At 43.7% G+C, this 71,699-nt stretch overlaps 8 long non-coding RNA genes across 8 annotated transcripts; 7 read left to right on the forward strand and 1 right to left on the reverse strand.

Annotated features, from left to right (window-relative positions):
* The first annotated feature begins 1,781 nt into the window (after nucleotides 1–1,781).
* Nucleotides 1,782–5,150, forward strand: LOC309365960. The gene is made up of 3 exons (XR_014166323.1): nucleotides 1,782–1,942; nucleotides 3,119–3,246; nucleotides 5,001–5,150. It is a non-coding gene; the product is annotated as an uncharacterized lncRNA (long non-coding RNA).
* Nucleotides 5,151–10,200: 5,050 nt separating this feature from the next.
* Nucleotides 10,201–12,161, forward strand: LOC309366041. Its single transcript, XR_014166433.1, has 2 exons — nucleotides 10,201–10,587; nucleotides 12,009–12,161. It is a non-coding gene; the product is annotated as an uncharacterized lncRNA (long non-coding RNA).
* A 14,894-nt stretch (nucleotides 12,162–27,055) lies between these two features.
* LOC309366093 lies at nucleotides 27,056–40,329 on the reverse strand. The gene is made up of 3 exons (XR_014166496.1): nucleotides 40,284–40,329; nucleotides 31,790–31,917; nucleotides 27,056–27,388 (listed from the first exon to the last, which is right to left on the reverse strand). It is a non-coding gene; the product is annotated as an uncharacterized lncRNA (long non-coding RNA).
* On the forward strand, nucleotides 28,142–29,860 carry LOC309365967. The gene is made up of 3 exons (XR_014166330.1): nucleotides 28,142–28,471; nucleotides 29,401–29,527; nucleotides 29,641–29,860. It is a non-coding gene; the product is annotated as an uncharacterized lncRNA (long non-coding RNA).
* On the forward strand, nucleotides 31,826–38,439 carry LOC309365998. Its single transcript, XR_014166375.1, has 3 exons — nucleotides 31,826–31,933; nucleotides 34,097–34,241; nucleotides 38,304–38,439. It is a non-coding gene; the product is annotated as an uncharacterized lncRNA (long non-coding RNA).
* Nucleotides 40,330–47,213: 6,884 nt separating the features above from the next.
* LOC309365965 lies at nucleotides 47,214–48,800 on the forward strand. The gene is made up of 3 exons (XR_014166328.1): nucleotides 47,214–47,397; nucleotides 48,340–48,466; nucleotides 48,580–48,800. It is a non-coding gene; the product is annotated as an uncharacterized lncRNA (long non-coding RNA).
* An 8,808-nt stretch (nucleotides 48,801–57,608) lies between these two features.
* Nucleotides 57,609–62,887, forward strand: LOC309366203. Its single transcript, XR_014166570.1, has 3 exons — nucleotides 57,609–57,947; nucleotides 59,902–60,028; nucleotides 62,697–62,887. It is a non-coding gene; the product is annotated as an uncharacterized lncRNA (long non-coding RNA).
* A 4,935-nt stretch (nucleotides 62,888–67,822) lies between these two features.
* On the forward strand, nucleotides 67,823–70,200 carry LOC309366125. Its single transcript, XR_014166530.1, has 3 exons — nucleotides 67,823–67,908; nucleotides 68,913–69,042; nucleotides 69,927–70,200. It is a non-coding gene; the product is annotated as an uncharacterized lncRNA (long non-coding RNA).
* The last annotated feature ends 1,499 nt before the right edge of the window (nucleotides 70,201–71,699 follow it).

Below are 71,699 nucleotides of genomic sequence, written 5' to 3' on the forward strand. Positions count from 1 at the left end.
GATCCATAAATTACAACACAGCACATATTCAACACATGAAGCAGTGACAATTTGTTGTTGACAAAGGACAGCTGGACATATCAAGGGCCTCATTACTTTCAGTAGCTTGGGACCTCATCAAACCTAAATCCGGCCCTGTATGTGAAGACCTCTCAAGAAAATCAGGATGAATGCAGGATGTCAATGTGCATTGTTCCATGAACCCTGTGTTAACAAATCAGAATGAATGCTCAGTGAAGCAAAGGTATTGAACCCTCCAGGTATCCTTTTTATTGGGCATTCGCAATGATTTGTGCTCATGATGGTATCAGGGTTATTGCATGTGAGCCCCGACTTCCCTTGTTCAGCATAATTTGTTTTGCTTTCGTTAGTGGTCTCTGGTTGCCCATGCTTTCATAACTAAATCTTCTAACAGGCATATATCTTCTAAAGGCCAGGACTAGCTGCCTGAAAAACAGTTTCTACGTTAATGCAATTCTGGTTCTAAACGCAGCATAAGGGGTCTCTGTAGTATAGTGTATTTTAAAATGGGGTTTTAGAGTTTTTAGGGGTTTTTGAATGTTTTATGTAGTTTTTATGTAGTTTTATGTAGTTGTTATGTAGTTTTATGTAGTTTTTCAATTTCATTGTTCCACAAGGGACAATGACAATAAAGATATCGTATCGTATCATATATATTGGATTTTCTTGGAACCAACTGAGGGATCTTCTTCTTCTTTGGTGATCACTTGTAGCCAAGTAAGATTGTCTTCCGTAAACACGGTTTTAGCAATGAGTCTGTAAGTGACTGTGGAGGCCAATTCTGGCCCCACACGTCCTTCCACAGTGGGGACATTGGTTCCCGGGTGGGAGTTGATCACGGTGTGGATTTACCAAGCGTGCCTTTCTCTTAGCATGTTTCTCCCTTGCATCCTGAGTTTGAGTGTCTTCAAAGCCCATGACACCTTTGGTAAAGGCTGTTCTCCAATTGGAGCACTCGCAGGCCAATGTTTCCCAGTTGTCGGTGTTTATACTACATTTTTTTTTTTTTACCTTGAGAGAGTCTTTAAACCTCTTTTGTTGACCACCAGCATTATGCTTTCCATTTTTAAGTTCGGAACTGAGTAGTTGCTTTGGAAGATGATCATCAGGCAACCGCACAACATGACCAGTCCAACAAAGTTGATGTTGAAGAATCATTGCTTCAACACTGATGATCTTTGCTTCACCTAGTACACTGGTATTAGTTTGCTTGTCTTCCCAAGTGATGTGTAAGATCACAAGTTAGGGATATATTCCCCACATCTATCAACAATTGCTCTAGTGGCACAGGTTTATTATTTTTTTCAAAATTCCATGAAGTGGTAATAGATAAAGCAGTATCTTGTATTTTCTCATGAAACTGTATCGAGCTGAGTGATAAGCAGCCCAGAGCCAGTCGTTACTGCCATAACTCCCCCCCCCCCCCAGGTTTGCATAATTGTCTTTAGCTAAGGATTTAACTCTATTGAGATTCTTTGGGACTTCCCTTGAAATTGATTGATTTTAGCTTGCCAATTTTTAAGCATTCTAGGGTGGAAGAAGGTGAGGAAGACTTGGAAAAGAAACATAAAACTAGGAATTAGCATCATTTGATTAACATCAATTCCAGAATTACAAGTAATGTCTAGACAACAGGCTGTTGTTGTCTTCAGGCTGTAACTTCCTTATGAATCCTTTCCCAACTTATCTAGGGAGATCTTTGCTTCATTGTGCTAATATGCAAACTGCAGCAAAATATTGCACAGCACACACAAGATGTCCAACCCATGGTGTGACATGCTCCTTTTTGTCATATAAATACAAGGACCTTTCGAGCATCTCTCCATCCCGCCATCTCTTGAAACACCATCCCATCTTTCAGTCATGAAGATCTTTGCCTTCCTTGCAGCTGTTCTCTTCTTTGTGCTGATGGCTGCTCCAGGTAAGGTTACTTATTTATTTCATAAAAATTTATATGCCACTTGATTGTAGTAAAGCTCAAAGCAGTTCTGTAGTGGATCCCTACACGGGGACTTCGGGAAAATATGCAACTGCTTGCTATCACGCTCTGTAGCATGGTGGACAACCAGTGGGTCATTGGATGTTTTGAGGCTCCACTCCCTTGAAGCCCAGTCACCATGACCACTGACCATGTGTGCTTGGAGGTGTAGTCCTTGCTCTATAGGAACCAGGCTGCTAAGCAAGATTTGATGTCTTACTGTGTTTTAATTTGTTGAAAGCTGCCCAGTGTGGCTGGGGCAACCCAGTTAGAGGGGCAGCAAACAAACAATTATTATTATTATTATTATTATTATTATTATTATTATTATTCCTCTTCCTTTTGCTTACCTAATTTTCAGTGGTGGATTAGATGGGGGGGAATAAACTTTGTTTGAATGCTGCAACGATGGGACTTTATTTGGGTGGGTGATCCCATGTCCAGGAGAAAGAAAGGTTAACTGTTCAGGATGGTGCAGTCCCTGTGGAGGAAAAATTGTGTAGTTTGGGATGTCCCTGGATGCATCTTTGTCAATAGAGCCCCAAATAACCCCTGTGCCCAGGAGTGTATTTTACCAATTTCATCTGGTTTGTTAGCTATGGTCATTCCTGGACACGGAAAGCCAAACCATTATATTCCATGCATTGGTAACCTCAAAGCTGGGTTAATGGAATGTACTCTATGTGAGGCTGCCCGAGAAGTCCCGGAAATCATTCTCTTGTTATTTGGGTGGTTCTCAATAGGGGAAGGTGCCCCTGTCCAGTGCTCCAGCCACAGCCCCTTCTATTACCGCATTTTTTGCTCTATAAGACCATAGGACGCACCTAGTTTTTGGAGGAGGGAAACAAGAAAAAATAATATTCTGAATCTCAGAACAGCAAGAGGGACCACTGCGCAGCGATCCCTCTTGCTGTTCTGGCTTCTGGGATAGCTGTGCAGCCTGTATTCGCTCCATAAGACGCGCACACATTTCCCCTTACTTTTTGGGAGGGGAAAAAGTGAGTCTTATAGAGCAAAAAATACGGTAATTTGGCTACAGTCCTATTGGCACCCACCAGCTGAGTCTGCTATTAGCAGGAATGACAATGAGAACACAACTTGTTCTTTCTTTTGCTACAGCACTTGCGCAGAGGTCAGAGGCAGAATGTCACCGGATGGGTGGCAGCTGCCATAATGGCTTTTGCCCACCAGGCAAATATCACAAGGGACATTGTGGTAAACCAATAAGATGGTGCTGCAGAAGATAGGTAAGAATTCTAGATGCATCTCCTGCCCTGCTGTCAGGATTGTTTTGTCCATTGGTTCTTTTTATCTAAGCCAGTTTGGAGAGGTTCCAGTGCAAATCAAAACCCAGGCTGGCTTTTAAGACCTATTAATGTACCTGGCAGGAGAATAAGAATAGCATATTTGTATACAGAACACAATAAGTAGGAATACTGCTGGCCAGAGTGGAAAAAATAGCTTGGCATGTTCTTGTGTCTGTTACACGTGCCTGATCTGTAGAAGTTGCTGGAGCCAAGAAATGACTCATCCAGAACTTCTACATGCTTCTTCATAGGCTGTTAGGTTCCCACCTCAATTCCATCCATGCTGGAAGAGCCTATGAACTTGGCCCACTGTGTGCTGGTGATGCTTTCTGAAATGCTGAGCTGTACCATAGAGGCTGAGTCTGTCACCTGGGCAACTCTCTCCCTCTCCTGTTCTTCTGTTTATGATATGCAGGAAAGCAAAATTGTCCAAATCATTGTGAAATAGTTAATATAGAAATGGAGGTGCTTTCAAGACTTTTCCAAGGGATAGTTTCCCCTCCAAACCCCAATTCTGCCCCAGTATTTCTTCCAGGCCCTGCTATGGCTTAGCATTTGCAGCTGTTGATGCTTTCCTTAGGAAACACATGCTAACATCCAGCTTTTTTGAAAGAAATCCGGGCTACCTGAAGACTGGTCTTCTAGTTATGATCTGTAACAGAAGAGGAAGACAAAATGGTTTTGATCATTGTGACATAGTTAATATAGGAACTGAGGTGCTTTGGGGACTTTTCCAGGAGACAGTTCACATCTCCAAACCCCAGTTTTGTTCTAGTTTTTCTACCAAGTTCTGCTGTGGCTCAGAATTTGCAGTTGCTGATACTTTCCTTAGGAAACACATGCTAACATCGAGGGTTTTTCTGCAAAAAAAAAACACAAAACCTAGGTTACGTGAAGAATAGTGGAAATAAAACAATCAGAATGAATTGCTTTGGTCTTACTAAGAGCAGAGCCACAGGGAAGCTTTAAAAAATTAATTGGCCTTCTAATATTGACATCATGTATTATGTTAGGAGGAGAGGTGGATTCAAATCACTGGTGTATTTCAAGTTAGTCTGTATTTTACTCTAATAAATATTATTAAGATTCACAGAGAAAAATACAAAACTTAATATCCTTTCCCCCTTTTTTTAAGCACACCAAGACTATCTAAATACAGTAAAAACACAAAAAGGGGGAAGGAGAGACAAAGAAAGAAATAGAGGAGAAAAGAGGTTAAAAGAGAAAGGTAGAAAAAATAAGATTCGGAAAAGAAGGAACTTCTGATTTTTCATCTGTCCACTATTAAAATATATGTATTCATTACATCCAATCCAATATACCACCCAACAAAGTTAGTCAGCATTTTTAAGGGGCAAACAGCAAATTATAATGCTCAGAACCTATTCAAATCAGGAAAGGCCAATCTGTGTTTCTCCAGATGTTGCCAGCCTACAGATCTCCCTCACCCTTGATCCCTTGCCATACTGGCTGTTGGGGCCAATGGGAGGTGGGCTCCCACAACATCTGGAGAGCCACAGCATGATTTAAAGGATAAGCCCCCAACCAATGTATTTCTCCTCTTTTTCTTTATACTGTATTAAAATCTGTGTTTGTGTTTTGCATCTGAATGTGTTCAGCTTTTTATTCATGATTATCTATGTAATACAGCATTAAAAACTGCAGAATCTGACAATGTTCTCTCTTTCGCACAGATAACGTCAGGATGTTGGCTGCGTTACATCCATAGCCTGAACATTTTCATGGCCTCTGCAACCCGCTTCGCTACGCATTTGCGCTTTTAATGGAGCTGATTCTCTGGTGATTGTTTCCCTTCTTCTGCTAATTAAAAATCATGCATTTGAGCACCTATGTTCTTTGTGTCTCTGCGTCTCTGTGCGTTCCCACAGCTGAATAAGCAACTTTATTTCAAAGCGCTTTTTAGAAACTCTTCCACACAGATGTCCTGTTCAAATTTCAGGCAGGAAACACATCTGCTGTCCTGCTCACCCAATTTAAAAAGGCGCAGGTTTTGCCCTTCTTTTTATCTGCCTAGCAGTGCAGTCCCAGAAGTCTGTACATTGTACCATTTCTTCTGATTTATTAAAAAAAACACACATAAACATAAATATCTTTAAACTAAATTAAAATAAAGTAAAAAGGTATTTGAAGTGACTGTTCTGACATTATATTTTCAACCCCTTACCCCCATCACCGACTTTACCATTTTTCAAAGTTATTGAACACTGGGTTGAGTTCTCCAGAACCACTCCAAGGTGTCTATCTGGATTACAAGCAGGGAGCATATTCCCATCAGTATATATGTGAAATTAAGTGGAGGGGAAGTCACTCCTATTATTATTATTATTATTATTATTATTAATACCCCACCCATCCAGCTAGGTTTCCCCAGTCACTCTGGGCAGCTCCCAACAGAATATTAAAAACACAATAAAACATAAAACATTAAAAACGTCCCTAAACAAAGCGGCCTTCAGATGTCTTCTAAAAGTCAGATACTTGTTTATTTCCTTGACATCTGATGGAAGGGTGTTCCACAGGGCAGGCACAACTACCGAGAAGGCCCTCTGCCTGGTTCCCTGTACTTTCACTTCTTGCAGGGAGGGAATTGCCGGAAGACCCTCGGAGTTGGACCTCAGTGTCCGGGCAGAATGATGGGGGTGGAGACGCTCCTTCAGGCATACTGGGCCGAGGCCATTTAGGGCTTTAAAGGTCAGCACCAACACTTTGAATTGTGCTCGGAAATGTACTGGAAGCCAGTGTAGGTCTTTCAGCAACAGTAGGGTACCCAACAGGATGGCTGTGATGTGCCTCCACTGTGAGAGGTATTGTGCCTCTGAATACCAGTAGCTGGGAATTGTAGGGAAGCAGAGTTCTGTTGAGCTCATGTCCAGCTTGCAGACTTCCCATGGGCACCTAGCTGACCACTGCGAGGACAGAATGCTAGACTAGGAGGGCCAATGGCCTGATCCTCCAGGCTTCCCTTATGAAACCCGATGAGGAAAGGCTGACTCGAGGAAGTTCTGCGCAAGACACAAGAAAGTTTTCTAGAGACGTTGGAGCACAGAGGCGGATGGAGCCACCTGGGCTGGGTGAAGGTGCAGCAGAGACTACAGGAGCACAGGGCGCCAAGGGACCGTCACATGATGAGAGGAAGCAAGGGCCAAGAAGAGTGAAGTACTGCTAAGAGCAGCCAGATCCAAGACAGGTGTGGGGGAATGAAGGTGTTGGGACTTTCGTGGACTTGACACAGCCTCCCCAACCCTACACCAAACATCAACTATGACAGAAGAGCTGGAAAAGAAGCAGCATATGACCACATGATGTTGCTTTATGTACCAGCCAGTTTTGTAATTAGTTCAGTATTGTTACAAGTGGGTCTGAGACCCTCAAAATAAAAACTGAACAAAATTGGTGAAGCAGCAAAGAGTAGATTGATTACAAAAACATTCTTGCAAATAGGCACACCCAAAGTTAGTAAAACAAAGCTTATATTCTCTATTTCCTAAACACAGGTTCCCTCCCTTATCTCCCCCTTGGGTGGGGACTACGAGGGACTACAAGTTTTACAGCCTATCACAACTGCCATATTACCCTATTAGCATTATTCATTATTTCCCATATTTGGTCTATTTCCTATGCAACTATTTGTTAAGCCAAGCAAAAATACCTGGAGGTAAGTGTGAATCAGTCTCTGTATTTGCTGAGCCATGTGTATTTATCACACCAACATCCTGACCATTAGTAGATGTCAGCAAGTTCTATACTCGCGGACGCCTGCTAATCTGAACTGTCTAAGATTGCCTAGTGTCCTTGTACAAAGCAATATTTATGTCTGAGGCTGCCTAGTCACTGTAGCCTTGTATCTTTATTACAGGGATGTGGGTAGTGCCGTGAGCTTGCTGATCAGAAGCCTGCCGGTTCGAATCCCCGCAACGGGGTGAGCTCCTATTGCTCTGTCCCAGCTCCTGCCAACCTAGCAGTTTGAAAGCACACCATTGCAAGTAGATAAATAGGTACTGATGTGGCAGCAAGTTAAACAGCGTTTTTGTGCACTCTGGTTTCCATCATGGTGTCCCATTGTGTCAGAAACAGTTTAGTCATGCTGGTCACATGACCTGGAAAACTGTCTGGGGACAAACACTGGCTCCCTCAGCCTGAAAATGAGATGAGAGCTGCAACCATTAATTTGATTTTAATTAATTTTATAATGAAATTTTTAGAATGTGTGATTATTTGACTGTTTAATATTTGATTGTTGTTAGCCACCCTGAGCCCGGCTTCGGCTGGGGAGGGCGGGATATAAATAAAATTATTATTATTATTATTATTATTATTATTATTATTATTATTATTATTAACCCCATAGTTGCCTTTGGATGGACTCACCTGACAGGGGTCCTTTATCTGTATCTTTATGTGAATGAAAGCAACATTATGCCTGAGGTTTTCAGCAGTTACAGCCTTGAGTGAAAAGGTGACTTAATCATTTCTTACAAGTATTGTCTTACTTGGACTAGTATCAACACTCCAGATTTTCAAACGGGAGTCTCATCTGACCCCTACCTGCAGACACAGAGGGCGAACTTAGGACCTTTCCCTCATACAAACATTGTACTCTACCACTGAAGTGCAGCCTTGCTTAAAACCCATTTCAGCTTTACAGCCATTCACCACTATTCTACCCCAAGATGGTACACAGGGCAGGCATGTTTTCTTCCCTGCAATTCCTGAAGGAATGGTGGCAGGTCATAATATATGCTCCCATTTGTCCGTCTCATCAAGTGCTTCCCTTTCGAGCTGCTCTTACTGAGTGAGTAACCAGGGCAGGTGACCTTTGCTTTTGTCCCCTGCTTGCCCACCTGTTTGGTTGTGGTCATGTGAGGGAGGGTGGCTAGTGGCCCCTCAGACCGTGTGGACAGGTGTACCTCACCTGGGGGCCCCAGAGCACCAGCCCTTGCAGCCTCCATCCGAAACTCTTTAGGCCAAATGGGTTTTAGTCCAAATGGATAAAAATCTAGTAAATGGGCTTCCTCTCAAAATGTCTTCAACTGATCAGGAACAACATGCTTGAATACACAAACACAGACACAAATCATATATATGCAGACATTGAAAAGAAGACCTTATCTCTGAGATCTTATCCTGAATGTCATGGTCTATTAGTAGTGGCTTCCTCATGGGATGTTTACAGATTGCCATCTAAGGGCAGGGCCTTAAATCAAATCCTGAAGCACATAATTCAACTTGGCCACAGGGTGTTGGGCTGTTGTTGTTGTTTAGTCGTTTAGTCATGTCTGACTCTTCATGACCCCATGGACCAGAGCACACCAGGCACTCCTGTCTTCCATTGCTCCCCACAGTTTGGTCAAACTCATGTTTGTATCTTCAAGAACACTGTCCAACCATCTTGTCCTCTGTCATCCCCTTCTCCTTGTACCCTCAGTCTTTCCCAACATCAGGGTCTTTTCCAGGGAGTCTTCTCTTCTCATGAGGTGGCCAAAGTATTGGAGCGTCAGCCTCAGGATCTGTCCTTCCAGACAGCACTCAGGGCTGATTTCCTTCAGAATAGATAGGTTTGATCTTCTTGCAGTCCATGGGACTCTCAAGAGTCTCCAGCACCATAATTCAAAAGCATCAATTCTTCGGCGATCAGCCTTCTTTATGGTCCAGCTCTCACTTCCATACATCTCTACAGGGAAAACCATGGCTTTAACTATACGGACCTTTGTCGGCAAGGTGATGTCTCTGCTTTTTAAGATGCTGTCTAGGTTTGTCATTGCTTTTCTCGCAAGAAGCAGGCGTCAGCCCTGAGTGCTCACTGGAATCAGCCCTGAGTGCTCACTGGAAGGACAGATCCTGAAGCTGAGGCTCCAATACTTTGGCCACCTCATGAGAAGAGAAGATTCCCTGGAAAAGATTCTGATGTTGGGAAAGATTGAGGGCACAAGGAGAATTGGACAACAGAGGACGAGATGGTTGGACAGTGTTCTCAAAGCTACCAAATTGAGTTGGTAGACAGTGGAAAGCAGGAGTGCCTGGCATGCTCTGGTCCATGGGGTCACAAAGAGTCAGACACGACTAAATGACTAACCAACAACAAAAAGGAAACATTTCAAAACTTCCCTATACAGAGGTGACTTCAGATGGCTCGGGGGTCTCATAACTGTTTCTGCCCCTACCAACCCCTGGCTTGTGGCCACCAAAAAGTCATTCAGAAGGGAATGTGGCCCCACCTCTGCTTTACATGACTGTACCTCAAACTCCTCCTCCTCTTTCCCTCTAGGGGCTGCTGTTGTTCGACGACCTATAAATAAGGAGCACCTTCTGTCCTTCCTCTGTGTGATCTCAGAATTTCCAGCAAATCGAAGCAGACATGAAGTTCTCCTACTTGATCTCTGTTTTTTTCCTCTTTTCTTCCCTCTTCCTGCTAAGCGATTCAGGTATTGTACAGAGTTTGCTTAGATTGTGGCAGGCACTGAAATAGTGGCAGGCACTGAAATAGCCAGCAATGCTGCTATAACGGGGAAGGGGTTTTCTTACCAATGGCAAAGTTCCCAGAAACAGTGCTGTTTGCTCTGTCTTGCACGGACAAAAAATATTACAAATATTAGGGTGAGGGTGGTTTTTTGGGGGGGGGAGTGGAGGGTTAAAAGAGAAAGTTTTATTATTTGGTTTTAAAAAAAGATTTGGTTTTATTTCTTAACATTTCCGTCATGTTGTGGCTTGTGGAAAAGAGCATGGTTTCAAATGAAATCTTAAATTCAAACAAAGGAAATTTAAATTATTTCAGGTGCTAAAAGCTCATAATCTTGGACAGATGCCATAAGCCTTTTTCAGAGAGATTGAAAAACCATTTCTTTCTATCTTTAAAAAGTAGAATAACCAGATATTTTGTTTTTGAGATTGAGGATTATAAAGATCGACCTTAGGACATTTATACAGTCGTACCTTGGAAGTCGAGCGCAATCTGTTTGGGAAGTCCATTTGACTTCCAAATTGTTCGGAAACCAAAGCGTGGCTTCTGATTGGCTACAGAAAGCAGAGAACGGACGTAGAACGCTGTAGCTGGCAAGGAGGCCCTAACTCAAAGCGAACCAATGTTTTTCTTTCTTGCCTTAAGCTTACGCTTCTAAACCATCTCACGAACCACAATCGGATGACGAATGTGTCAAAGCCAAAGGGAAGTGTATGATCGAGTTTTGCTACACTGGCTGGAAAAAAATCGGGACATGCCCACCGCACCGCAAATGCTGCAGACCTCTGTAAGAGGTCGCTGAGGTAGATGTTGCCAGTCTTCCACTACAATTCCCATCAAACCCAGCCAACATGGTCAGTGGTCAGGGGTGTGTGGAATTGTGGTATTGCAACTGCAGAGTCCTTGGCTGGTGAAAGATGGCCTAAAGCAAAAACTGCCAGTTATCTAACACACTCTCCAATTGTCATTCTTCAACTTAAACATATATTTAGCTGGCGAAACCCAGCCAGATGGGCGGGGTATAAATAATAAATTATGATTATGGTAAAAAAACAATAACAATTTTTGAACAAATTGTTGAACATATTCTCTCATAATATTTATCTTAGGTGAAATCTGCACACGTATAAAAAACACTGTGAAAATCCTTTTTTTAAAAAAAATGAAAAATGCAGTGAATTTTGCATAGCTGACTTCCACCATCTGGTGTCGCATTTGTATACTGTATTGCACTTTACAACAGGTTTAAAACCTTTTATTTACAGCTGTGTAGCTGAGTCCTTAGTGTCTCCCCTCAAAAGATACTGGGATCTCTACCCCCCAAGGCATTGGCTATGCTGGCAAGTCTTGCATTACAATATTCTGTTACATGTAGCATCTGTTGAATAGCTAAGGCTGTGACCAAATCTCCATTGCTCCAGGTTGGATACAGCAGATGTCTTCCTCCATCTAGCTCTGTCAACCTCTGCTGGCCTCTGTTTGGGATCAGAGCACCATAGAAACATCACAAGATGTGCTATTAGCCAGCATTTAAAAAGGATTTCTACTCCTTATGACTGCATGCAATGCCCCATAAAGTTTTCGGAGCCGCAGCAGTGCTTGAATAAGATTTTGAGTGATTGAGGCCAAGACCTCAGGGTCATAGCTTGCTCACCGCTCCTCCCTATTCCTCTTCTTCTTCTTCTTCTTCCTCTTCTTCTTCTTCTTCTTTTAAAAGGCATATTCAGTTTTGCCAAATGGTTGGGCAGGTGCATTTATTTTCGATGGAACACAGAGAGTCTTGCCCATATGCATTCTAGCACTCACAAAACTATGAGAGCGATGTCGTTCGAAATGGAAGGCAGTATGGCATGCGGATGTAGCTTGTGAAGGAAGCCCTCTAGTTGCTCCCGATGCCCCTTTGGCAATTGTGGTGGGTTCTTGACATCCATGATCACTGCAAAATAATGACGAGGTTCATCAGAGGCAGAGGCCAAGCAAGCTCTTTAGCCCAGAGAGTCTGGAAAATGCAGGCATAAACAAATATTGCCCAGTTAACCACATGGCTGAGTTGGGATTTTGAACCTGCTTCTCATGCCTAGCCTGCGACAGGGAAGTCGGGCATCTTGTAGCCTGTTCATGTCACACGACATTCAGAACAGTAAATACATTTATGTCATTGTCCTTGCTCCCTCTGTTTTCAGTAACAAGGAGCTGAGAATATCTTTTGCTTCTCTGCCTTCAGGTAATGGAGTCGCACGAGAATTGGCTGCTTTGAGATTTTCTACAATCAAGCAGTATATGAATTTTATGCAATAAATAAATTCAAAGATCCCCTCCTAGATCTGTCCGAATTTCTTCAGTTCGCATATAAACTGCTCTTACTTGTTTATTTCTACCATTGTTGTTTAGTCGTTTAGTCGTGTCCGACTCTTCATGACCCCATGGACCAGAGCACGCCAGAACATTTCTACTATACCTCGTCATTTTATTATTGTTGTTATTTGAGATTTTGAAGAGTACCTTCAAAACGTTTGAGACTACAGTTGCCATCTGCTGAGGGTCAGGCGAATGTGTCCAAATTTATTCAGTTCCCATATAAACTGTTCTTAGTTTTTTACTTCTAAGATACCTCGCACTCTCTGTAGCAGCTATAGGGTTGCCCTGCATTCAGAATTCCCTGGACATGGCCAGAATACAGCAGCCGGAAGCATTGTCTGGCTGAAAATCTCTGGAATATCCAGGAAAATCAAGGCACATGGCAACCCATGTCAGAAGTCTTAAAAATAGCTCAAAGAGTTCATTTATTATTATTATTATTATTATTAGAGTTTTTTCATGATACCTTCAAAGTGTTTGAGACTATAGCTGCCATCTGCTGGGGGTCAGGCAAATAAATGTCTATATCGGTTCCTCATTTTTCCAGTCTTCAGTCTGGTCCTCTGCATTTTTGCATCAATTTGGCTTCTTTACACACACACCCCATGCATAGATGTGCTCAGAAAGATCTCCTCCACAAACTACCTTCTTCAAAACAGGCAGACAAGACTTCAAGAGTCTAGATGATGAAATGCATGGTTTTCAATGGACATTAGAGAAAGACATTTCAACAAAAAAATCAGCTTAGTCCTTGGATGTAACCCTTTAATCTTGGGGCCGTGGGTTTGAGCCCCATGTTGGGTGAGAGATTCCAACATTGCAAATGGTTGGCCTAGATGACTCTTGTGGTTCGTTTCGGCACTATAAATCTGTGATTCTATGACTCTGTAACCTTGAAACTATATGTTCTCCTATAGTTCCTTATTTTCCTAGACAGGGCCTGGAAATGAAGCAACATATGAACATATGGCTCTTCCTTATACATACTGTATCTCAAAACAGAGCTTTCTTCTGTGTATTTTGGTATTGTCTACTTTGACTGCTAATAACTGGCCAGGTTTTCCTACCTGGAGAGACACTGGGGACTGAACCTGAACCCCCCTTTTTATATATAGTCTTCTCACCATTTCCTTCTGTGAACTTAGGATCTGCTGTGTAATTCTGTGTGGTAACACAGTCATGTCGCCACAGGTGCCTAACTCGTTCTGCTTCCTGAAGTGATCTCATACACAAACTCACGGTTCCCAAGGCGAAGCAATATTGAGGCTTCTCACATTCCCTGACTACGTCTTGCTCGTTATGGAGAGAATCTCTTGTGGGAATCTGAAGTAACTATTATTATTATTAATAATAATAATAATAATAATAATAATAATAATTTCTACCCCACCTATCTGGCTGGGTTTTCCATGCCACTCTGGGCAGCTTCCAACAGAAGGTCAAAAATACATTAAATACATTTTTATCTGTGTCTAGCCTCCAGGTTTTCATGGGATCCTAGTGTTGGAATGCTTACTTGGTACATTTGATGCTTCCATTAAACCAAATAATGTGTTCAAAAAATACATAGATTACAGGGAAATGTAGACAAAAATAGGAGGAGGAGGAGGTGAATTTATTATTTATACCCTACTCATCTGGCTGGCGACTTCCAAAACAAATTGAAACGTAATAAAACATCAAAAACTTCCCAATACAGGACTGCCTTCAGATGAATTCTAAAAGTCAGAAAGTTGTTAAATGTGAAGAACAGAGGTTAAAAATACCAGTACAGGTCAGGATTTTATCAATTTTTAATAAGGAAACAATCAATTACTCTGATTAAAAAGTTAATTAAATTGGGAGCGCCTAGCCTGTGGTGGACTGTCACCAGTTGGCTGCATAATACTACACTTAAACAATAGTTAAAACACAAAAAAGTAAAAGATTTCTATACAATCACTGAAAGTACAAGGAAGTATACGACTTTTAACTGCAGGAGATGTGCTCTCTGCCGAAACTTTGCTAGCCTAAGAACTATGCCACGGAAAAATATGAAAACCAACATTCTCTTCAGTATTTAGACCAGGCCGTGGAAATATTCTGCTGGGTGGGTGGTGTATATTAAGCAAGATCACAAACAGAAAAATGCTGATATATTTTCACAAGATTTTTCCCCCCACGATCAAATGAAGAGCAAAATGAGAGCTTCCCCTCTCCTTGAATTTCCCACTCTCCGGAACCACAACAGCCACCCTCTTAGAAGCCAGTCCTAAACCTGATTGCTCTATTGCAACAGAATATGAACTCGGTGGGATGGGGAGGGAAGAGTCCATTGTAACTGACCTCTTTCTTTCTTTCTCCACACACACAGACGCAGAGACAATCATACAGACATAGACAAACAGAACCCGCATCAGTTGCTAAAACACAAAGCAAAATTTATGTCTGAGGCTGCCTAGTAACTGTAGCCTTGTATCTTTATCACATGGACATAGGTGGCAGTGTGAGCTTGCCGATCAGAAGGCTGGTGGTTTGAATCCCCACAACAGGGTGAACTCCCGTTGCTCTGTCCCAGCTCTTGCCAACCTAGTCTTTTGAAAGCATGTCAGTGCAAGTAGATAAATAGGTACCACTGTGGTGGGAAGGTAAATGGCATTTCCGTACAATCTGGCTTCCGTCACAGTGTCCCATCTTGCTAAAAGTGGTCTTCTCATGCTGACCACATGACCCAGAAACCTGTCTGTGGACAAACGGCAGCTCCCACGGCCTGAAAGCGAGATGAGCACCGCAACCCGATAGTCGCCTTTGACCTGACTTAACCCTCCAAGGGTCCCTTACCTTTTACCTTTACCTGTATCTTTATGTGAATGAAAGCAACATTATCCCTGAGGTTTTCAGCAGCTGGAACCTTGCGTGACAAGGCGACTTTATCGTTTCTTACAAGTATTGTCTTACCTGGACTAGTATCAACTCTCCAGATTTTCAAACGGGAGTCTCATCTGACCCCTACCTGCAGACACAGAGGACCTTTCCCTCATACAAACATTGTACTCTACCACTGAAGTGCAGCCTCGCTTAAAACCCATTTCAGCCTTACAGCCATTCCCCACTATTCTACCCCAAAATGGTACACAGGGGCAGGTATGTTTTCTTTCCTGAAATTCCTGAAGGAATGGTGGCAGGTCATAATATATGCCCCCATTTGTCCACCTCATCAAGTCCTTCCCTTTCAAGCTGCTCTTACTGAGTGAGTAACCAGGGCAGTTGACCTCTGCTTTTGTCCCCTGCTCGCCCACCTGTTTGGTTGTGGTCCTGTGACGGAGGGTGGCTAGCGGACCCTCGGACCGTGTGGACAGGTGTGCCTCACCTGCGGGCCCCAGAGCACCAGCCCTTGCAGTCTCGTTCTGGAACTCTTCAGTTCCCAGAAACAGTGCTGAGAACTCTGGAACAGTTCCCAGAAACAGTGCTGTTTGCTCTGTCTTGCACGCACAAAAAATATTATAAATATTAGGGTGAGGGTGGGTTTTTTTGGGGGGGGGAGTTGAGGGTTAAAAGAGAAAGTTTTATTATTTTGTTTTAAAAAATGGCTAGTGGTGGCTAGTGGTGAGGGTGGCTAGTGGCCCCTCAGACCGTGTGTACAGGTGTACCTCACCTTTGGGCGCCAGAGCACCAGCCCTTGCAGCCTCCTTCTGGAGCTCTTTAGGCCAAATGGGTTTTAGTCCAAATGGATAAAAATCTAGTAAATGGGCTTCCTCCCAAAATGCCTGATCAGGAACAACATGCTTGAATACACAAACACACACACAAACACATATATATGCAGACATTGAAAAGAACACCTTATCTCTGAGATCTTATACTGAATGTCATGGTCTATTAGTAGTGGCTTCCTCATAGGATGTTTACAGATTGTCATCTATGGGCAGGGCCTTAAATCAAATCCTGAAGCACATAATTCAACTTGGCCACAGGGTGTTGGGCTGTTGTTGTTGTTTATTCATTTATTCATATCTGACTCTTCATGACCCCATGGACCAGAGCATGCCAGGCACTCCTGTCTTCCATTGCTCCCCACAGTTTGGCCAAACTCATGTTTGTAGCTTCAAGAACACTGTCCAACCATCTTGTCCTCTGTCATCCCCTTCTCCTTGTGCCCTCAGTCTTTCCCAACATCAGGGTCTTTTCCAGGGAGTCTTCTCTTCTCATGAGGTGGCCAAAGTATTGGAGCCTCAGCTTCAGGATCTGTCCTTCCAGTGAGCACTCAGGGCTGATTTCCTTCAGAATAGATAGGTTTGATCTTATTGCAGTCCATGGGACTCTCTAGAGTCTCCTCCAGCACCATAATTCAAAAGCATCAATTCTTCGGTGATCAGCCTTCTTTATGGTCCAGCTGTCACTTCCATACATCACTACTGGGAAAACAATAGCTTTAACTATACAGACCTTTGTCGGCAAGGTGATGTCTCTGCTTTTTAAGATGCTGTCTAGGTTTGTCATTGCTTTTCTCCCAAGAAGCAGGCGTCTTTTAATTTCGTGACTGCTGTCTGTCACCATCTGCAGTGATCTTTGCCAGGAGGTGATGGGACCAGTGGCCATGATCTTAGTTTTTTTTTGATGTTGAGCTTCAGACCATATTATGCGCTCTCCTCTTTCACCCTCATTAAAAGGTTCTTTAATTCCTCCTCACTTTCTGCCATCTTCTTGGACTGCAAGAAGATCAAACCGAGCCATTCAGAAGGAAATCAGCCCTGAGTGCTCACTGGAAGGACAGATCCTGAAGCTGAGGCTCCAATAATTTGGCCACCTCATGAGAAGAGAAGACTCCCTGGAAAAGACCCTGATGTTCGGAAAGATTGAGGGCACAAGGAGAATTGGACAACAGAGGACGAGATGGTTGGACAGTGTTCTCAAAGCTACCAACATGAGTTGGTAGGCAGTGGAAGGCAGGAGTGCCTGGCGTGCTTTAGTCCATGGGGTCACGAAGAATCGGACATGACTAAATGACTAAACAACAACAACAATTAAACATTAAAAAACTTCCCTATACAGAGCTGACTTCAGATGGCTCGGGGGTCTCATAACTGTTTCTGCCCCTACTCAGCCCTGGCTTGCGGCCCCCAAAAAGTCATTCCGAAGGGAATGTGGCCCCACCTCTGCTTTACATGACTGTACCTCAAACTCCTCCTCCTCTTTCCCTCTAGGGGCTGTTGTTGTTCGACGACTTATAAATAAGGAGCACTTTCTGTCCCTCCTCTGTGTGATCTCAGAATTTCCAGCAAATCGAAGCAGACATGAAGTTCTCCTACTTGATCTCTGTTTTTTTCCTCTTTTCTTCCCTCTTCCTGCTAAGGGATTCAGGTATTGTACAGAGTTTGCTTAGATTGTGGCAGGCACTGAAATAGCCAACAATGCTGCTATAACGGGGAAGGGGTTTTCTTACCAATGGCAAAGTTCCCAGAAACAGTGCTGTTTGCTCTGTCTTGAACGGACAAAAAATATTATAAATATTAGGGTGAGGGTGTGTTTTTTTGGGGGGGAGTGGAGGGTTAAAAGAGAAAGTTTTATTATTTGGTTTTAAAAAAAAGATTTGGTTTTATTTCTTAACATTTCCGTCATGTTGTGGCTTGTGGAAAAAAGAGCATGGTTTCAAATGAAATCTTAAATTCAAACAAAGGAAATTTAAATTATTTCAGATGCTAAAAGCTCATAATTTGGACAGATGCCATAAGCCTTTTTCAGAGAGATTGAAAAACAATTTCTTTCTATTTTTTAAAAGTAGAATAACCAGATATTTTGTTTTTGAGATTGAGGATTATAAAGATCGACCCTAGGACATTTATACAGTCGTACCTTGTAAGTCGAGCGGAATCTGTTTGGGAAGTCCGTTTGACTTCCAAAATGTTCGGAAACCAAAGCGTGGCTTCTGATTGGCTACAGAAAGCAGAGAACGGACTTAGAACGCTGTAGCTGGCAAGGAGCCCTAACTCGAAGCAAACCAATGTTTTTCTTTCTTGCCTTAAGCTTACGCTTCTGAACCATCTCACGAACCACAATCGGATGAAGAATGTGAAAAATTCAAAAGGAAGTGCAAGCGGGAGAGGTGCATGCCCGACCAGAAAAGAATCACCGAGACATGCCCACCGCACCGCAAATGCTGCATACGTCCGTGGGAACTCCCTGAGGTAGATGTTGCCAGTCCTCCACTACAATTCCCATCAAACCCAGCCAACATGGTCAGTGGTCAGGGGTGTGTGGAATTGTGGTCTTGCAACTGCAGGGTCCCAGGTTGCTGAAAGGTTGACTAATGCAGGCACATCCAACGTACAACAGGTTGCCACCCACCATGCAATATCAAAAACTGGCAGTGATCTACCACACTCTCCCATTGTCATTCTTTAACTTAAACATATTATATTTAGCTGGAGAAACACAGCCAGATGGGCAGGGTATAACTAATAAAAACAATAACAATTTTCAAACAAATTGAGCATATTGTCTCAAAATATTTATTTTAGGTGAAATCTGCACACATATTTTTTAAAAAATAATTGAAAAATGCAGTGACTTTTGCATAGCTGACTTTCACCATCTAGTGTCGCATTTCTATATTGCACTTTACAACAGGTTTAAAATGTGTTATTTACAGCTGTGTAGGTGAGTCCTTAGTGTCTCCCCTCAAAACATACTGGGATCTCTACCCCCAAGGCATTGGCTATGCATCTGTTGAATAGCTAAGGCTGTGACCAAATCTCCATTGCTCCAGGTTGGATACAGCAGATGTCTTCCTCCAGCAAGCTCTGTCGACCTCTGCTGGTCTCTGTTTGGGATCAGAGCACCATAGAAAAATCACAAGATGTGCTATTAGCCAGCATTTAAAAAGGATTTCTAGACCTTATGACTGCATGCAATGCCCCATTGAGTTTTAGGAGCCGCAGCAGTGCTTGAGTAAGATTTTGAGTGATTGAGGGCAAGACCTCAGGGTCATAGCTTGCTCACCACTCCTCCCTATTCCTCCTCTTCTTCTTCTTCTTCTTCTTCTTCTTCTTCTTCTTCTTCTTCTTCTTCTTCTTCTTCTTCTTTTAAAAGGCATATTCAGTTTTGCCAAATGGTTGGGCAGGTGCATTTATTTTCGATGGAACACAGAGAGTCTTGCTCATATGCATTCTAGCACTCACAAAACTATGAGAACGATGTCGTTCGAAATGGAAGGCAGTATGGCATGCAGATGTAGCTTGTGAAGGAAGCCATCTAGTTGCTCCCGATGCCCCTTTGGCAGTTGTGGTGGGTTCTTGACATCCATGATCACTGCAAAATAATGACGAGGTTCATCAGAGGCAGAGGCCAAGCAAGCTTTAGCCCAGAGAGTCTGGAAAATGCAGGCATAAACAAATATTGCCCAGTTAACCACATGGCTGAGTTAGGATTTTGAACCTGCTTCTCATGCCTAGCCTGCGACAGGGAAGTCGGGCATCTTGTAACCTGTTCATGTCACACGACATTCAGAACAGCAAATACATTTATGTCATTGTCCTTGCTCCCTCTGTTTTCAGTAACAAGGAGCTGAGAATATCTTTTGCTTCTCTGCCTTCAGGTATAGGAGTCACACGAGAGTTGACTGCTTTGAGGTTTTCTACAATCAAGCAGTATATGAATTTTATGCAATAAATAAATTCAAAGACCCCATCCTAGATCTGTCCGAATTTCTTCAGTTCGCATATAAACTGCTCTTACTTGTTTATTTCTACCATTGTTGTTTAGTCGTTTAGTCGTGTCCGACTCTTCATGACCCCATGGACCAGAGCACGCCAGAACATTTCTACTATACCTCGTCATTTTATTATTGTTGTTATTTGAGATTTTGAAGAGTACCTTCAAAACGTTTGAGACTACAGCTGCCATCTGCTGAGTGTCAGGCAAATCTGACCAAATTTATTCAGTTCCCATATAAACTGCTCTTAGTTTTTTACTTCTAAGCTACTTCACATTCTCTGTAGCAGCTATAGAGTTGCCCTGCATTCAGAATTCCCTGGACATGGCCAGAATACAGCAGCTGGAAGCATTGTCTGGCTGAAAATCACTGCAATATCCAGGAAAATTAAGGCACATGGCAACCCATGTCAGAAGTCTTAAAAATAGCTCAAAAAGTTCATTTTTTAAAATTATTATTATTATTATTATTATAGATTTTTCATGATACCTTCAAAATGTTTGCGACTGCAGCTGCCAGCTGCTAGGGGTCAGGCAAATAAATGTCTATATCGGTTCCTCAATTTTCCAGTCTTCAGTCTGGTCCTCTGCAGAGGGAAGAGTCCATACTACCTGACCTCTTTCTCCACACACACAAACACACACACACGAGACACACATACAGACACAGAGACACAGAACCCGCACCCATTGCTAAAACACAAAGCGAAATTTATGTCTGAGGCTGCCTAGTAACTGTAGCCTTGTATCTTTATCACAGCAACGTAAGTGGCGCCATGGGCTTGCCGATCAGAAGGCTGGTGGCTCGAATCCCCACAACAGGGTGAACTCCCGTTGCTCTGTCCCAGCTCCTGCCCACCTAGTCTTTTGAAAGCATGTCAGTGCAAGTAGATAAATAGGAACCACTGCGGTGGGAAGGTAAATGGCATTTCCGTACAATCTGGCTTCCGTCACAGTGTCCTGTCTTGCCAGAAGTGGTCTTCTCATGCTGACCACATGACCTGGAAACCTGTCTGTGGACAAACACCGGCTCCCTCGGCCTGAAAGCGAGATGAGCGCCACAACCCCATAGTCGCCTTTGACCTGACTTAACCCTCCAGGGGTCCCTTACCTTTTACCTTTACCTGTATCTTTATGTGAATGAAAGCAACATTATGCCCGAGGTTTTCAGCAGCTGCAGCCTTGAGTGAAAAGGTGACTTTATCATTTCTTACAAGTATTCTTACTTGGACTTGTATCAACTCTCCAGATTTTCAAACCGGAGTCTCATCTGACCCCTACCTGCAGACACAGAGGGCGAACTTAGGACCTTTCCCTCATACACACATTGTACTCTACCACTGAAGTGCAGCCTCACTTAAAACCCATTTCAGCTTTACAGCCATTCCCCACTATTCTACCCCAAAATGGTACACAGGGGCAGGCATGTATTCTTCCCTGCAATTCCTGAAGGAATGGTGGCAGGTCATAATATATGCTCCCCTTTGTCCACCTCATCAAGTGCTTCCCTTTCGAGCTGCTCTTACTGAGTGAGTAACCAGGGCAGGTGACCTCTGCTTTTGTCCCCTGCTTGCCCACTTGTTTGGTTGTGGTCATGTGAGGGAGGGTGGCTAGTGGCCCCTCAGACCGTGTGGACAGGTGTACCTCACCTGGGGGCCCCAGAGCACCAGCCCTTGCAGCCTCCATCCGAAACTCTTTAGGCCAAATGGGTTTTAGTCCAAATGGATAAAAATCTAGTAAATGGGCTTCCTCTCAAAATGTCTTCAACTGATCAGGAACAACATGCTTGAATACACAAACACAGACACAAATCATATATATGCAGACATTGAAAAGAACGCCTTATCTCTGAGATCTTATCCTGAATGTCATGGTCTATTAGTAGTGGCTTCCTCATGGGATGTTTACAGATTGCCATCTATGGGCAGGGCCTTAAATCAAGTCCTGAAGAACATAATTCATCTTGGCCACAGGGTGTTGGGCTGTTGTTGTTGTTTAGTCATTTAGTCATTTAGTCATGTCTGACTCTTTGTGACCCCATGGACCAGAGCATGCCAGGCATTCCTGTCTTCCATTGCCCCCCGCAGTTTGGTCAAACTCATGTTTGTAGCTTCAAGAACACTGTCCAACCATCTTGTCCTCTGTTGTCCCCTTCTCCTTGTGCCCTCCATCTTTCCCAACATCAGGGTCTTTTCCAGGGAGTCTTCTCTTCTCATGAGGTGGCCAAAGTATTGGAGCCTCAGCTTCAGGATCTGTCCTTCCAGTGAGCACTCAGGGCTGATTTCCTTCAGAATAGATAGGTTTGATCTTCTTGCAGTCTGTGGGACTCTCAAGAGTCTCCTCCAGCACCATAATTCAAAAGCATCAATTCTTCGGTGATCAGCCTTCCTTATGGTCCAGCTCTCACTTCCATACATACTGGGAAAACCATAGCTTTAATTATACAGACCTTTGTCGGCAAGGTGATGTCCCTGCTTTTTAAGATGCTGTCTAGGTGTGTCAATGCTTTTCTCCGAAGAAGCAGGCGTCTTTTAATTTTCTGACAGCTGTCTGTCACCATCTGCAGTGATCTTTGCCAGGAGGTGGGACGCAGGTGGCGCTGTGGGTTAAAGCCTCAGCGCCTAGGACTTGCCGATCGAAAGGTCGGTGATTCGAATCCCTGTGGCGGGGTGCACTCCCGCTGCTCGGTCCCAGCGCCTGCCAACCTAGCAGTTCGAAAGCACCTCCGGGTGCAAGTAGATAAATAGGGACCGCTTACCAGCGGGAAGGTAAACGGCGTTTCCGTGTGCGGCTCTGGCTCGCCAGAGCAGCGATGTCACGCTGGCCACGTGACCCGGAAGTGTCTTCGGACAGCGCTGGCCCCTGGCCTCTTAAGTGAGATGGGCGCACAACCCCAGAGTCTGTCAAGACTGGCCCGTACGGGCAGGGGTACCTTTACCTTTTACCTTGCCAGGAGGTGAGGGGACCAGTGGCCATGATCTTAGTTTTTTTTATGTTGAGCTACCGACCATATTATGCGCTCTCCTCTTTCACCCTCATTAAAAGGTTCTTTAATTCCTCCTCACTTTCTGCCATCTTCTTGGACTGCAAGAAGATCAAACCAAGCCATTCAGAAGGAAATCAGCCCAGAGTGCTCACTGGAAGGACAGATCCTGAAGCTGAGGCTCCAATAATTTGGCCACCTCATGAGAAGAGAAGACTCCCTGGAAAAGACCCTGATGTTCAGAAAGATTGAGGGCACAAGGAGAATTGGACGACAGAGGACGAGATGGTTGGACAGTGTTCTCAAAGCTACCAACACGAGTTGGTAGGCAGTGGAAGAAAGGAGTGCCTGACGTGCTCTGGTCCATGGGGTCATGAAGAATCGGACATGACTAAATGACTAAACAACAACAATTAAACATTTCAAAACGTCCCTATACAGAGCTGACTTCAGATGGCTCGGGGGTCTCATAATTGTTTCTGCCCCTACTCAGCCCTGGCTTGAGGCCCCCAGAAAGTCATTCAGAAGGGAATGTGGCCCCACCTCTGCTTTACATGACTCTACCCCAAACTCCTCCTCCTCTTTCCCTCTAGGGGCTGCTGTTGTTCGACGACCTATAAATAAGGAGCACCTTCTGTCCCTCCTCTGTGCAATCTCAGAATTTTCAGCAATTCGAAGCAGACATGAAGTTCTCCTACTTAATCTCTGTTTTTTTCCTCTTTTCTTCCCTCTTCCTGCTAAGGGATTCAGGTATTGTACAGAGTTTGCTGAGATTGTGGCAGGCACTGAAATAGCCACCAATGCTGCTATAACGGGGAAGGGGTTTTCTTACCAATGGCAAAGTTCCCAGAAACAGTGCTGTTTGCTATGTCTTGCACGGACAAAAAATATTATAAAGATTAGGGTGAGGGTGGGTTTTTTGGGGGGGGAGTGGAGGGTTAAAAGAAAAAGTTTTATTATTTTGTTTAAAAAAATAATTTGGTTTTATTTTTTAACATTTCCGTCATGTTGTGGCTTGTGGAAAAGAGCATGGTTTCAAATGAAATCTTAAATTCAAACAAAGGAAATTTAAATTATTTCAGGTGCTAAAAGCTCATAATCTTGGACAGATGCCATAAGCCTTTTTCAGAGAGATTGAACCAACCATTTCTTTCTATTTTTTAAAAGTAGAATAAACAGATATCTTGTTTTTGAGATTGAGGATTATAAAGATTGACCCTAGGACATTTATACAGTCATATTTTGGAAGTAGAACGGAATCTGTTTCGGATGTCCGTTCGACTTCCAAAACATTCAGAAACCAAAGCGCAGCTTCTGATTGCCTGCAGAAAGCAGAGAATGGACTTAGAACGCTGTAGCTGGAATATAAAGATCTGCTGGAGAACAAAACTCCAAGGTGGCTGTCACCAATGGAGGCAAAAGCTTTGAAAAAACTTAATATGGAGGTTAAATGGCCAAAATATTGTGAAATTTTAGAACAGGAGGGGAACAAGTGGAAATTGCACAGCTTTGAGAATCTAAAAGATAAAGTGCGAGACTGGCTTTATTATTATCAAATACTGGAGGTCTATAAGTTGGACAGGAAAATTGGCTTTCAGGTGGAAAAATCAAAACTGGAAACAGAATTGTTAGAATCCAAAACTAAGAATTTATCAAAAATGTATAACTTGCTGTTGAAATGGAATACACAGGATGAAACAGTTAAATCAGCTATGATTAAGTGGGCACAAGATATTGGACACAACATTATGTTCGCTGACTGGGAAAGGTTGTGGACCACTGATATGAAATTCACGGCATGTAATGCCTTGAGAGAGAATATTATGAAAATGATTTATAGGTGGTACATGACCCCAGTCAAGCTTGCAAAAAATTACCACTTATCAGATAACAAATGCTGGAAATGTAAAGAAAGTGAAGGTACATTCTTTCACCTCTGGTGGACATGCCCAAGGATTAAGGCTTTCTGGGAAATGATATATAATAAAATGAAAAAGGTATTTAAATATACCTTCCTGTAGAAACCAGAGGCCTTTCTCCTGGGTATGGTTAGCCATGTGGTGTTAAAGAAGGATAGAACTTTTTTTATGTATGCTACTATAGCAGCAAGGATTCTTATTGCAAAGTATTGGAAGACACCAGATCTACCCACCCTGGAAGAATGGCAGATGAAGATGACAGACTACATGGGACTGGCAGAGATGACCGACAGAATCCGAGACCAGGACAAAGAGACAGTGGAAGAAGATTGGAAGAAGTTTAAAGACTATCTTAATAAACATTATAAAATTAATGAAGGCTAGAAAGATATGGGTTTAAAAATCAGTGGTTTACAGGGGCGTTGTTTAAGGAAAAAGAATAGAATTTGTAAAAACTATGGAAAATATGGGAATGGATTTGCTGACAAGATAAATGAAATTAGAATACAGAAGGGGGAGGTGTGAGGAGGTCGGAGAAATTAGGTATAGAAAAGAAGGTTTGAATTTATACTTGTTTTTGTTTTGTTGGTTTGTGTATGTTTTTATTGTTGTTTGTGTTTATATGTTTTTATTTGAAATCTCAATAAATATCATTTTTTTAAAAAAAATAGAACGCTGTAGCTGGCAAGGAGCCCTAACTCAAAGCGAACCAATGTTTTTCTTTCTTGCCTTAAGCTTACGCTTCTAAACCATCTAAAACAACTTACCCACCACAATCGAAGGAGGAATGTGACAAATCCAATGGGAAGTGCATGCTGGAGAGGTGCATGACTGCCTGGAAAAGAGTCGGGAAATGCCTGCCAGACAAAGTCTGCTGCACCCTTCCATAAGAGATCCCATCAATTCCCATCAAACCCAGCCAGCATGGTCAGTGGTCGGGGGGTTGTGGAGTTGTAGTCCTGCAACTGCAAGGCTCCTGGTTGGTGAATGATGGCCTAAAGCAGGCAGATCCAACGTCCACCATCCAATATCAAAAACTGGCAGTGATCTACCACACTCTCCCATTGTCATTCTTCAACTTAAACATATTAGATTTAGCTGGGGAAACCCAGCCAGGTGGGCGGGGTATAAATAATAAATTATGATTATGATAAAAAATAATAACAAATTATTACACCCCACACCAGCCCCCTCCCAGGGCCGTTGGTGCGCATGGGAAGCCAAGACACCCCAAAATGTCCCATTCCACCTTTACCATGGAGAGGGGGCGGTCAGTGGCTAGGCTGGAGCTGGAAATGTGGGAAAAGTTCAGCAACCCTGCAGAACTAGGAGGGAGAGAGACTTACTTTTGAGTAAATGTAGCTCAAATATTGCCCAGTTAACCACATGGCTGAGTTAGGATTTTGAACCTGCTTCTCATGCCTACCTTGCGACAGGGAAGTCGGGCATCTTGTAGCCTGTTCATGTCACACGACATTCAGAACAGTAAATACATTTATGTCATTGTCCTTGCTCCCTCTGTTTTCACTAACGAGGAGCTGAGAATATGTTTTGCTTCTCTACCTTCAGGTAATGGAGTCGCACGAGAATTGGCTGCTTTGAGGTTTTCTACAATCAAGCAGTATATGAATTTTATGAAATAAATAAATTCAAAGACCCCCTGCTAGTTCTGTCTGAATTTCTTTAGTTCCCATATAAACTGTTCTTAGTCGTTTACTTCTACCATACCTCCTCATTTTATTATTGTTATTATTAGAGATTTTTCATGTTACCTTCAAAACGTTTGAGACCACAGCTGCCATCTGCTGGGGGTCAGGCAAATGTGTCCAAATTTATTCAGTTCCCATATAAACTGCTCTTAGTTTTTTACTTCTAAGATATCTGTAGCAGCTATATGGTTGCCCTACACTTGGAATTCCCTGGACATGGCCAGAATACAGCAGCTGATTGGATGAAAATCACTGGAATATCCAGGAAAATCAAGGCACATGGCAAACCATGTCAGAAGTCTTAAAAATAGCTCAAAAACTTTGTTTATTATTATTATTATTATTATTATTATTATTATTATTATTATTATTATCATTATTAGAGATTTTTCATGGTACCTTCAAAATGTTTGAGACCACAGCTGCCATCTGCTGAGGGTCAGGCAAATAACTGTCTATATCAGTTCCACATTTCTCCAGTCTTCAGTCTGGTCCTCTGCATTTTTGCATCAATTTGGCTTCTTTACACACACACCCCATGCATAGATGTGCTCAGAAAGATCTCCCCCACAGACTACCTTCTTCAAAACAAGCAGACAAGACTTCAACTGTATTGATGCTAAAATCCATGGTTTTTAATGGACATAAGAGAAAGACATTTCAAGAAAAAAAATCAGCTACGCTAATGGCTCAAATGCGTAATGCGTCAGGAGGAAGGGGCCGGCAGAGCAAAACCAGCTGGGTCAACAGACACTTAGTCTTTGGATGTAACCCTTTAATCTTGGGGCTGTGGGTTTGAGCCCCATGCTGGCTGAGAGATTCCTACATTGCAAAGGGTTGGACTAGATGACTCTTGTGGTCCCTTTTGGCTCTATAAATCTGTGATTCTATTATTCTGTAACCTTGAAACTCACTTTAAGTGGCCAAAACCATGATGCTACAGTACCTGCAGCAAAAAGAAAAACGATTTGAGATCCAGCAGTTTTGAAAGAACAGAGGTTACAAATACCAGTACAGTTCAGGATTGTATGAATTTTTAATAAGCAAACAACCAATTACTCTGATTAAAAGGTTAATTAAATTGGGAGAGCCTAATGCGTGGCCCTCTGGATTATGATGAGCAACAGATAGGACTGTTACATGTAAACTGTTGGCTGCATAATACTACACTTAAACAAAACAGTTAAAACACGAAAAAGTAAGGGATTTCTAGGCTCTCACTGAAAGTACTTTTATTTGCAAGAGATGTGCTCTCTGTTGAAACTTTGCTAGGGCAAGAACTATGCCATGCAAAAACATGAAAAAACACTGTTCTGTGTAATGTTTACACCAGGCCATCGAGAAATTCCTGCAGGGTGGGAGATGTATATTAAGCAAGATCACAAAGAAAAAAATGCTGATATATTTTCACAATAATTTTTCCCCCCAAGATGAAATGAAGAGCAAAATGAGAGCTTTCCCTCTCTCCGAATTTCCCATTCATTTGAACCACAACAACCACCCTCTTAGAAGCTAGTCCCAAACCTGAGCCCTCTATTGCAACAGAATTAAAACTCAGGTGAATGGAAAGGGAAGAGTCCTTTCTACCTGACCTCTTTCTTTCGCCACACACAGAGAGAGAGAGAGAGAGAGAGAGACAGACAGACAGACAGACAGACAGACAGACAGGCAGGCAGGCAGGCAGGCACAGAAACACAGAACCCACACCCGTTGCTAAAACACCACAGAGAGCAAGGCCTGAGCAACACTGTAACTCTCTTGTTCCAGCCTGGATGAAGCCCTGAACAACACTCCTCTTAAAAAGTGGGAACAGTTTGTTGCCGCCCCCCCCCCACACGTGCTCAGATTTCAGTGCTGCTGTTCCCAGCAGAGAATACGCAAAAGCCACCTGACGTTCTCCCACAATACTCCTCCTTCGTCATTCCCTCTCTTCCCCATTTTCTGGAACCAGTGAGGCTCCGGAAGCTCTGAGATTCAGCCATGAAGATCCCCTTCCTTCTGTTTTTTGTTATCTTCCTTCTATTGCCAGGTAAGATATTTGGGGACCACCCGTCTTCAGCCTACAGGTGGGAGAGGAAGAAATATCAACCCTGTGGGGTGGGTGGGGAGTCTTTGCTGTTTTAATTGCATAGTCTGAGTTGGAAAGGAGCGGCAAGAGTCATCTAAGTATAGCCCACAGCAATACAGTGGTGCCTCGCAAGACGAAAATAATTCGTTCCGCGAGTCTCTTCGTCTAGCGGTTTTTTCGTCTTGCGAAGCACGGCCATTAGCAGATTAGCGGATTAGCGGCTATTAGTGGCTTAGAAAAAGGGGGGGAGGGAAAAAACTTGCAAGAACTCGCAATACGTTTTCGTCTTGCGAAGCAAGCTCATAGGGAAATTCGTCTTGCGAAGCACCTCAAAAATGGAAAACTCTTTCATCTAGCGAGTTTTTCGTCTTGCGAGGCATTTGTCTTGCGGGGCACCACTGTACTGAAGCCACAGCTAACGAATCTGATAGATGGCTTCCCAACCTCGGCTTAGAAACCTTCACTGAAGAGGAGTCCACCACATTTTGAGGAGGTCTGTTCCACTGCGGAACAGCTCTTACCATCAGAAAGTTCTTCCTAATGCTCAGCCAGGATTTCCTTTCTTGTAACTTGAAGCCGTTGGATTGAGTCCTACCACCCAGGGCAGGAGAAAGCAAGCTTGCTCCATTTCCCATGGGACAGCCCTTTAGAGATTTGGACAGCATATTCCTTCTCAGACTTATCTTCTCCAGGCTAAACATACCCAACTCCCTCAACCCTTCCTCATAAGGCCTGGTTTCCAGGCTGAACTAGATGGACTAGATGAGCCTTGGGGCTCCCCTTTCACCTCTACTGCTCTATGATTCCATGACAATATGGGAAGAGTGTTTCTGCTTGGGAAGGCCTCCCCATAATCACAATGTTCCTCTTGTTTTTTTAAACACCCCTAGGTCTTAACCAGGCCAGGAGGAAAAAATGTTCAGATGGAGTATGCAGAAAGCGGAAACCGTGTTACAGGGAGGAAAAGTTGTGGGGACGATGCCCTCACAATCCATCCCAGATCTACTGCTGCTTTTGGTAAGCTGTTTCCCTCCCTTTCACCAGCAGCATCCTATCATATTGCGGGGAGCGGGGGAATCCTAACCTCTCATATTTCAGAATACCTTCATCCTGTTTACCTGTTCCCTTAGGTAGGCATCGTTTATCCACCCAGAAGAAGATTCGGACGTTTCTGAATCCTGAAGCAATTTTTCTGTGACACGGGCTCTTTCTTCATCGCCACTCCCAGAGGCCTTGTGCATTTGAGCTTCTCAGCTAGTCAACCTTCCCAAAAGGGAACAACACCTTCTTGTCTAACAGAAATCTTGCATTTTCCTCTTCTAATAAAAGCAATGCAGTTGGGCATATGAACCAGTGGTGTGTGCTGATTTCCATAAAGGGAGAATGAAGTTTCCTATCTCTGAAAAACAAACAGGTGTTACCTTTTGTAAAAATGACTGCTTCGCCCACCTAGTCCCTATGAACTCCAGAACATAAATAACTTTTTGGCCTCATGAACGGGGGGGGGGGATATGTACAGGCTGTTCTAGCAAAGACGCTTCTCTTCTGTGCCAAGGACAGCTCAGAATTGCAGCCTGCAGAAAGGAAGCTAATCTGCACATATCTCATGAAGTGGCTTATTTGGCATCTCCTCAGTTGCAAGGGGGAGAAGGGAGATTTTGTTCTCATTTAAGGGTGAAACTGCCTAATATGCACTCATCAGAACAATGTGTAGAACAAAGCACAGCCATCCTTTGAAATTCACACTGCTCTGAATTTTGCATTGCAGTCTTCCAGCTGGGAAACACATACCCAAAATGCATGTACAGTGGTACCTCAGGTTAAGTACTTAATTCGTTCCAGAGGTCTGTTCTTAACCTGAAACTGTTCTTAACCTGAAGCACCACTTTAGCTAATGGGGCCTCCTGCTGCTGCCGGAGCATGATTTCTGTTCTCATCCTGAAGCAAAGTTCTTAACCTGAGGTACTATTTCTGGGTTAGCGGAGTCTGTAACCTGAAGCGTATGTAACCTGAAGCGTATGCAACCTGAGGTACCACTTGTACTGCAATCTAGTGTGCATAAAAATGCATTTACCAGTGAAAATCACATGCCAATATGTATTATATTAGAGGAAATTGCTTTGCAAAAATCTATGCATCAGGCAAAAAGAGTGTATTAGGAGAATTTCACACTAAAATGCTGAGAACTACATTTCTTCTTCAAGATTTCAGTTTTCATGGTCGTTCTGCTGCTCTGCTTCATAAACTCATTCACAAACACCTTGAGCAGGAGTAGAAAATGTGGTAGAAACTGTTGGACTACAACTCTCCCACTGTATTCTGTTCTGGTCAGACCTCACCTGGAGTACTGTGTCCAGTTCTGGGCACCACAGTTCAAGAAGGACACTGACAAACTGGAATGTGTCCAGAGGAGGGCAACCAAAATGGTCAAAGGCCTGGAAACGATGCCTTATGAGGAATGGCTAAGGGAGCTGGGCATGTTTAGCCTGGAGAAGAGGAGGTTAAGGGGTGATATGATAGCCATGTTCAAATATATAAAAGGATGTCAGATAGAGAAGGGAGAAAGGTTGTTTTCTGCTGCTCCAGAGAAGCGAACACGGAGCAATGGATCCAAACTACAAGAAAAAAGATTCCACCTAAACATTAGGACGAACTTCCTGACAGTAACAGCTGTTCGACAGTGGAATTTGCTGCCAAGGAGTGTGGTGGACTCTCCTTCTTTGGAGGTCTTTAAGCAGAGGCTTGACAACCATATGTCAGGAGTGCTCTGATGGTGTTTCCTGCTTGGCAGGGGCTTAGACTCGATGGCCCTTGTGGTCTCTTCCAACTCTATGATTCTATGATTCTATGATTCTAACTCCCATCAACCCTGCCAATTGGCCAGGATTTCAGGGGTCTAATTGGAGTTGAGATCCTACAGCATTTAGACGGTATCACATTGCCTATCCCATTCCTAGGAGAATTGACCAGGTTATGCTCTGAATGTAGACCTTCAGATACAGATTGTCAAATTCAGCCTGAATCCAAACTAATGGATTTAAGGAGGCTTGGCGCTCCGTGGAAGGAACAGGAAGATCTATTCCGTCACCAAATATATTTTTGACTGCTAGATATCTAAGAGGGCATCTTGTCCCAGAGAACTTTCCCCCCTCAATGCTATAATCCATGGTTAGTGGCTTTTTTCCATGATGCACATCTTATTCCTAGGAGTACCCATTTCACACACAATTGCCTCACAAGCTCATATTCCATCTAGGTCCCTCAAGCACTGAGCATCACCTCTTATAAATAAGGAGGAAGCACTTTCCCATTCCATCTCTGCATGACCTTTGAGTGGAAAGAGTCTTAGACAAATCCAAGTAGCCATGAAGATCTTCTTTCTGATTTATGCTTTGCTCGTCTTCTCCCTTTCGGAAGAAGCAGGTAAGATTTAGGATCATGCAAGCAGGTCCTGCAAGAAATGTTTGTGGTTCATTCCCTAGGAGCCATGTTTCTATCCTGGGTTGCAGCCCCCTTTGAATGGGAGCCTTGTAGTCTTCTTCCTTAGGAGTTTCAGGAGATGGGAAGGGTGAAAGGGCAACTAATTTTCTCCTCACACATATGATCATAGAAGCCTCTCGCTTCTGTGCTAAAAGAATAGGATAGTAAATGATGCAAAAGGTAAAGGTAAAGGGACCCCTGACAGTCCAGTCACGGATTCCTCTGGGGTTGTGGCGCTCACCTCACTTTACTGGCCGAGGGAGACGGCGTTTGTCCATAGACAGTTTTATGGGTCGTGGGGCCAGCATGACTAAGCCACTTCTGGCGAACCAGAGCAGACACAGAAACGCCATTTCACCTTCCCTCAGGAGTGGTACCTATTTATCTACTTGCACTTGACGTGCTTTTGAACTGCTAGGTTGGCAGGAGCAGGGACTGAGCAATGGGAGATCACCCTGTTGCAGGGATTTGAACTGCTGACCTTGAGATCAGCATGCCCTAAACCACAGCGCCACCCGTAAATGATGTAGAAAGACTCAAACCTTAGCCCGTATCAGAGAGAATGTGGACAAACAGTGTGATTTGGAATAAGACACCTTCCTATGTCCCAAAATCTATGGAGGGGTCAGGTGTGGGGAGGGCAGTCCCAAAATGTAAGCATTCTCTTTCAATACGGAGGTGGGAGGAACACATTCCCCTTTGCATTGGAAGGTGAATCTACATACTTCTCTCTTTCTAAAACAATACACTAATCAAAACACAGCCGTCCTTCAAAATGCAAACTCCTCTGAATTTTGAAATGCAATTCTCCAGCAATGCAAGTCATGTGTACAAGAATGAATATACTGGGCTAAATTGTACATGTATTGGTGGACATAACATACGAAAATTCATTGTACAGTGGTTTAGTACTTAATTTGTTTGGGAGGTCCGTTCTTAACCTGAAACTGTTCTTAACCTGAAGCACCGCTTTAGCTAACGGGGCCTCCTGCTGCTGCCGCGCCGTCGAGCATGATTTCTGTTCTCATCCTGAAGCAAAGTACTTAACCTGAAGCACTATTTCTGGGTTAGCGGAGTCTGTAACCTGAAGCGTATGTAACCTGAGGTACCACTGTACTGTGGAAAATCACTTTGTAGAAATAGCTGCATTATGCAGCATTGCATATTCAAATGTTTATGCCAGGGGTTCATTCAGACGTTTGTAATATTATGTTAGTTTTTCTGATTATAATGCTAGTGTTTCTATCCTGGATATTAATGCTCTGTTAACACATGATTGCCTGTTGCATTATAGAACTGTGCCTTTTTAAACAATATGGAACCGTGTGATGCTAAAGTTTAAAGGTAGGCCAGGCAGAGAGGCAGTGCTCTGCTATCAGCTGCTGCTGCTGCACAGTCCATTTACAACTGCTTTCTCTGTAAGTAGTTGCTACAGAAATGCAAGCTCCTTTTCTAAAAGCATCATGGACCTTCTCACCGAAGAGGTTCTGCTCAGCTTCCAAGCTCTCCTCGGAAGAGTTGTCCCAGCCACTCTGGGCAGCTAGATTTATTACAAACAAGAGCTAAAGAAACATTGTTAAGTTAAAATAATATAATAAATCATGTTTCTTTAAGAAGATTCCATGGGGTTCAGAGGAACTGATTCCTTTGCAAGAGTGTTTAGGATCACAGTCTTAAGATGGTGAATATGTGGAAGCCAGCTTTAATGAATGAAGTCAGATTTAATCAGTGAAACTGGATGTTCTTATAAGCCCTTCCTGCTTGAGGTTTTCTCTTGAGGTTATTTTTAGTCTGTGTTGTGGGTTCAAAGCTGCCCATGTTCTGTTCTTCTAAGCAATGAGTGGGAGCATTTGCTTAAAGGACTCGAAGGTATTTTATGTACTCTTCAATATCTTCAAAAAGGATATCTATGTACTGGGTTTTGGGGAACGTGCAAATTTATTTAAACTCAGTTGACAAATTTATCTGTAAAAGGAAGAAGATTAACTAAGAATTTTGTAATTGGTGAACAATCTTTTTTAAAAAGGAAGAATCAGCTCACCCACTAGGTTATCCTACCTCTCATTAAGCTTATGCCGTTTTTCAAACATCTATTGTTTTTCACAGCCCTTCTCGAGCAAATTACTACAAAGAAAAGCTGCCATAAAAATGGTGGAAGGTGCGCTTACATGGAGTGCCGTAATAATGCAATGATTATTGGAACATGCATCGACCCTCTCTATCTTTGCTGCAAACATTGAGTAAGAGAACTGTAAGAAAATTCTACCCGTTTGGCTAAACCGTGTTCTTTTTCGTTTATTTTTCTATGTATATATGACATGAGAGTAACACTCATCTAACCAAGAATCCAGGTGGGCTTTGATACGGGAAAATTCACAGCGTGTCTGCCACTATTTAGAACGCAGTGTTGGGAGCAAAATGCAGCTTTCTGAGAAATTCGGCCTTTTCTGCCCCTTTTTGAAGTCCTAGCCTAAAGATATGCTTGAAAGCAAGTGGGCAACACCCAATGAAAGTTGTTTCGGCCGAGAACAAGGCTTCAGTGCCACGTCTAATGGAATCCTCTAACAAAAGCCAGGCAGAACTATGCAATAATTGCACTGAACGTTTCCTCAGTCAGCACTATTTATGCAGGGGAGATTATCCATGCAAAAATCCATCTGATGTCTTCAAGCACAGAGTGCACAGAGCCTTCCTTACGGGTTCTTCCACATGGCAAAAAAAATGAGTGCCAAGTAACTGCACATATTGCAAAATTAGCAGAAACTCTGCAGAGAGATTTTTGAAAGAGAAGGCAGGGCCTCTAGTAGCTGTCTGCTGTGTGTTTTTCTGAATGTTTAGTCGGACTCTCTTCTCTTGTAACTTCTGCTGCTATTCAGAATGGAGTGTTGGGAGCAAAATCCAGCTTTCTGAGAAATTCAGCCTTTTCCACCCATGAAGATATACTTGAGAGCATGTGGGCAACACCCACTGAAAGCTGCTATGCCCAAGAACAAGGCTTCAGTGTCACGTCTAATTTACTCTTCTAACAAAAGCCAGGCAAACGATGCAATAATTGCAATGGATGTTTGCCCATAGTAGGCATGATTTATGTAGGGAAGAGAGCCTAGATTGTCTCAATGCAGAAATCTATCCAATGTCTTTAAGCACAAAGTGAACAAAGCCTTTCTTACGGGTGCTTCCGCATTCTGAAAACAATGAGTCACTACATGCATTGCAAAATTAGCAACAAACTCTGCAGAGAGATTTTTGACAGAGAAGGCAGGACCTCTAGTGGCTATGTGTGCTATGTGTGCCCATATTCTCTAAAGGGTTAGATGGAGGGGTTTGGCAGTTGCTTTTTCTGTTGTTCTGCCTGATGTGCAGTTATGTAAAATTTAGAGCATTTTATTTTTAAAAAAGAAAAAGCAAGCAGAACTCACTATTATATTATCTCAGTTACCTTGTAACTATGAGCATTCATCTTTCCATAGCACTTTGGGGGCAAGGCTAGACTGTACCAGAAAACACAGGCTTGTGGTTCGAGGACCCGAACCCCGCGTAGTGGAATGAAACACAAGGACATGTGATATAAGGTTAATGGGCAAGAAAAGGCCACAACTTTATTGATTACAGCAAGTGAAAAGGTATTGGCTTAGGCATTGGATTATGTCAGCTGACTCCACCCACTCGGAGAGGGGTGAGTCTAAAAAACAAACAAACAAACAAAGGGGGTTTATTCACCAGTAGGTGGAGCCTGTTGATGCTAATCCAACTATAGGCTCTCCCCTGATGTCACCGAGGGTCATGCCATGGCCTCCCTCTGTGATGGGATAATGAGCTGCTTGTGCGTAAAAGCTTAGTCCCTCAGAGTTTGGCAAAATCAGCAAACCTCTGTCTCTAACGGAGCCCCTTAAGCATGGCTCCGTCAGTCGCTGGCAGAATCTGACAGTGGGCGTTTACGGAATCTACTCCAGCATAAAAGCTCCTTGACGGAAACGCGTCGTCTGGACTCTCGGTGTGACAGTTTCCGGCGAGGAGTGGGAGTACCTATGGGAGGACCTGAAACTTCTCCGCTGTTATCGCTGGAAGACTCCCCGAGCCATTCCTCCGTCTCTCTCTCTTTCTGATCTCCCACTCTCCCCCTGCTGGTGCCTTCCTCCGCTGCTGAGTCTCTCCTGACTTGAGAGCCCCTCCACCTCCTGCCTCTCCGATGGCAGTTCCCTGACACCCGCCAAACAGGCATCGGACAGAGTACACGACCGCCGGATTCCTTTAACGGAATACCCAAAAATTGAAGGTGCAGGCGATGGCCACACCTAGCCCTTCGACACCACAACACATTATTCCAATGCCTAACCTACCCACCAATACCACGAAAGTTGTGACGATTGCTACGAGGTAGGCGAAAAAACCAAAAAGCCTAATGCCAAATGGAAAAATTCCTACCAGGCCCCCCGGACAACCAGGGTGACCAACCTAAGGTCCATAGCAAGGCCAAAAGAAAACTGGAAACCCTGCTCTCAGGGAGTGGAGGGTGGGTGACTCGCGACGGGACGACAAAAAGTGAGGGCTGGAGGCTGGCGCTGCAGCAATTCAGGCTGCTGTACACACCCCCTTGAAGGCACCTGGTTGGGTGCCTGGCTGAGGGCGTGGGCGTCAGCCAGGTGAGTGGGAGGCAGGGGGCAAATGCCCCCTGCTTGAGGCGGAGTCCAGCTCCCAGCTACAACCACTCCCTTCTCTTGCAGGGAGGAGAGTCTTTGCCAAACTATGCTACCTCTGAATCACACCTGTTTCATCCAAACCCTAAACCAGTGAAAGCAAACCCTACTTAGCACAATCCTTACACAGGTAGCTAGGAAGCTGCCTTATAACAAGTCAGGCCACTGACCCATTAACTCAATATTGTCCACACTGGCTGGCAGCAGCTCCCCAAGGCATCAGGCTAGGGAAATTCCCAGACTTTTACATGGAGATGGTGAGGATTCAAGCTGGAAGCCTCTTTATGCAAGCAGATCCTCTAGTTCCTCCTTCCCCAAAGGATCATTTCAGAAGAGATTGTAATTTAATACATGCCCCTTTTTCCCCCAAGGCCACATTCATGCCATCCATTCAAAGAACTAGGATACCATTTGAAACAGTCATGGCTTCCCCCAAATAATTCTGGGAGCTGTAGTTTGTTGAGGGAGCCGAGAGGTGTTCGGGGACCCCTCTTCCCCTCACTGAGTTGCAATTCCCAGAGTTCCCAGAGGACAGGGATTGGTTGTTAAGCCATTCTGGGAATCATAGCTCTGTGGGGAAGAATAGGAGACATCTAGCTATTCCCAGGACCCTGAAGAAACTACAGCTCCCAGAATGCTCTGGAGAAAGCCATGACTGTTTGAAGTGGCATCATAGTGCTTTAAATTCTTGGTGTGTCTGGGGCCCCTGTTATCCTCTTCTCTGTGTCCACCATCCACCCATAGAGGAAGACACAGGATATAAATTGTTACAAGCAAAAGCTGTTCCTTTTCCCTTATGGGGTACCCAAGAGCTCATATGTAGGTTCTCTATTGGTAGGAGCTCCTTATGTAGGTTGTCTATAGGTAGGAGAAAATAACAGAGGCCAACCTGAGACTATTGAGAAGCAAGATAGCTAGTGACCTGATCTTTATTAAACTGTTGCAACAGGGTGCTCTCACAGACACCCCACGCAGGAACGAGGAAGAACCCAGAACCATGGTGTGCAAGCTCTTATATAGACTTTTGAAATTGCTCACCCTGTAGCTCTAGACCACCACCACCCGCAATACATCATACATACATCAAAGAAGGGGCAGTTAATGGGTTTACCTGGGCAGTCTGGCCATCCTTTTGTGGTGATAAATACTTAATTCCCGAGTCCAGGTCACGGGCTCACCCTATTCATACCCAAATGTCCCTTTAAGGAAGGATTTATAAGCACATGCAATGAAGATGCTTTTCCCATTTCCATCCAAACTGCAGAGGAATATTTGAGGTCACTGAAAGAGTCAAAATGCCTTTAGGACTGTTTTCCTGTACTGTTTCACAGACATGGTTTATATATTTATGTATGTGCTTGCCTGGTACATTTATGAACATTTATTTTATATCTTAGACTTTATAATTCTCGTAACATAAATTAAATTTAAAAATGGATATATTCTCTCTCGCTTCGAAAACAAAGAAGCTGGGAGTATCTCTTGGTTCTCTTTGTGAAGGCAGCCTCTACTGGGAAGTTTTTAATGTTTGATGTTTTATTATGTTTTTATTTGTGCTGGAGCAACCCAGCCAGATGGGTGGGGTGTAAATCATAAGATTGCTGTTATTTCTGAAGGTTACGCAATGGGTTTCTGAACTGCATCCAGAAAAGAAGAAGACATCTGCTGAAAACTCCTAGGCATTACCCGGGCACACATCAATGGATTCCTCACATCCTGCTTCCTTTCCTTCAGTAAAATCTTATTTTAGCATTTGAGGTGATTTGATTTTTTTAAAAAAAATATATACTACTTTATACTGCGGGCCAATTAAACAGTAGTCAAAGTACTGGTGAGATACTCCCTCGCAGATTGTTTTATTCTGTTACAATATTTCTCATTATCTGAATTGTACTCTAATTGTAAATATAATTTTTGTCAGCCCAGGATGTGTACACTAACGCTAATCAATCCCGAAGATATAGTTGAGAACATGTGGGCAACACCCACTGAAAGTTGCAGTAAAAGGCGAAAGATTTATACGATCTGAAGAGAAACCAGAGTATCTTTGCCTTCATGGCCACGTCTAACTGACTCCTCTATCTAACAAAAGCTAGCCAGAACTATGCAATAATTGCATTAAACGTTTGCCCATAGTAGGCATGATTTATGGAGGGGAGAAAACCTAGATAGTCTCAATGCAGAAATCCATCCGATGTCTTCAAGCACAAAGTTCACAGAGCCTTCCGCATTCCAAAAACAGATTGCTGAGTAACTGCATGTATTGCAAAATTAGCAACAAACTCTGCAGAGAGATTTTTGACAGAGAAGGCAGGGCCTCTAGTGGCTATGTGTGTTATGTGTGCCCATATTCTCTAAAGGGTTAGATGGAGGAGCTTGGCAGTTACCGTATTTTTCACTCTATAAGATGCACCAGACCACAAGACGCACCTAGTTTTTGGAGGAGGAAAACAAGAAAAAAAATATTCTGAATCTCAGAAGCCAGAACAGCGAGAGGGATCGCTGCGCAGCGAAAGCAGCAATCCCTCTTCCTGTTCTGGCTTCTGGGATAGCTGTGCAACCTGCATTCGCTCCATTAGACGCACACACATTTCCCCTTACTTTTTAGGAGGGAAAAAGTGAGTCTTATAGAGCAAAAAAATATGTTACTTTTTCTGTTGTTCTGCCTGATGTGCAGATATGTACTGTTTTAGAGCATTTTCACCCAAAACAAAGAAGCAGCAGAACTCATTATTTTCTGCAAAGTACTTTAGCTATCTTTTTGGAAATTCGCAAAAAAAAAAATCAACACTTCCAATACTCTGGGGTTTTCCCAGACATCTTAACCGATTTTCTTAAATTCCACCCGGACACCGTTTTCATAGGACAAAACCCGGCTATGGCAGCCCTAATGATTGCATATGCTTTTGCCTTACAAAATACTATTTCAGGGGTTCGTGATTGTTTCTTATTTCCCTGAAGAAACTGACTTTCTAAAATTCGTTAGACAGCTTTCTGCAAAAGGACATGCCTGCCTATATGCATGTACTCAACTCTGGTCTCTGCAGTTTCAAAACCCGTTCTTTGTTTTCCAAGCATGGATTGGAGTTTTCTACCTCAGGGTACTGAAACACAAAGGTATAGTTGTGTCACTCCAAGGTTTCAACACCTTCCAACGGATGCATGTAGCAAAGCTCTTGCTTAAGGTACAGAATGCTCTCTCTTCCCACCCCACCTACCCTGACACATTGGGAATGCTCAGCTCATCAGCAATACAGTGGTACCTCGTGTTACATACGCTTCAGGTTACAGACTCCACTAACCCAGAAATAGTACCTTGGGTTAAGAACTTTGCTTCAGGATGAGAACAGAAATCGTGCAGTGGCGGTGCAGCAGCAGTGGGAGGCCCCATTAGCTAAAGTGGTACCTCAAGTTAAGAACAGTTTCAGATTAAGAACGGACCTCCAGAACGAATTAAGTTCTTAACCCGAGGTACCACTGTACTGTTACAATGGTGGCCCACTGTGGCGTTTGCCCGTTCTTTGGCAAATATCTGTACAGGGGGAGAGAGAGGGTTAATAGGTAGACCAATAGAAAAGCCCAGAGGCAGAGCCTACCTGTTTTTTAAAAGGCTTAGCCAGAGGTTTAGACAGTTGGAGAAGCAGTTGGAAAACAGTTTGAAATAGAGAGCCAGTTTTTCACTTTATTATTTATTATCTCCGTCTGAAATTTAGAATCGTTGTCTGCATAGCCTCTTTCTTTAATATCTTTGCTAAGCATCTGGTTCACCTGTTGGTGATGAAGCCAATCGTAAACATATTCTTTTATCTGCTCGTAAGGTTTGGTTCTCCATTTCCCATCTACCTTCATTACTAACTGGTTGTATGTTGCCCAGTTGCTTCTCATATTAGTAGTTTTTATGCTTGTTATTTCGAGAGGTGACAGCCAGTGTGGCGTTTTCGGTTCTAGCAGGTTTTTGTATCTTTCCCACACTTCTATTAACGGCCCTCTGAAGATATGGTTGCCAAACCCTTTATGTGCTTTCATTTTGTTCTTCCACAAGTAGGCATGCCAGCCAAAGCAGTTATCGAAGCCCTCCAAATCAAGTAGCTCCGTATTTTCCAGTTTGACCCAATCCTTTAGCCAACTTAGGCATGATGCCTCATAGTACAATTTCAGATCTGGCAGGGCAAAGCCCCCCCCCCCTTTCCTTTACGTCTGTTAATAGTTTAAATTGAATTCTGGGTTTTCTGCCCTGCCAAATAAATCTCGAAACTGTCCTCTGCCATTCTTTGAAAATCCTACTCCCTTTTATTATAGGGATAGTCTGAAATAGGAACATTAATCTTGATAGGACATTCATCTTAATTATATTAATCCTTCCCCACATTGACAATTTTAGCCGTCCCCATTTTTCTAAATCTCTCTTTATTTCCCTCCACACCGGCTCATAATTATTTTTATATAGGTCTATGTTTTTGGATGTTAGCCAGATGCCGAGGTATTTGACTTTTTTGACCGTCTCTATCTGCGTTTGCTGTTGGATTGATTCTATTGTCCTTGAATCTACATTTTTATATATCATTTTTGTTTTTGTCTTATTTAGTTTGAACCCAGCCACTTCTCCAAATAATTCTGTCTCCTTCAATATCTCTTTTATTGAGGTTGTTGGGTCTTCTGTCATCACTACTAAGTCATCCGCGAAGGCCTTGATTTTGTACACATTCTGTCCTAAAGTCACTCCTTTTATATTTCCGTTTTGTCTTATAGAATTTAAAAGGACTTCTACTACTGTTATAAATAGTAACGGAGAGAGCGGGCATCCTTGTCTTGTTCCCTTTCGTATCTTTATCTCTTCCGTTACCGTATTATTTACAATCAGTTTGGCCTTCTGTTCTGTGTATATTGCCCTTACCCCGTTAAAGAAGTCATTGCCTACGTCCATATATTCTAGGTTTCTCAACATAAAGTTCCATATGACATTATCAAATGCCTTTTCGGCATCAATAAACATCATAATAACTTGTTTGTCAATCCTAACAGACAAGAATTCTAGCATATCGATGATATTTCTTGTATTGTCTCTCATCTGCCGGCCTGGCAGAAATCCTGCCTGGTCCATATGAATAATATCTGCTAACACATTTTTTAACCTTCTTGCTAGAATTCCTGCAAATATCTTATAGTCTATATTCAGCAGTGAAATTGGTCTGTAATTTTTGACTTGAGTTAAATCCGCATCCTGTTTGGGGATAAACGTGATGTATGCCTCCTTCCAAGTTTCTGGGATTTCTCCTTTCTTTAAGATGTAGTTCATAGTCTTTTTCAGGGGTCCCACCAAAATAGATTTCATTTCTTTGTAATAGCCGGCAGTAAATCCGTCGGGGCCTGGTGCTTTGCCCCTCTTTAGGTCTCTAATTACCTCCTCTATTTCCTCATTTTCAATTGGGATATTCAATCTTTGTTTTCCTTCTGTTGGGATTTTTTGTCCCCCTTTATCCTTCAGAAATCTTTCTATCTTCCTTGGGCCGACTCTCTCTTGATCTTTATACAAATTTCTATAGTAGTTAAGAAACTCACTCCTGATTCCTTTGGGGTCAGTTCTTTCTTCCCCGTCTGTTATTATTTTGTTAATTATCCCTTGCTCTTTCCTCTTTTTGGTTTGCCAGGCAAGCCATTTGCCTGGTTTATTCGCAAATTCGAAGTTTCTTTGCCTAAGTCTTTTAATGTTCCACTCTACCTCTCTGTTTATTATTGTGGCAAACTGAGTTTGTAAAATTTTTATTTTTTCCTTTGTTTTTAAGCAGTTGGGCTTTTGAGCTAATTTTTGTTCGTTTTCCATTATCTGTCTTAGAATTTCCTCTTTATTTTTCTCTCTATTCCTATTTTTGATTGCGTTCTGTTGAATAAAGAACCCTCTTATTACCGCCTTACTTGCATCCCAAATTATGTTATCCTTTGTTCCTTTATCACAATTATCCTTAAAGTACTCTGACAGTTTTTTCTTTGCCATTTCCACCACCTTCTGGTCATCTAACAGATAGTCTTTTAATCTCCATCTAAAGGTTCTTGTCTCTAAGCTTTCTAATTCTATCTCTAATGGGTTGTGGTCTGATATTACTTTCGGTCTTATTTCTATGAATTTAACTCTTGAACATAGTTCTTTTGAGATCCAGATCTGATCTATTCGTGAGAGTGATTGATTAGGTTCTGAATGAAAGGTGAATTGTTTTTCGAGTGGGTGTCTAAGATGCCAGATATCTACTAAACTGCAGTTATCCACCATAGTAAAAAAGGATTTTGGTAGCTTCCCTTCTTTGTTTACTCCGTCTCTAAGTCTATCCATCTCAAGCGAAACAACTGCGTTCATATCCCCCATTAGAATTATTTTTTGATCCGCATATTCCATTAGTTTTTCTTCTAATCTTTTAAAGAATTCGGTTTTGCTACCATTCGGGGCATAAATCCCCACTACCATCAACTTTTCCCCTTGCCAATTGATGTTAACCCCTATCATCCTCCCCTCCTCATCTTTAAACATTGTTTTAGCTTCTATTTTATTGCTGATATACAGTACCACACCTCTTTTCTTTACCTTATCCAGGGTTTCAAATTCATTTCCCATTTCTATATATCTAAGATGTATAGAATGCTGTTAGATTGGAACCTAGGCGACGAGGAAGTCAAATCAGTGATGATCCGTTGGGCAAAAGATGTAGGCCATAGTATACAATTTGAGGACTGGGAAAAACTATGGGGGGATGGGTTGAACTTTACGGCGTGTACTGTGATAAAAGAAAACGTCATGAAGATGTTCTATAGGTGGCACTTGACACCCATGAAACTCTCAAAAATGTACAAGGTGGATAACAAGTGTTGGAGGTGTAAAGATGCAGAGGGCTCCTTCTACCATATGTGGTGGGAGTGTGGAAGGGTAAAACAGTTTTGGGAGAAGGTATATACGGAATTAAAAAAGATACTAAAGTACACGTTTATAAAGAAACCGGAAATCTTCCTATTAGGGATATTACGACAAGAGATAAAAAAGGAAGATTGTAGATTGGTATACTATGCGCTTGCGGCAGCAAGGGTTGTAATAGCTCAGAGGTGGAAACAGCAGGAAACCCCAACAGTGGAGGAGTGGAGATCTAAATTATCGGAATATGCAGAGCTTGATAAACTAACGGGGAAAATTAGATATATAAAAGACCAAGTGTTCATTAAGGATTGGGGAAAGTACGTAGATTATCTGGAATGTATTAGTGAAGGGCAAATAACGCTAAAGGGATTTAAAGATGTACTGTGATAGATTATGGGATATTGTGCAAGGAAAATAGAGAACAAAATTAGATACAATGACAATATAAACGATGAAACGTGTAATTTTATTTATTGCTTCGAATGATTTGCGGCCAAGCTGAAGGAAGTCCTGAAAGAAATAGCCATGATATAGGAGAGTCAAGAAAACAATAATTTTGTGTATTTTTTTATTTATCTTCTCTGTATGCTTTTTTTCTTCTTTTCTTTTTTGTGTATCTTTTCCCTTACCTGTGTGTTAATTTTTGTTTTTCTTCATGGAATAATTAATAAAAAGAATTTTTTAAAAAAAGAAGAAATAGAGAGCCAGTTAGTGCAGTTGGTTCTTGTGTGAGGGGAGGTGGAGGAGTTAGAGTGAGTTAGAGAGAGGATAAAATAAAACTAAGAGGAGAAAGGGTAACAGTGTTTCGAACACATTTAAAGTTTATTTGTGTTTGCAATAAACTACAGTCTTTGTTATGCGCCGCGGGTGGCACTGTGGGTTAAACCACAGAGCCTAGGACTTGCTGATCAAGAAGGTCAGCAGTTCGAATCCCCGCGATGGGGTGAGCTCCCGTTGCTCGGTCCCTGCTACTGCCAACCTAGCAGTTTGAAAGCACGTCAAAGTGCAAGTAGATAAATAGGTACCGCTCTGGCAGGAAGGTAAACGGCATTTCCGTGGGCTGCTCTGGTTCTCCAGAAGCAACTTAGTCATGCTGGCCACATGCTGTATGCCGGCTCCCTCGGCCAATAAAGCGAGATGAGCGCCGCAACCCCAGAGTCGGCCACAACTAGACCTAATGGTCAGGGGTCCCTTTACCTTACAATCTTCGCTGTTAACTTGAGAACCCGACTGTGTTTTACCGGGGAGAACCTTGTTGGTGGCAGAAGATTACAGTGGTACCTCGGGTTACAGATGCTTCAGGTTACATACGCTTCAGGTTACAGACTCCACTAACCCAGAAATAGTACCTTGGGTAAAGAACTTTGCTTCAGGATGAGAACAGAAATTGTGTTGCGGCGGTGCTTCAAGTTAAGAACAGTTTCAGTTTAAGAATGGACCTCCGGAATGAATTAAGTACTCAACCCGAGGTACCACTGTAGTGGTGTGTGGGTCAATAGTCTGTGAAACAACCAGGGGCTCCGTACGAACGCCACACCCACCAGCCCCCAACCTCTGCTAAGTGGTAGAAGATCCCAGGGGGTTCCAGTGCAGAGAGGAGAAATGCCGTGGTGCATCTGCAGCTGCACAACTAGACACCTTCATCTTCCCCAGCTGCAACAAAACATGTCTCTCCTGCATCAGTCTCCACAACCACAGCAGGTGCTGCAACTATCCATCAGCCTGACCTCACTCACAAAGGCACACTCCTCCATTGTCTTCCGAGACAGATAGATGCCAACTCAGTTAAACTGAGTAGAGGTATTTCCCATGCCCTCTCTTCCACTCCACCCACCCATCCAGTTTTAGCCGTAATTCTTCCAACAGTTAAAACCATAAAAATGAAACGTTCTGGCACATGTGAAGTTATCATTCAATGAGATCACTTTCTTTCAGGGCCCCACAAACAAGCAGGTGGCATCTTCATTAGGTGCCATTTTTCTCAGTCCAGAATCTTCATACTTGTTCTCAACATGCTGTGGTCTAAACCACTTAGACTCGTGGGTGGTTCGAATCCCCATGACTGGGTGAGCTCCCGTTGCTCTGTCCCAGCTCCTGCCAACCTAGCAGTTCGAAAGCACACCAGTTCAAGTAGATAAATAGGTCCTGCTGCAGCGGGAAAATAAACGGCATTTCCATGCGCTCTGGCTTCTGTCACAGTGTTCCATTGCACCAGAAGCAGTTTAGTCCTGCTGACCACATGACCCGGAAATCTGTCTGTGGACAAACACCGCCTACTTCAGCCTAAAAGCAAGATGAGAGCCACACCCCATAGTCACCTTTGACTGGACTTAACCATCCAGGGGTCCCTTACCTTTATCTTTTTACCTTAATTCCAGATCACGAAATCCACAAGTGTGGTTACTCGATGCACATTTGAAAACCCTCCCCTGGATTAGACTGCCCCACGCCTTTTCCTCCGTGCAGCAAGTAGTGATTGTGTGTCTAGGCCCCGTGGCTGCCCCCGTTCCCTAAGGCTTAAAACACTAGACAGTACACAGCTTCCACTCTCCCCAAATTTCCCATTCCCCAGAGCCACAACCACCACCCTCCTAGAAGCCAGTCCCAAACCTGAGCCCTCTATTGCAACAAAATAAAAACTCAGTGGATTGGGGAGGGAAGAGTCCTTTGTACCTGACCTCTTTCTTTCTCCACACACACACATGGCCGGATTTAGGTTTGATGAGGCCCTAAGCCAGGGGTCTGCAACCTTTAAGACAAAAAGAGTCACTTGGACCCGTTTCCGAAGAAAAAAAACTGGGAGCCGCAAAACCATTGCGACATTTAAAACAAATATATCTCCGGAGCCGCGATCTGACAGCGGGCGGGAAGGTGACGTCGGGACGGTGTGTGACTAACACACGCACCGTCCCCATGCGACGTCACAGCCAGTACAGTGCCCGCCACAGTGGGGAGTGTTGGGCCGCACAATGCGCCTCCTCCCCTCGCTAGTATCCGCCCCGGAGCCACCGCAAAGGTGTAAAAGAGCCACATGCGGCTCCGAAGCCGCGGGTTGCTGACCCCTGCCCTAAGCTACTGAAGGTAATGGGGCCCTATATATGTCCAGCTGTCCTTTCTCAACAACAAATTGTTGCTGTTTTTTGTGTTGAATATATGCTATATGGTCATTTATGGAACTAATAGGTACCTAAAGCCATTTGTACTTGTGGCCATGCTACTAGTCCATGCAGAATGTAGGCCCCTTATATATAGAAATGAGCAAATCAGTGATATTTTAGAGAGCAGGTGAATAGGCAGGTCCCATTATTTACATCATAGGACCCTACACAACACAAAGCACTGTTGCTTATGTAGGTTTTATTTTATTTGTTTTGTATCTTATATTTTGGAAATGTACATCCAGGTTTTATTCCCTTTAAATTTTGGGGGGGCCTCCAAGAGAGTGGGGCCCTAAGCTATAGCTTGTTAAGCTTATACGTAAATCCAGCACTGCACACACACACAACCCACGCCAATTGCTGAAACACCACAAAGAGCAAGGCCTGGGCAACACTGTAACTCTCTTGTTCCAGCCTGGATGAAGCCCCGAACAAGGAGTGGGAACATTTTGTTGCAGCCCCCCACACAGATTTCGATGCTGCTGTTCCCAGCAGAGAATACGCAAAAGCCACCTGACATTCTCCCACAATACTCCTCCTTCGTCATTCCCTCTCTTCCCCATTTTCTGGAAACACTGAGGCTCTGGAAGCTCTGAGATTCAGCCATGAAGATCACCTTCCTTCTGTTTTTTGTTATCGTCCTTCTATTGCCAGGTAAGATGTTTGGGGACCACCCATCTTCAGCCTACAGGTGGGAGAGCAGGAAACATTAACCCTGTGGAGTGGGTGGAATTCTTTGCTGTTTTAATTGCATAGTTCGAGAAATATATTCATAGAGTTGGAAAGGAGCCGCAAGAGTCATCTAAGTCCAGTCCACAGTAATGCTGAAGCCACAGCTAGAGAATCTCTGACAGATGGCCATCCAAGCTCTGTTTAGAAACCTTCACTTAAGGGGAGTCCACCACATTTTGAGGGAGTCTGTTCCACTGCAGAACAGTTCTTACCATCAGAAAGTTCTTCCTAATACTCAGCCAGAATTTCCTTTCTTGTAACTTGAAGGCGTTGGTTTGAGTCCAGGGCAGGAGAAAGCAAGCTTGCTCCATTTCCCATGGGACAGCCCTTTAGAGATCCGGACAGCATATTGCTTCTCAGACTTATCTTCTCCAGGCTAAACATACCCAACTCCCTCAGCCATTCCTCATATAACGGCCTTGGCCCAGTATACCTGAAGGAGCATCTCCACCCCCATCGTTCTGCCCAGACGCTGAGGTCCAGTGCAGAGGGCCTTCTGGCAGTTCCCTCATTGCGAGAAGCAAAGCTACAGGGAACCAGGCAGAGGGCCTTCTCGGTAGTGGCGCCCGCCCTGTGGAATGCCCCCTCCCCCCCTCATATGTCAAAGAGATAAACAACTATCTAACATTTAGAAGACATCTGAAGGCAGCCCTGATCAGGGAAGTTTTTAATGTGTGACATTCTAATGTATTTTTAATCTTTGTTGGAAGCCGCCCAGAGTGGCTAGGGAAACCCAGCCAGATGGGCAGGATAAAAATAATAAATTATGATGATGATGATGATAACAATATGGGAAGAGTGTTTCAGCTCAGGAAGGCCTGCCCTTAATCACGATGTTCCTCTTGTTTCTTTAAACACCCCCAGGGTTAAACCAGGCTAGGAGTCAAAAATGTGCAAATGGAGTATGCAGAAATCTTAAGGAGTGTTACAGGGAGGAAAAGTTGTGGGGACCATGCCCTCAGGATCCGTCCCAGATCTACTGCTGCTTTTGGTAAGCTGTTTCCCTCCCTTTCACCAGCGGCATCCTATCATATTGCGGGGGGCAAATAAATCCTAATCTCTCATATTTCAGAATATCTTCACCGTGTTTACCTGTTCCCTTAGGGTAGGCATCAATTATCCACCCAGAAGAAGATTCGGACGTTTCTGAATCCTGAAGCTCTTTTCCTATGACACAGGCTCTTTCTTCATGGCCACTCCCAGAAGCCTTGTGCATTTGAGCTTGTCAGCTAGTCAACCTTCCCAAAAGGGAACAACACCTTCTTGTCTAACAGAAATCTTGCATTTTCCTCTTCTAATAAAATCAATGCAGTTGGGCATATGAACCAGTGGTGTGTGCTGATTTCCATAAAGGGAGATGGAAGTTTCTGATCTCTGAAAAACAAACAATTGCTACCTTTTGTAAAAATGACTGCTTCGCCCACCTTACCCTAGTCCTCATGAACTGCAGAACATAAATAACTTTTTGGCCGCATGAGCAGGAGGGGATATGTACAGGCTGTTCTAGCAAAGACGCTTCTCTTCTGTGCCAAGGACAGCTCAGACTTGCAGCCTGCAGAAAGAAAGCTAATCTGCACATATCTCATGAAGTGGCTTATTTGGCATCTCCTCAGTTGCAAGGGGGAGAAGGGGGGTTCTGTTCGCATTTAGGGGTGAAACTGCCTAATATGCACTCATCAGAACAATGTGTGGAACAAAACACAGCCATCCTTTGAAATTCACACTCCTCTGAATTTTGCATTGCAGTTTTCCAGCTGAGAAACACATACAAAAAATGGATATACTGGAATCTAGTGTGCATAAAAATGCATTTATCGGTGAAATAGATAGATAAACTTTATTTGCATTAGTCAACAGCCATAGCAACATAAAACAAGCAATATATACAAATAAAATATATACAAATAAAAAGGACAGCAATTGGTAAAAATGGCAATCAAATGGCCGAGATTATCGTTCAGATAGTGGCCCTTAATCTCATTGCACCCTCGATAAACCTAGCAACCTTTGCTGTTGTCTGATCATTTTGATCTGATAAAAGAAAGAACAATGTGGCCTCAGATGGGCGGCCTGGGATGGTAAGTAAGAGTGGGGTAATGATCTCATTACTCAGGTCTTTATAAAGGGGACAGGACAGGAGAACGTGAGCCACTGTTTCCAGATTGCCATCTCCACAGGGGCAGAATCGCTTCTCAGTTGGAATCTTTTGATATCTGCCCTCAAGTACAGCAGAGGGCATCACATCCAATCTGGCCAGTGTGATGGCACACCTGTATTTTGGGATAGTTAATTTATACAGATATGGTGCCAGGGAATCAAACTGAGAAGGGGGGGAAAAGGCATAGCAAGGACAGAATTTCTTATAATTGCCAGATTGTTCTGTTGCTCTAAGTCCTTCAGACGCTGCCCAGTTAGTAAAGGACATCTATGTACTGGGGTTTGGGGAACGTGCAAATTTATTTAAACACAGTTGACAAATTTATCTGTAAAGGAAGAAGATTAACTAAGAATTCTGTAATTGGTAAACAAATTTCTTAAACAAGCAAGACTCCGATCACACACTAGGCTATCCTGCCTCTTATTAAGCTTAGACCATTTTTTCAAGCATTTACTGTTTTGGACAGAACTTCTTGAGCAAATTACTCAAAGAAAAACTGCTACACCGTTGGTGGAATGTGCTTCTACGCAGAATGCCCTAGCAATGCAAATAAAATTGGAATATGCAGCGACAGCGGTAATCTTTGCTGCAAGCACTGAGTAAGAGAACTGTAAGAAAATTCTATCCGTTTGACTAAACTGTGTTCTTTTTCCTTTATATTTCTCTGTATATACGACATGAGAATCCAGATGGGCTTTGATATGGGAAAATTCACAGTGTGACTGCCACTATTTAGAATGCAGCGTTGAGAGCAAAATTCAGCTTTCCAAGAAATCCAGCCTATTCTGCCCCTTTTTGAAATCCTAGCCTGAAGATATGCTTTAAAGCAAGTGGGCAACACCCACTGAAAGTTGTTTCAGCCGAGAACAAGCATTCATCTTTCCACAGCACTTTGGGGGCAAGGCTAGACAGTACAGTGGTACCTCGGGTTAAGAACTTAATTCATTCTGGAGGTCTGTTCTTAACCTGAGGTACCACTTTAGCTAATGGGGCCTCCCGCTGTCGCCACACCGCCGGAGCACGATTTCTGTTCTCATCCTGAAGCAAAGTTCATAACCCGAGGTACTATTTCTGGGTTGGCAGAGTCTGTAACCTGAAGTTTCTGTAACCTGTAGCGTCTGTAACCTGAAGCATCTGTAACCCATGGTACCACTGCACCAGAAAACACAGGCTTGCCAAACTATGCTACCTCCAACTCATGCCTGTTTCATCCAAACCCTCTATCCCTAAACCAGCGAAAGCAAACCCTGCTTAGCACATTCCTTACACAGGTAGCTAGGAAGCTGCCTTATAACAAGTCAGGCCACTGACCCATTAGCTCAATATTGTCCACACTGGCTGGCAGCAGCTCCCCAAGGCATCAGGCTGGGGAAATTCCCAGCCCTCTACCTGGAGATGGTGGAGATTCAACCTGGAAGCCTCTTTATGTAAGCAGATCCTCGAGTTCCTCCTTCCCCAAAGGATCATTTCAGAAGAGATTGTAATTTAATACATGCCCCTTTTTCCCCCAAGGCCACATTCATGCCATCCATTCAGAGAACTAGGATACCATTTGAAACAGTCATGGCTTCCCCCAAGTTATTCTGGGAGCTGTAGTTTGTTGAGGGAGCCGAGAGGTGTTCAGGGACCCCTCTTCCCCTCACTGAGTTGCAATTCCCGGAGTTCCCTGAGGACAGGGATTGGTTGTTAAGCCATTCTGGGAACCATAGCTCCGTGGGGAAGAATAGGAGACATCTAGCTATTCCCAGCCCCCTGAAGAAACTACAGCTCCCAGAATGCTCTGGAGAAAGCCATGACTGTTTGAAGTGGCATCATAGTGCTTTAAATTCTTGGTGTGTCTGGGGTCCCTGTTTTCCTCTTCACTGCGCCCTCCATCCCACCATGGAGGAAGAAACAGGATATGAATTAAATTTTAAAATGGATATATTCTCTCTCGCTTCAAAAACAAAGGAGCTGAGAGCCCCTTTTGGTCCTCTTTGTGAAGGCAGCCTCTATTGGGAAGTTTTTAACGTGTGATTTTTATTATGTTTTTATTTGTGTTGGACGCTGCCCAGAGCAGCTGGGGCAACCCAGCCAGATGCGTGAGGTATAGAAACCAGAGGCCTTTCTCCTGGGCATGGTCGGCCAATTGGTGCCAAAGAAGGATAGAATTTTCTTTATGTATGCAACAACAGCAGCAAGAATACTTATTGCAAAGTATTGGTAGACAGAAGATCTACCCACCCGGGAAGAATGGCAGATGAAGGTGATGGACTACATGGAATTGACGGAAATGACTGGCAGAATCCGAGACCAGGGAGAAGAGTCGGTGGAGGAAGACTGGAAGAAATTTAAAGATTATCTACAGAAACATTGTAAAATTAATGAATGTTAGAAGGTTGTTGGAATGAAGTTATGTGGTTTTAGCAGAAATGTTATAAAGATTTAGGAAAAAACAGACAATTGGTGAAAGGAGGGAAAGTAAAGTTACATTATATTAAGATAAATTACAGGACAAAAATTGGAAAAGTTGGAAAGGATTTGCTGAAATAGTTAACCGAACTAGAATACAAAAAAGGGAGGTGTGAGGAGGTCAATGAAACAAGCAAATGAAAGATAAGTTATGGGAAGATTCGATGTGTTTTTTAATGGATTTTATTTCTCTGTTTTTTTTTCCTTATTGTGATGTGTTGTTTTGTTTTTGTTTAATATGGTGTTTTTATTTTTTCCTTTTGTAACCTTTAAAACTTTAATAAATATTATTTTTTAAAAAAAACAGATGCGTGAGGTATAAATAATAAGATTGCTGTTATTTCTGAAGATTAGGCAATGGGTTTCTGAAATGGATCCAGAAAAAAGAAGACATCTGCTGAAAACTCCTAGGCATTACCCAGGCACACATCGATGGATTCCTCGCATCCTGCTTTCTTTCCACCAATAAACGCTTATTTTAGCATTTGGGGAGATTTGATTTTTTTATTTTAAAGACTACTTTATGCTGTGGGTAGTGAAAGTACTGGTGAGATACTCCCTCGCAGGTTGTTTTATTCTGTCAGAATACTTCTCAGTATCTGAATTGTATTTTAATTGTAAATATAATTTTCGTCAGCCCAGGATGTGTACCCTAATGCTAAGTTATAGTTGAAAGTGTGTGGGCAACACCCACCGAAAGTTGTTTCGGCCAAGAACAAGGCTTCAGTGCCACGTCTAATTGACTCCTCTAACAAAAGCCAGCCATAACTATGCAATAGTTGCACTGAATGTTTGCCCATAATAGGCATGATTTATGTAGAGGAGAGAGCCTAGATTGTCTCAATGAAGAAATCAATCTGATGTCTTTAAGCACAAAGTGCACATAGCCTTCCTTACGGGTGCTTCCGCATTCCAAAAACAGATTGCTGAGTAACTGCATGTATTGCAAAATTAGCAGAGATTTTTGACAGAGAAGGCAGGACCTCTAGTGGCTATGTGTGCTATGTGTGCCCGTATTCTCTAGGGTTAGATGGAGGAGCTTGGCAGTTACTTTTTCTGTTGTTCTGCCTGATGTGCAGATATGTACTGTTTCAGAACATATTTTTTTCCAAAACAAAGAAGAAGCAGAACTCATTATTATATGATCTCAGTTACTTCCCAGCTATGGAGCTTACATCTTTTCCATAGCACTTTGGGGACAAAGCCAAATAGTACCAGGAAAACACAGCCTTGCCAAACTCCCAGCACGTTTCCGAGCACAATTCAAAGTTTTGATGCTGACCTTTAAAGCCCTAAACGGCCTCGGCCCCGTATACCTGAAGGAGCGTCTCCACCCCCATCGTTCAGCCCGGACACTGAGATCCAGCGCTGAGGGCCTTCTGGTGGTTCCCTCATTGGAAGAAGTGAGGTTACAGGGAACCAGACAGAGGGCCTTCTCGGTAGTGGCGCCTGCCCTGTGGAACGCCCTCCCTTCAGATGTGAAGTAAATAAGTAGCTATCCTATCTTTAAAAGACATCTGAAGGCAGCCCTGTTCAGGGAAGTTTTAATATTTAACACTGTATTGTTTTTAATACTTGATTGGGAGCCGCCCAGAGTGGCTGGGGAAACTCAGCCAGATGGGCGGGGTATAAATAATAAATTATATAATAAGAATGAGAATAATTTATCATTTATAATATTTCCTGCCCATCGCAACTCTTCTCTCCCATACGACAAAGGTGGGTCGCTTGCAGGATTTGCTGGGCAGAACAAGCTCTTTCTTCCAAACCTTGACCCCTGAACTAGAGAAAGCAAACCCTGCTTAGCACATTCCTCACACATGGGACACTGGAAGGTGTGTTATAGCAAGTGAGACCATTTTCCATCGGACCATTGGTCCATCTAGTTCAATATTGCCTGCACTGACTGGCAGATGCTCTCCAGGGTTTCAAACAGGGCACTCTCCCAGCCATAACTGGAGATGCTGGGGACTGAACCTGGCAGATTCTGCCTAAAGTGCAAGTGCTCCACCACTAAGCTATAGCCCTTCTCTCACAGCCCTTATTGTCTGGATTTCCATCTGTTTTGAGCTTGCCCCTTCTGCCATGACCAGTGTCAAAAGTTCCCTAAAAGGAAGCACACTGTGTGTGTGTGTGTGTGTGTGTGTGTGTACTGTACATTCTGTACTTAAGCCTAGAACTACAAAGCAAACCTTTCTTTTCAATACATTTGAGGCACAAAATGGGAAAGTCCATGCTTAGAAAACAAAGAGGAGGCTTTGAAGATGCAGAGTCCAGAATTACATACGTTTAAATGGACCTGTCCTTTTACAGTCAGATGGACAGGCTACAAATAATGAAATTATGGTTGTTGTTATTCTTCTTATTATTAAAAAAAAATTCCTTCCAGTAACACCTTAAAGACCAACTAAGTTAGTTCTTGGTATGAGCTTTCGTGTGCATGCACACTTCTTCAGATACACTGAAACAGAAGTCACCAGACCCTTCTATATAGTGAGAAGGTGGGGAGGGGTATTACTCAGAAGGGTGGTGGGAATGGGTGATAGCTGTGATGAGCCTGTTGACGACTCTTAATGACTGCAATAGGTCTTACAGGAAAAAGCAAGGGGTGAGAAGGTGAAAAATGGCTTTGTCATGTATAATGAGATAAGAATCCAATGTCTTTGTTCAGACCAGGTCTCTCCATGGTTTAAAGTTTGGTAATAAGTTGCAATTCAGTAGCTTCTCTTTCCAGTCTATTTCTGAAATTCCTTTGTAGTAGAACAGCTACTTTGAGATCTTGTATAGAATGTCCTGGGAGATTGAAGTGTTCTCCTACTGGTTTCTCTGTCTTATGATTCCTGATATCAGATTCTTATTATTCTTATTATTATTCCCTTAACCTCTTCAGACCAGTTTATCTGAAGGACCACCTTTGCTCCACATATGCCTACTTGACCATTTTGATCTGCGGAAATGGCAGTGTGACAATGGCAACAGAATAGTCATTCTACACTTTCAAGGAATCATAAACAGGCGGGGAGCTTGAGAGTGTAGGAGCTGCCCTGGTGAAAGAAAGATTACTTACAAGTAAAGAGTAGCTACTGCAGATCAAAATGGACAAGTGTGCATGTGAAAGAAAGATTATCCTTCAAGTTTTCAACGGACAAAACCCGGCTATGGCAGCCCTAATGATTGCATATGCTTTTGTCTTACGAAATACTGTTTCAGGGGTTCATGATTGTTTCTTATTTCCCTGAAGAAACCAACTTTCTAAAATTCGTTAGACAGCTTTCTGCAAAAGGACAGGCCGGCCTCTTTGCATGTACTCAACTCTGGTCTCTGCAGTTTCAAAACCTGTTCTTTGTTTTCCAAGCATGGATTGGAGTTTTCTACCTCAGGGTACTGAAACACAAAGGTATAGTTGTGTCACTCCAAGGTTTCAACACCTTCCAACGGATGCATGTAGCAAAGCTCTTGCTTAAGGTACAGAATGCTCTCTCTTCCCACCCCACCTACCCTGACACATTGGGAATGCTCAGCTCATCAGTAATACTGTTACAAAGGTGGCCAACCAACCCCAACCTCTGCCAAGTGGTACCAAGATCCCAGGGGGTTCCAGCGCAGAAAGGAGAAACGCCGTGGTGCATCTGCAGCTGCACAACTGGATGCCTTCATCTGCCCCAGCTGCAACAAAACATGTCTCTCCTGCATCAGTCTCCACAACCACAGCAGGTGCTGCAACTGTCCAACAGCCTGACCTCACTCACAAAGGCACACTCCTAGGGGTAAAGCCAACTGGAAGGTATACCCTATGACCTACATAAAATCAGGGTGTCCCCTAAGGGATTCCCGTTGGAGGAGTGGTCTGGCCCTAGCCCCAGCTGGGCATCAGACAGGAGTCACTCCTTCCGGATCCTTTGAGCAGGATACCATTACCCAAGGAGGGGCAGGCAGGCAGAGGCTACAACCTCCCCTCCAACCATGATCTAAAAAGGTAAAGGTAAAGGTACCCCTGCCCGTGCGGGCCAGTCTTGACAGACTCTGGGGTTGTGCGCCCATCTCACTCTAGAGGCCAGGGGCCAGCGCTGTCCGGAGATACTTCCGGGTCACGTGGCCAGCGTGACATCGCTGCTCTGGCGAGCCAGAGCCGCACACGGAAACGCCGTTTACCTTCCCGCTGGTAAGCGGTCCCTATTTATCTACTTGCACCCGGAGGTGCTTTCGAACTGCTAGGTTGGCAGGCGCTGGGACCGAGCAGCGGGAGCGCACCCCGCCGCAGGGATTCGAACCGCCGACCTTTCGATCGGCAAGTCCTAGGCACTGAGGCTTTAACCCACAGCGCCACCTGCGTCCAGCTTACCTCAAAAAGGCTGACTGTCCAAGTCAGCCCAGAATGCCATTGGGCAGTTGGTCCTAGGGGACTGTCCTGAAAGTCCTGCGACCACTAGCCAATCTCGCGGCAGGCAGTCGATCCGGTCTCTGATTGGTTGCCAGTTCACAGGGGAGGTCCCAGGGCCCTCCTGCAAATTCGCCTGCCAAAGAAGGCGAACAACTTGTGAAATTGGTATTTGCCTAACCCCAACACCCTTGGGCAGGTGTGATTATACACACCCACACATCCATTTCCAAAATTCTTTCCCTCTGTTTTCCAATGGCCACACCATGAGGTAATGAAGAGCCATTATGTTCACAGAACGAAACCAGTTTCTCAATAAGTGCTTTCCAGGAACAAAAAAATAAATCTGCAACAGATCTAAGACACCGTGTGGGCTTCATGGGTACTGATAGGACTCAGTCTCCATTGATTTGTGATTCTTTTCAGCTTGTCACCCACTGTGAAGACTTCAAACAAATGTTTTCTCTCCCCTATTCAAATTCCCTTCATTCTGGAAGGAGATGGGCATTTTACAAGGAAAGGGGAGCACCTAGTGGAGTGATTTTGAGTTGCAATGCTTAAATGCTGGAGCAAAGGCAAAGCACAATTATCATGATGGCTTTTTTATAATGCAGATGTTTTTATGCCTAGTTGGAAGCAGAGGCATGGTGGGAGGAACTAGCTGGGGGACCCCCAAGGGAAGAAGGCTCAGAGCCCAGGGAATTGGTGATGGGGCAAGGATGGTCAGAGTGGTCAAAGGGAGAAGAGGGAGCAGAGTGGGAAGTGACAGAAGCTGAAATGTCTGTGTGAGAGAATCAGAGGCAGAAGCTAAAGTAGGAGAGGAGGGAGACCAAGAAGCTGGTGAAGAGCCAGGGTATCTCTCTCTCCTCCCCAATTGTCTCCCAGAACCAGAAGAGGCATGAAAAGGGCGAAGGAGAGGTTGGTGATGTACAGGCACAGTCTCTGGTTGCTTGGAAAAAAAACCTGGAGAGCAGAGGACTTAGGCAGCTGTGGGGAGTTGAGGACCTTCAGTCTCAGCAACTGCTTCATGGAGGCGAGACCTACCAGAGATGGGTTCTATGCACCTGGAATACTGTGTCGAATTCTGGGCAGCAGGGTTTGAATGCATCCTGCAAGAATACTGACAGCCTTGAGGTGCCTCTGGTTTCCTTGCCTGGTAAATTTGTCAACACCTCTTCCTTTGAGTCTCCAAGATCGTTCAAGGTTTCCTGCAAGCCCCTTCTAAGCTAAGAGAGAGCATGATTAGGCTTTCAAAATCCTTCCTGCCATCTTCTGTTAACTGATTGCCCAGGCTTTCACAATTTCCCCGGAGGCTTATAAATGCAGACCTTTGGAAGGACTCTGCGTGTCCCCACCATTGTTGTCACTCTCCTCCACTGCAGCCGTGCTGGTTTCTCATACTGAAGGAGTCAACCTTCTGGGGCGTCATGAAGCTCTTCCATCTCATCTTCTCTGCCCTCTTGACCATAGCTCTGGCTTCTCCAGGTAAGGAATAAGTGGACCTGTGCAACAGCTAGAAAACTTAAATGCAAACTCTAAAGCAGAGATCATGGGGAACATGAGGACATCCAACTCCTGCTAGACTCCAGTGCTCATCATCCCTGACCATTAGGGACGGACAAATTGGTCAATTTCAGTTTCTCATTTTTCCCACCAATATTTAGTTCGATTTTCTGTATCAGCTTGCAAATTGATTTTTTTAATGATGATGATGATGATAATTTATCATCTACCCCACCCATCTGGCTGGGTTTCCCCAACCACTCTGGGCAGTTTCCAACAAAGATTAAAAATACATTAAACCATCAGTCATTAAAAACTTCCCTAAACAGGGCTGCCTTCAAATAGTTTGACAAATAAATGTCAAATAGTTGTTAATTTATTTGACATCTGATGGGAGGGCATTCCACAGGATGGGCGCCACCACCGAGAAGGCCCTCTGCCTGGTTCCCTGTAACTTTGCTTCTCACAGTGAGAGAACCTCCAGAAGGCCCTTGGCGCTGGACCTCAGAGTCTGGGCAGAACAAATGGGGTGGAGACGCTCCTTCAGGTATACTGGGCGGAGGCCGTTTAGGGCTTTAAAGGTCAGCACCAACACTTTGAATTGTGCTCGGAAACATACTGGGAGCCAATGTAGGTCTTTCAAGACCGGTGTTATGTGTTTTCAGCAGCCGTTCCCAGTCACCAGTCTAGCTGCCAGGTATTAAGGTTGTATCGTTCTGGCCTTGCAGTGTTTAAATGAATTTCTTCTTTGACTGATGGTTGGAGTCTGGTGCTGTGAAATGCCAAATGAGACCCCTAGATTACTGAGAAGCTAAAAGCAGGCATGCTAAATCACTGGGAAAATATTGGGGTTCAATACACCAACACTCTGTGGGTTCTGCCTGGACAGCCCATAAAACCCAGACTCCAACTGCCAGTCATAGGAGATATTTATTTAGGTGTAGCAAGGCCATGGCAACACAACCTCAACTAGCAAGTTTCAGGTTGTCCAGGGTAGCCTTGAAAGGCTAATGCACCAAAATTGTCAGACCCTCCAAGTGTCCCTGTTTTCCAGAAACAGTTCTGGATTTACAGAAACCTTCATGGTTTCTGATTTGATCCCAAAATGTCCCGCTTTTCCTTAGGATGCCCTATTTCCATTGGAGAAGTGTTGAAGGGTAAGGAGTTATGCAACCCAGGAGCCAAGGAGAGATGTAATTATACAACCTTTAGAAGACATCTGAAGGCAGCCCTGTATAGGGAAGTTTTTCAAGGTTTAATGTTTTATTCTGTTTTCATATATGTTGGAAGCTGCCCAGAGTGGCCAGTCAGATGGACGGGGTATGAATAATAAAATTATTATTACTTTCATTATGGAATAGGACGTCCCTATTTTCGTCGGAGAAATGTTGGAGGGTATGAACTTTCTTTCAATAAAAGTGAATGGGGAAATTTCTACACGTCACAGCCCTGTGACTATATGGCAGGACATTCAAGCCTTCAGTATCATCGGAAGACCTAGACAAGAATTTCAAAAAAGAATGGGGTAAATGCAGAGGATACTTTACCAAACAGTGCCCCAAAATATACGCCTGGACTTCGATTAATTTCTACAGGAAACTTGGATTTTTTTAAAGTGATAATTGGGAAAAATTGTAATAATCACATCTAAAAGAAACAGTATACAAGAAGTAAATAAGGAGGCCATATACAGGCTAAAGGAAGTCTTTTATTTTTATGTTATGTTTTCTTTGTGTAAGGGGATAGGAGTTTAATTTTGATAATTTATTGTCAATGGTGGTGGGTTGGTTGGTTTGTATGAGTTGTTATAGACTATGCCGTAAATAAAGAAAGAAAAGATGAAGAAAAAAGGAAGTCCGTGAGTTCTTATGTTATGAGAGACGGCAAAAAACTTTTCTATCGCTTGGTGAATTTCTACCTCTTTCCATTTCTGTAGGTTTCGCCAATGTGCCTGATGAAAACCTTAGATGCATACTTAATGGAGGCCACTGCGATTATAGCTATTGCCGCCGTCCAATGAGACAAATCGGAATATGCAAGAATGGCAGCAGATGCTGTAAATGGTAAGAAAGAAAATTCTGCCAGGGTGGCGTCCTTAGAGCTTGGCATTTAAGCTCAGCCAGGACAGATTCCATGCTTTTAGAATCATAGAATCATAGAGTTGGAAGAGACCACAAGGGCCATTGAGTCCAACCCCCTGCCAAGCAGGAAACACCATCAGAGCACTCCTGACATATGGTTGTCAAGCCTCTGCTTAAAGACCTCCAAAGAAGGAGACTCCACCACACTCCTTGGCAGCAAATTCCACTGTCGAACAGCTCTTACTGTCAGGAAGTTCTTCCTAATGTTTAGGTGGAATCTTCTTTCTTGTAGTTTGGATCCATTGCTCCGTGTCCGCTTCTCTGGAGCAGCAGAAAACAACCTTTCTCCTCCTCTATGTGACATCCTTTTATATATTTGAACATGGCTATCATATCACCCCTTAACCTCCTCTTCTCCAGGCTAAACATGCCCAGCTCCCTTAGCCGTTCCTCATAAGGCATCGTTTCCAGGCCTTTGACCATTTTGGTTGCCCTCCTCTGGACACGTTCCAGTTTGTCAGTGTCCTTCTTGAACTGTGGTGCCCAGAACTGGACACAGTACTCCAGGTGAGGTCTGACCAGAGCAGAATACAGTGGCACTATTACTTCCCTTGATCTAGATGCTATACTCCTATTGATGCAGCCCAGAATTGCATTGGCTTTTTTAGCTGCCGCATCACACTGTTGGCTCATGTCAAGTTTGTGGTCAACTAAGACTCCTAGATCCTTTTACATGTACTGCTCTCAAGCCAGGTGTCACCCATCTTGTATTTGTGCCTCTCATTTTTTTTGCCCAAGTGCAATACTTTACATTTCTCCCTGTTAAAATTCATCTTGTTTGTTTTGGCCCAGTTCTCTAATCTGTCAAGGTCATTTTGAAGTGTGATCCTGTCCTCTGGGGTGTTAGCCACCCCTCCCAGTTTGGTGTCATCTGCAAATTTGATCAGGATACCCTGATCAAAGAGAGGTTTAGGTGCCCACTGTAGTTGTCCTGGTTTCATAATAGGAAGAGTTTGAAAGCAAAATGGTGGCATAGTACCAGCTCCTCATCCAGGCAAATTCTTTTCTTTCTTTTTTTAAGAAGATATTTTATTGCATTTCCACACATAATTAACATAATTTAAAATAACAATAGCAGCTGGTCTGTCATTCCTTGGGACGAAAGTATAACAGCAATTTAGCATTAGAGCAAGCATGGCCAAAGTCTGACCCAGGGGCCTAATTTGTCCTGCTGGTTGGTTTAATCTGTTGCAAGAATATAGGGGATACCTGTGGCCCACTCAAATTGTGTCCAAGAATTGACAGACGCAGCAGTGGAGAAAAAGAAGGCTATGTTTATTGCTGAGCAATAACGACCCAGTGGAACCGTTTCCAGAGCCTGAGCACCAAAACCCTTGTGCAGTGGGCTTTTATACCTGAGTACAAACAGCCTAACCATGACATAATCGTATATTGCAGCAAAAAATCTAACCAATGAGCGCACACGTCAACTTGCCTTTATCCTAATTTACAGCAATAAAGAGGAAAAGAACCCTATTTAACCGTTGACACTTGAATAACCCTTCCTCACCTTCTGCTACCGACTTAGAACATTGTGGCTGCCTTTTTTCCCCTGTTCCCTAACTCAGCCGCTGAGGAGCTGTCTGGGGGAGGAAAATGGCAACACATCAGATTTATTATTTCCTTCAAGTACAATATCAAGGCAGTGAGGGAGAAATAGATCAGAGGGCAACTTTGGATTTTTTAAAAGATCTAAGCATTTAGCTCTGCTGAAGCCTTAGCGATTCAAAAATCATTTGGATACATGGATATATAAAAATCATCATTAGGATATATGGTTATATATGGATATATGATTATATAGAAATCATAAGGGTAAAATTCTTTCAGGTGGTCTTGCCACAAATCCAGCTCCTGTGGCAGTTTATTTCCTGGAAATCCCCCCAAAAGTTCAACAACTTCAACCCTAAAAAGGTCAATCACTTCGGTCGGCCCTCAGGCAAGTTCACTTCATCAAATCAGGCCCTCTTTGAAAAAAATTTGGACACCCCTGCATTACAGCCATTACTTAGAACAAGTTGATCGTGCATATTAAAGGCTCTATTCCAATAAATCTCTCTAGATGTTTCCATGGGTCGGAGGAGGTTGTCCCGACAGATCGTCTCATCTCAATAGGGTGCCAAAAGGTGGTTGGGGAAACGATGGAAAAGCTAAGCTGACATTTTTGTCCTTCGTAGTGCGCATAATAAAAATGCTCTCTCAGACTCATTGGGACTCTGTCTGGTAATGCATTGCTGAATGAAGTCTGAGCAATTGGGGACTTTGTGTGAGCCTCCTCCATATTGCACCTGCAAGGGACATTTCTCCCACAATGCCATGGGTGCTGCCTTTTACATGGTCAATCATAGAACTGCAGAGTTTGAAGGGACTCATCTAGTCTGACCCTCTGCAATGCAGGAATATACAGCTGTCCTATATCGAGCCTGTGACCTTGGTCTTGTCAGCACCATGCTGTAACCAACTGAGCTCAGCTTTCAGTGATGGAGCAATTCCCCCTTTGGCTTTCTTAATCTGACTTCGTTCTTTTTCTGGGAAGATGTTCAAACGGTCATATTGTTGTCGCTGTTCTTGTTATTCTATCTAAACACAGGTTTTTGGGCTGAATGCCCAGCTGAGGGTTTGGAAACTGAGAAGCTGCATTGCCATAACTCGCCATTGGCACCAGATGCTCCTTCTTCGACATCAGTCTTCATGGGCCTTCGTCAAGCTCTGCAGCACTTTGCAGATCCAAAAGGAGATTGCTTCTCACTTTCAATAAAATAAGGTTGCATAGAAATCACATCTGGTTTGGTTTGCTTCTTCTTTCCTTTAAATGGTTTTGCATCCTGCTTTTCTCCCAACATGGGGTTGTGGAGGATGGAAAACCAAGGTAGAGGGAATGGAATGGAGTTCCTGGAATCCTGAACAGAAGCCTGTTAACAAAGTCATTTAAATAACAGAGGTGGAGTCAAGAGCCCTGATAACACTTTACTAAAGAAACTGAACAAAAGCATCACTTAATTTGAGGAGAAAGGGACAGAAAGGTTTCATCTTTATTATTTCAGGCCTTGTACATAGCAGGGAGACATACAGCCAATTATAATGAGGAAAAACTCCCCCAATCTTTGGGGAAGATCATGCCACTCTGCCTGACTGCTAAGCAACACCTCCTTTCTTCCTTTTGGCTAGTTGACTTTAACACTAGCAGAATTAACTCTTAACTTACAAACTGAATGATCCCTGCTGGTGCACTTCCAACACAGCCCTCCACACTGCAACATATTTTTTGTGATTTATGTTACTATGGTTGGCTGGCTGGTTTATTAAATTTGCTAGTTACATTATCTTGCCCAGAGCAACCCAAAGCAACTTACAAACAAAGAGCCCACATTGAAACCAAGAGGAAAAAGAAATACATTAAAAACATCCCACCCACTTCTAAAAGGACGCAGGTAGATAAAGGCCAAAGGCCTGGATATAGGGGAACGTTTCCACCTGTCGCCTAGAGATAGGTCATGATGGTGCCAAGCGAGCCTCCTTGGGGAGAGCATTCCACAAAGAGGGAGCCATCACAAAAAAGGCCCATTCTCATGTTGCCAACTTCCAGACCTCTTGTGGAAGAGGCACACAAAGAAGAGCCTCAGATAATGATCTCAGGGTTCAGGTGGGTTCATATGGAGAGAGGTGATCCTTGAGGTATTGCAGTGCTGAGCCATCCAAGGCTTTATGGGTCAAAACCAGACACTTTGAATTGGGTCCAAAATCTAACTGGCAGCCAGTGCAGTCCAGCCATGATTGGTGTAATTCTTCTTTCTTCCTTGGCGATCACTCGCAGTCAAGTAAGATCGTCTTCCATAAACAGTGAATCTGTATGTGACTGTGGAGGCCAATTCTGGATCAACATGTCCTTCCACAGTGGGGACATTGGTTTCCGGGTGGGAGTTGATCACGGTGTGGATTTGCCAAGTGTGCCTTCCTCTTAGCTCATTTCTCCCTTGAGTCCTGAGTTTGAGCGTCTTCAAAGCCCACAACACCTTTGGTAAAGGCTGTTCCCCAATTGGAGCGCTCTCAGGCAGTGTTTCCCAGTTGTCGGTGTTTATACTACATTTTTTTTAATTTGCCTTGAGAGAGTCTTTGAACCTCTTTTGTTGACCACCAGCATTACGCTTTCCATTTTTAAGTTCGGAATAGAGTAGTTGCTTTGGAAGACGATAATCAGGTATCTGAACAACATGACCAGTCCAATGAAGCCGAATGGTATAATATATCCCACCTGTCTAAATTGTACTGCACTTCTGCCCTCGTATTTATGGGACCACCTCTCCTGGGATGCCCCGCAGAGGACCTTAAGGTCCATGAATAAGCATAGTTTAGAGGCCCCAGGCCCTAAGGAAGTCAGACTATCCTCCACCAGGTCCAGGGCCTTCTCAGTGATGGCTCCGACCTGGTGGAATGCTCTTCCCATGAGAATAGGGCCCTTCAGGATTTAACCTCCTTCCACCAGGCCTGTAAGACAGAGCTATTCCGCCTGCCCTTTAATTTGAATCCAGCCTGATCTTTTATTTCCCTTCTCTTCCCTTCCCTTCCCTTCCCCTCCCCTTTTATGAAGATCACCCTCTCTGAGACCCCACAGCTAATTTTCCCCTATCCTCCTCACTAGCCCAAGTAGGACTAATTCAGCCAGCTAGCCATGGTGACTATTTAATGCTTATTGGATGTATTTCCACCAGATTGATTTTTGAACTTTGAATTTTATTGTTATTCATTCCTTTATACTATATTTTATGCTGTTTCTATGTTGTATTACAATTAAGTGTCTTAAATTTGTTGTTAGCCACCCTGAGTCCAGTTTTCTGAACAGGGAAAGGCGGGGTATAAATAAAAAAATATTTATTACAAGATTTGATGTAGTAGCACTGAGCTCAGGGAACTGCGAAGCCAGGTTTGTAGGAAGGGAGTTCGGCTGGTGAGAGAGAGCTAAGGATTGTAAACCAGGGAAGGGAACAGATAGAGATGCAACAAAAAAAAATGCCATATCTGTGAAATGAAGCTGTGAAACAGCAGGAAATTCATTTATCTCTTAACTTGCTGCAACTTTTCCCTAAAATTTCAATGGCCAGAGAACCCCAGGAGAAGAGTGTTGTTAGATCTGGCGCTGTGGGTTAAACCACAGAGCCTAGGACTTCTCAATCGGAAGGTCAGCGGTTCGAATCCCCATGACGGGGTGAGCTCCCGTTGCTCGGTCCCTGCTCCTGCCAACCTAGCAGTTTGAAAGCACGTCAAAGTGCAAGTAGATAAATAGGTACCGCTCTGGCAGAAAGGTAAACGGCGTTTCCGTGCACTGCTCTGGTTCGCCAGAAGTGGCTTAGTCATGCTGGCCACATAACCCAGAAGCTGTACGCCGGCTCCCTCGGCCAATAAAGCAAGATGAGCGCCACAACTCCAGAGTCGGTCATGACTGGACCTAATGGTCAGGGGTCCCTTTACCTTTACCTAAGACCTTGAAAGCAAGACCCTGCCAGTCGTAACTTCATCTCTCAGTGCAGCATGTCTACATACCAACCCAGATCTAAAAGGCAATGCATCCAGGTTAATTTCACAGGCATAAACCAGCCAGTTCACTGACCAGGTCTCACATGAGGAATGTGCTTCCCTTGAAAAGCAGGACATTGCCATCTGGCGGACATTAGGATAACTGCAAAAAGCACAGCACGTTTAGGAAGAACTTGGCAGGATTTTATTTACAGCATTTTATTGCTTTTTCGCATGTAATGAACAGAATTTAAAGTACAATAAACAAAAATAACAGCCAGGCTGTCCCTTCTTGAAAAAAAGCATGTTGTTGTTGTTCAGTCATTTAGTCGTGTCCGACTCTTCGTGACCCCATGGACCAGAGCACGCCAGGCACTCCTGTCTTCCACTGCTTCCTGCAGTTTGGTCATGTTCGTAGCTTTGAGAACACTGTCCAACCATCTCATCCTGTGTCGTCCCCTTCTCCTTGTGCCCTCCATCTTTCCCAACAACAGGGTCTTTTCCAGGGAGTCTTCTCTTCTCATGAGGTGGCCAAAGTCTTGGAGCCTCAGCTTCAGGATCTGTCCTTCCAGTGAGCACTCAGGGCTGATTTCCTTAAGAATGGATAGGTTTGATCTTCTTGCAGTCCATGGGACTCTCAAGAGTCTCCACAATTCACCATAATTCAAAAGCATCAATTCTTCGGCAATCAGCCTTCTTTATGGTCCAGCTCTCACTTCCATACATCACTACTGGGAAAACCATAGCTTTAACTATATGGACCTTTCTCCGCAACGTGATGTCTCTGCACAGGTAAGGTCACGCCCGCCTTAGGTCACATGTAAAGAAAGTTTGTCCCAGCACAGGAGGAAACAGGAAGTTTATCTAGTGGCTGGACAAACATCCCTCTTCATGTCTAAACATGTCCACTCTAGGAATGTTGTATTTGACTGCTCTGTGTTCCACACCCCACATATGTCAGGTGTTGTAGAAGGATAAAAGACTCATCTTGACTCTGGCCACCCTGACCTGGCAGGTTATTTTCTCAGCCAGAGTAACAGACCACCATGAGCCTATTGACAAGCCTGTTGCAGAACACTAATATTTAGCAATTCCCAGTGTTTATTTCTTTAAGAATGTTTAGAGATACTCTCATTTCCCTACTCCAGAGCCAGTGTGGTGTAGTGGTTAATAGCGGTAGTCTCGTAATCTGGGGAACCGGGTTCGTGTCTCCGCTCCTCCACATGCAGCTGCTCGGTGACCTTGGGCTAGTCACACGTCTTTGAAGTCTCTCAGCCCCACTCACCTCACAGGGTGTTTGTTGTGGGGGAGGAAGGGAAAGGAGAATGTTAGCCGCTTTGAGACTCCTTAAAGGGAGTGAAAGGCAGGATATCAAATCCAAACTCTTCTTCTTCTACTACTACTACTCATATTGAACTTCTGCCCCTCAATGAGGCCAAACTTAGATTCACAAAATGTTTAGGGGTAGGCATACCCCCAGAAAAAAAGCACTGGCAATTTCTAAAGGAGCAGCTACCAGCAAAAGTGACAACATCTCCCTGAATTGATGTGGAAAGCCAAACTTTAGACTGGCAAAGTGGGGGAGAGATATTGTTTTGTTGTTTTGGTTTTACTGTGTTTTATCTTGCATTTTAATCTGTGAACTGCCCTGAGATCTTTTGATGGGCAGTATAACAACAACAACAACAACAACAACAACAACAACAATAATAATAATAATAACCAAGAATTGACAGATTCAGCCATTCCTAGAAGGGAGTAGTTGGTGCCAAGTGACTGGAACTGGAAGCTTAAGACCAACAGTCCGTGCAAGAGACGTGCTTCATTTTATTTTATTTTTTGTTACTCTCCTGGAGCTTGCCAACCGCTCTCCCTCAGGCATGTTGCCACGGGCCTTTGCGGTTTTCCTCTTGCCACTTCTGAGCTCAGAGGGGGAACAACCTGCCTTTGAAATCCTCCAGTTCCCTATGTAACAAATGCCATAATACGTTGAGCTGACCACACTGCCATAGTTTCAGTTTGCATCCCACATGCTTTCAAAAGACGAGCGTGTCACAATCCCCAAGGACTGGCTATCCCTTGCACCTCTGGTCTGAGTACAGAAAAGGTGTCATTTTAGAAAAAGGATTCAGCGTAACACTACCAACAGGAGCAGCACCGCTGTTGCTGTTTTTGTCGTGCTCTGTTTCAACCCTGCTGGGGGTGTTTTCCACAACCAACCTACTTTAAGATCATGAAGCTCCTTCGTTTCCTTCTTGCTGCACTCTTGATTATGGTGCTGCCTTCTCCAGGTAAGGGATAAACTGAGCTGGTCAATAAACCTCAAGGTAAAGGGATCCCTGACCATTAGGTCCAGCCGTGACCGACTCTGGTGCTGCTGCGCTCATCTCGCTTTATTGGCCGAGGGAGCCGGCGTACAGCTTCCGGGTCATGTGGCCAGCATGATTAAGTCGCTTCTGGCGAACCGGAGCTGCGCACGGAAATGCTGTTTACCTTCCCGCCAGAGCGGTACCTATTTATCTCTCAGGTTTATTGAGGGAAGCGGGGTCAGCAGCTGTGTGTGTGTTTGTGTTGGCCTGGATTGTTTGGAGAAAACTAGGAATGTTACGGTGCTATGTTGTTGTTGTTTAGTCATTTAGTCGTGTCCGACTCTTCGTGACCACACAGACCACAGCACGCCAGGCACTCCTGTCTTCCACTGCCTCCCGCAGTTTGGTCAAACTCATGCTGGTAGCTTCGAGAACACTGCCCAACCATCTCGTCCTCTGTTGTCCCCTTCTCCTTGTGCCCTCCATCTTTCCCAGCATCAGGGTCTTTTCCAGGGAGTCTTCTCTTCTCATGAGGTGGCCAAAGTATTGGAGCCTCAGCTTCACGATCTGTCCTTCAGTGAGCACTCAGAGCTGATTTCCTTAAGAATGGATAGGTCTGATCTTCTTGCAGTCCGTGGGACTCTCAAGAGTCTCCAGCACCATAATTCAAAAGCATCAATTCTTCGGCGATCAGCCTTCTTTATGGTCCAGCTCTCACTTCCATACATCACTACTGGGAAAACCATAGCTTTAACTATATGGGCCTTTGTTGGCAAGGTGGTGTCTCTGCTTTTTAAGATGCTGTCATTTATGATGCTGGTTTGTCATTGCTTTTCTCCCAAGAAGCAGGCGTCTTTTAATTTCGTGACTGCTGTCATCAAGCTCACATACATAATGGGCCAAGCACAGTCACGTACTTACTGCAACTTTGGGGGGCAAGCTTGCTGTGAATGGAATAACCTGTGACTCTCTTTCCTTTCAAACAGGATCTGCCACCGCTCCAAACTCTGATCTTGAATGTCAGCAGCACAAAGGCCTGTGTTTTCCTGGCCGTTGTAGCCGCCCGTGGAGATCCATAGGGACGTGCAATGTGGTATTGCACCATTGTTGCAAGAGGTGAGAGGGAAATTCGGGAGGATGTAAACAGAAAAGCCTGCATACGTCTTTCCTTCATATGTTCAATGACGTTTCCAAAAGATTCATAGGTTGAAAAGGGTCATCAAGCCCAACCTTCTGCAAGTCTCTCAGTGGTCAATACCTGAACATATACAACATGTTAATGTGTATATGCCCAGATAAATAGGGTGTTGTTTTTTTCTCCTTCCAGTGCAGATTTTATTTATTTTATTTCTTTCTTTCTTAAATTTATACACCGCCCTTTCATCCAAAGACCTCAGGGTGGTTCACAGACAAGGTAAGTAAAGGTGAAGGGACCCCTGACCATTAGGTCCAGTCGTGGATGACTCTGGGGTTGCGGTGCTCATCTCACTTTACTGCCCGAGGGAGCCGGCGTACAGCTTCCGGGTCATGTGGCCAGCATGACTAAGCCGCTTCTGGCGAACCAGAGCAGTGCGCAGAAACGCCATTTACCTTCCCACCGGAGTGGTACCTATTTATCTACTTGCACTTTGACGTGCTTTCAAACTGCTAGGTTGGCAGGAGCAGGGACCGAGCAACGGGAGCTCACCCCGTCACGGGGATTCGAACCGCCAACCTTCTGATCGGCAAGTGCTAGGCTCTGTGGTTTAACCCGCAGCGCCACCCGCACAGACAAGGTAAAGCACAGTAAATAATTAAACAAAAACAACAAGACAATAGCACACACACCCCTTCCCACAGATACAGTAGACCCTCGGGTTACGTTACTCTCGAGTAATGTAAACTTCGGGTTGCAAAAGCGGCAAACCCAAAAGAAATGTGTGCGAATTTTAGCATCCACGCTGAGTGTTGAAGCCAGAGTGCCTTCAGTAACATTCCAACGTTGTTCTTTTGTTTACCAGAAAGAGGCATTTGCATTCTCAGGAAAGAACGCAGAAATAAATAATTACCCGGAAGACGTATCATCACGTGATCCTCTGGAACCACTGGATTCTGGGACAGCACCGATATCAAAGTAAGCATCATCCTGTCCCACAAACAGAAGAGACACCTTGCTTCGAAGATACAAAAAGAAACAGCTTTTTCACTTCCAGTAAGACCAGGTTTCATCGATACGTTATAGGAATAACTTTGTGTGTCTTTGTATGGAAATATCTGCTGTGTGAATTATTAGAAATCTTATCATGTTAACTCCCAGCCCATTTGATTATCATTTATCATTCCAACAAAGGTATCTTTTCAATCCGCAACTCTTTTTGTCTGTTTTATTTCAATAGGATGAGTTGTGGAGTGGAGTTTCTTCCTATATTTCTAATTAAACACTTATGTAATTCCACTACAGTGGTACTTAATGCGTTCCGGAAGTCTGTTCTTAAACCGAAACTGCTCTTAAACTGAGGCGCACTTTCCCTAATGAGACCTCGCACTGCTGGTGCCCTTCCACTGTTTGGATTCCGTTCTTAGAAAGTGGTAAAGTTCTCAAACCGGGACACTATTTCCGGTTTTGCAGAGATTGTAAACCGAATCATTCTTAAACAAGACTGTTCTTAAACCAAGGTACCACTGTATTCGTTTTCCGAGGGGGGGGGTGAATCCTGGTCTTTCCCAGAATCCTGTGGCTTTGCTGCCACCTTGAGGCCAAAATATAAGCTGCCAATTGATCTGACATCCTTTACAACAGCAGTTTTTAAAATACAATTTCCTTGCACTTTCTTAGTGCATGCTAATCTAACCTGGAGAACGACAGCAGCTTTTAAGAGAGTTGAAAGTTATCTAAGAAGGTCTTTAATACCACAGTGTGACCATACACACACAGAGAGAAAAAACATCTTTTTGATCCATATCTGATCAAACAGGCTTAGCAAATTAATTTGATTTCCTCTCCAAGGAGCTTGAGGTGGTATACACAGTTCTCCGCCTCTTCATTTAATCTCCACAACAACCCTGTGAGTTAGGCTAGGTTGAGAGGTGGTGACTGGCCCCCAGGGGGACTAAGTGCACTTCATAACCAAGGGGCGATCTGCAAACCTGGTCTCCCAGCTCATAGTCTGACACTCTTAACTCTGTGGTTTTCAACTTTTTGAGTCCATGGCTCCTTTGACCAACCACATCCTTTCTGCATCTCCCCTGTGGGAGTCACTAATTCCAGGGTTCAGAATGTAAGCCAGGAGTAGGCAACCTAAGGCTCATGGGCCGGATCCGGCCCAATCACCTTCTCATTCCAGCCCACTGACCCCTGATGTAAAGGTAAAGGACCATTAGGTCCAGTCGTGGCCGACTCTGGGGTTGCGGCACTCATCTCGCTTTATTGGCTCCCGCCAACCTAGCAGTTCAAAAGCATGTCGAAGTGCAAGTAGATAAATAGGTACCGCTCTGGCGGGAAGGTAAACGGCGTTTCTGTGCGCTGCTCTGGTTCTCCAGAAGCGCCTTAGTCATGCTGGCCACATGACCCGGAAGCTGTACACCGGCTCCCTCAGCCAATAAAGCCACGGCTGGACCTAATGGTCAGGGGGCCCTTTACCTTTTTACATCAAAAAAGTAACATTCAACAATCATTAGAATAGTATTAAATAATAATAACATATAAAAGTTAAACAGAAACCCACTCAACCATTACAAGAAATAATTTCTAAACTATAATCAATAAAACAACGGCAAACCACAGTACATAAAAT

The sequence above is a fragment of the Podarcis melisellensis genome (assembly GCF_964234715.1).
Source record: "Podarcis melisellensis genome assembly, chromosome: 3".
NCBI classification, from domain to species: Eukaryota; Metazoa; Chordata; class Lepidosauria; order Squamata; family Lacertidae; genus Podarcis; species Podarcis melisellensis.